Below are 72,089 nucleotides of genomic sequence, written 5' to 3'. Positions count from 1 at the left end.
TTAGCACACAGGAACAGATGGATCCCCAGGAGCCGAAGGCCAGCAGATGCTGGCATTTCCTGCATACTGCAGAGGCCTGCCACACCCCAGCACACAGCAGCTGTTTCCCACCAGGAAGCATGGTGACCAGAGGCTGTGTGTGCACACACATGTGTGAGTTCCTGCAAATGTGCTCATGTGTGCATGTGCATTTCTGGGAGCAGACTATGTGGTTTCCTGTGCATGCCCCAGAACTCACCCCAGCTCCCCCATCCCATCTGCTCAGTGGGAGGGACCTTGTGCCATTTTGGATGTATTATGTCCCCCAAAATGCCATGTTCTTTAATGCAATCTTGTGGGGGCAGAGGTATTAATGTTGATTCAGTTGCAATCTCTGGGTTCAGGGTTTCCATGGAGATGTGACCCAATCAGCTGTGGGTGAGAACTTTCATTGGATTATTTCCATGGAGGTCTTACCCCACCCATTCAGGGTGGGTCTAAATTGGATCACTGGAGTACTTTAAGAAGAGCCAAACAGGCCCAGATGCTTGCTGCAGCAGAGAGATATTTTGAAGATGGCCATTGAAAGCTCATGTTTTGAAATGCAACCTGGGAGCAAGCAGATGTTGGCTACATGCCTTCCCAGCTAACAGAAGTTTTCAGACACCATTGGCCATCTTTCAGCAAAGGTTCCCTACTGTTGATGCATTACCTTGGATACTTAATGGCCTTCAAACTGTAACTTTGTAACTAAATAAACCACCTTTAAAAAAGCCAATCCATTTCTGGTGTTTTGCAAATCATCAGTATTAGCAAACTGGGGTAGACAGGTGAGTACTGTGGCCCAGCTTTGAACCCATATACCTGTGGGTTAGACAGTTGGAAGCTGGGGCCTGGTTCAGAGCCCATATCCTTACAGTGTATAGAGGTGGAGATTGGACCCAGCTTGGAGCCCAAATAACTGTGGGTAGACAGGTAGAGACTGTGGTGTAGACATGAGGAGACTGAAGCCAGCTTGGAGCCCATGTAACCGTGGGGTACATAGCTAGAGGCTAGGGCCAATTCAGAGCCCATATTCCCACAGCACAGAAGCGTGCAGCTGGGTCCCGGCTTAAGCCCATATCCACAGTGTAGACTGGTGGAGGCTGGGGCCTGCTTGTACCCTGTATACCTATGTGGTAGACAGGTTGAGGCTAGGACCTGGCCTGAAGCCCATATCCACATATGGTAGATGGTTGGCGGCAGAGGCATGGCACAATCCCATATCCACATGGTATAGACAGGTGGAGGCTTGGGCCCACCTTCAGCCCTTGTAACCCTAGGGTAGATACGTAGATGCTGGGAACCAGCTCAGAGCCCATATCCCTACAAAGTAGCCTGGTGAAAGCCTGTGGCCTGAATCAGAAACCATATACCTGTTGTGTAGGAGCCCAAATTGTGGTGCAGACAGGTGGAGGCGTGGGCCCAGCTTCAACAAATAAACCTGTTGGGTAGGTGGGTGGAGGCTGGGGTCTGGCTCAAAGCCAGTATTCCCCAATGTATTCGGGGGTAGGTCGGGGCCCAGCTTGGAGCCCACATACCTGTGGTGTAGAGAGTTGGAGGCTGGGTCTCAGTAGAAGCCCATATCCCCACAGTGTAGATGGATATACGATGGGTCCTAGCTTGGATACATATACTTGTGGTGTAGACAGATTGGAGGCTGGGACCTGATTCAGAGCCCATATTCCTGCAATATAGATGGGTGGAGACTAGGGCCTGGCTCAGAACACTTATCCCCACAGGACAGATGGGTGGGGACTGGGGCCCAGCTTGGAGCCCATATATCTGTGTTGTAGACTGGGAGGCTGAGGTCCGGCACAGAGCCCATATTCTTGTAATTTAGATGGGTGGATGCTGGGGACCAATTCGGAACCCTACCTATGGGTACTTGAGTGGAGGTTGGTGCTCAGCTCAGAGCCCATATCTTCAGTGTAGACAGGCATAGGATTGGGTTGATTTGGGAGCCCATATACCTGTGGTGCAGACAGGTGGACATTTTGGCTCAGGTTTGAACCCATGTAACTGTGAGCTAGAGAGGTGGAGACTGGAGCCTAGCTCAGTGCCCAAATCCACCCAATGTAGATATGTGGAGTTGTGGGGCCGCACCACTGGGGTATAGACAGATGGAGGCTGGGGCCCGATATAGAGCCCAAATCCCCACAGCATAGACAGGTGGAATATGGGGTCCAACTTAGAACCCATATACATGTGGGGTACACAGTTGGAGGCTGCGGCCTAGATTGATGCCATAATCCCACAGTGTAGATGTGTGGAGGCTTGTTCTAGTTCAGAGCCCATATTCTTAAAATGTAGATGTTCAAAAACTAGGGCCCGGCTCAGAGCCCGTAGACCTGTGGTATAGACAGTTGGAGCCTGGGGCCCAGCTTGGAGCCCATATCCCCAGACTGTAGCTGGATGTAGGCTGGAGCCCAGATTGAAGCTTATATACCTGTGGTGTAGAGAGGTGGATGCTGGGACCCAGCTTTGAGCCCATCTAATTGTGGTGTAGACCAGTGGAGGCTAGAGCTCTTCTTGGATTCCATATGAACAGAGTGTAGATGGCTGGAGACTGGTGCCCAACATTGAGCCTATATCCCCACCATGCAGACAAGTGGTGGTGTGGCACCCATCTTGGAGCCCATATACCTGTGGTGTAAACTGGTGGAAATTGGTGCCCATCTTGGTGCCCATGTTCCCACAAAGTAGAAGCATGGAGTTTTGGCCTAGCTAGGAGCCCATAAACCTATAGTGAAGACAGGAGGAGACTGGAGCATGGCTTGAAGCCCAAATACCTGTGGTGTAGATGGGTTGATGCTGGGGTCCAGCATGGATCCCATATACCTGTGGGATAAATGTGTGGAGCCTGGCACCTGGCTCAGAGGCCACAAACCCAGTGTAGACAGGTAGATGCTGGAGTCTGGCTTGGAACCCATATCCCCACAGTGTAGATGAGTGAAGGTGTAGGACCCTGCTTGGAGCCCGGAAATGTGTGGTGTAGACAGGAGGAGTATGGAGCCAACTTAGGGCCCTTAAACCTGTGGGGTACACATGTGAAGGCTGGGGACTGACTTGGAGCCCATATTACTGTGATGTTGACAGGTGGTTGCTGGCCCAGCTCAGAGCCCTTATACTTGTTTTTTTTTTTTCTTTTCTTTTTTTAAATTCAATTTTATTGAGATATAGTCACATACCATACAATCATCCCAAGTATACAATCAGTTGTTCACAGTAACCTCATATTGTTGTGCATTCATCCCCACAATTTTTGAACATAAGAATAAAAATTAAAGTAAAAAAGAATACCCCAAACAGCCCATTCCCTCCAACCCCCCTGTTAATCATTTAATTTTTGTCCCCAATTTTCTACTCATCTGTCCATACACTGGATAAAGGGAGTGTGAGCCACAAGGTTTTCACAATCACACAGTCACACTGTATTAAGCTACATAGTTATACAATCATCTTCAAGAATCAAGGATACTGGGTTGCAGTTTGATAGTTTCAGGTATTTCCTTCTAGTATTCCAATCAACTAAAAAATAAGAAGGGATATCTATACTATGCATAAGAATAACCTCAAGAATGACCTCAACTCTATTTAAAATCTCTCAGCCACTGAAACTTTATTTTGTTTCATTTCTCTTCTCCCTTTTGGTCAGGAAGGCTTTCTCAATCCCATGATGATGGGTCCAGGCACATCCCTGGGAGTCATGTCCCATGTTGCCAGGGAGATTTACACTCCTGGGAGTCATATTCCATGTAGGGGGGAGGGCAGTGAGATCACCTGCTGAGTTGGCTTAGAGAGAGAGGCCACATCTGAGCAACAAAGAGATTCTCTAGGGGAGACTCTTAGGCATAATAGTAAGTAAGCTTAGCTTCTCCTTTGCAGTAACAAGATTCATAAGGGAAAGCCCCAGATCGAGGGCTCGGCTTTCTAAATTGGTAGTCTCCAATGCTTCTGAAAATATCAGTAATTCCCCAGGTAGGGAAGTTTAATATTTCCACATTTTTCACAGTCCCTCAAGGTGGGCTTCAGAAATACATTTTTATTCTCTGACCAGCTTCTTCTCAAAATACTTTCCTATTTTGCCTTCCACGAAACCACATTTGTTCAGTTTTCTTCTTACATTACCAGTGGCTCTTCTCACTCATTTGCAGGCTCCTTCTCTACCCCATCACTAGTCCAGTGTTGCTATGGGTTCAGACATGGGCCCTCTAGCTACAACAGAATTTACAAAATCATAATGCCACATAATGCCCTATCTTTTTTTTTTTCCCAGTTGGGTGCTTTTATTTTTTTATCTTCATTTTATTGATACATATTCACATACCATGCAGTCATACAAAACAAATCGTACAGTCGATTGTTCACAGTACCATTACATAGTTGTACATTCATCACCTAAATCAATCCCTGACACCTTCATTAGCACACACACAAAAATAACAAGAATAATAATTAAAGTAAAAAAGAGCAATTGAAGTAAAAAAGAACACTGGGTACCTTTGTCTGTTTGTTTGTTTGTTTCCTTCCCCTATTTTTCTACTCATCCATCCATAAACTAGACAAAGTGGAGTGTGGTCCTTATGACTTTCCCAATCCCATCGTCACCCCTCATAAGCTACATTTTTATACAATTGTCTTCGAGATTCATGGGTTCTGGGTTGTAGTTTGATAGTTTCAGGTATCCACCACCAACTACCCCAATTCTTTAGAATCTAAAAAGGGTTGTCTAAATTGTGCATAGGAGTGCCCACCAGAATGACCTCTCAGCAACTTTTGGAATCTGTCTGCCACTGAAGCTTATTTCATTTCCTTTCACATCCCCCTTTTGGTCAAGAACATGTTGTCCATCCCATGATGCCAGGTCTACATTCCTCCCCGGGAGTCATATTCCACGTTGCCAGGGAGATTCACTCCCCTGGGTGTCTGATCCCACGTAGGGAGGAGGGCAGTGATTTCACCTTTCAAGTTGGCTTAGCTAGAGAGAGAGGGCCACATCTGAGCAACAAAGAGGCATTCAGGAGGAGGCTCTTAGGCACAATTGTAGGAAGGCCTAGCCTCTCCTTTGCAGCAACCATCTTTCCAAGGGTAAAACCTATGGTAGAGAGAGCCCTTATACTTGTGCTGTAGACAGGTGAAGGCTGTGGCCAGGTTGGAGCCCATATACCCACAGTGTAGACAGGTGGATGCGTAGGACCAGCTACAGCCCAAATCCCCACAATGTAGATCAGGGTTGATGTGGGATCTGGCTTGGAGCCCATATGACTGTGGTATAGACAGGTGGAGCCTGAGGACCAGCTCGGAGCCCATAACACCACAGTGTCCACGCATGGATTCTGGGCCCAGCCAGGAGCTCATAAACGTATAGACAGATGAAGAATGGGGCCTGGCTTGGAGTTCATATACCTGTGGGACTGATGTGTGGAGGCTGGCACCTGGCTCAGAGGTGATGTACACACAGTGTAGACAGTTGGATGCTTGGATCTGGCTCAGAGTTCATATCACCACAGTGTAGTTGGTTGGAGGCATGGGGCCCACCTTAGAGCTCATATAAAAGTGGTGTAGACAAGTGGAGGCTGGGGTCTGACTCAGAGCCGGGCTCAGAGCCCGTATCCACACAATGTAGATGGTTGGAGACATGTAGACAGGTGGACATCGGGACCCAGGTTTGAGCCTATATACCTGTGGGTAGATGGGTGGAGGTTGGGGACCATCCTGGACCCATATCCCAACAGTGTAGACAGGTGTAGACTGGGGCCAAGCTTTAAGCCCATATAATTTTGGGTAGATTGTTGGTGGCTGGGGCCTGGCTTGGAGCCCATATCCCCACAGTATAGACGGTTGTAGTCTGTGTCTCTGTTTGGAACCCATATACCTGTCGTATAGACAAGTGGAGGCTGGGGCCCAGCTCAGAGCACATATCCTACAGAGATGTGTGGAAACGTGGTGCCCATGTTGGAGCCCATATACATGTGGTGTAGACAGGTGGAGACTAGCGCTGGGCTTGTGCCCATATACCCACAATGTAGAAGTGTGGAGGCCTGGGTCAGCCTCAGAGCCTATATAAGCACAGTATAAACAGGTGGATGCTGTGCTGTAGACAAGTGGATGCATGGGCCCAACATGGAGCCCATATACCTGTGTGGTAGACACAGTTGGATGGTGGTGTCCAGATCAGAACACATATCCCCACAGCGTAGATGATTGGAAGTATGGGACCTGGCTTGGGGGTCATATACCTGTGGTATAGACAGGTGGAGGCTGGGTCCTGGCTCTGAGCCTATATCCCCACAGTGTAGACTAGTGGAGATGTGAGGCAGAGCTTAGAGCCCATATACACCCAGTGTAGATGTTCAGGGACATGGGGCCCACCTTGGAACCCATATACATGTGGGGTAGATGGGTGGAGGCTGTGGCCCAGCTGGGAGCCCATATCCCACAGTGTAGACTGGTTGGGGCTTGGGGCCTGGTTTGGAGTCCATATAGCTGTGGTGTACACAGGAGAAGGCATGGGGCCCCAGCTTGGAGTACATATATTTGTGGGTTAGATGGAGGGAGACTGCAGCCTAGCTTGGAGCCCATATTCCTACAGTGAAGACAGGTGATCACTGGCACCTGGCTTGGAACCCATATTCCTGCAATGTAGACGGGTAGAGGCCTGCGGCCTACCTCGGAGCCCATATACTGTGGGGTAGGTGGTTGAAGGCTGGGGTCTTGCTCAGAGCCCATGTCTCCACTGTCTAGATGGGGGAGGCTGGGTTCAGCTTGGAACCCATATACCTGTGGTGTAGACAAGCAGAGGCTGGGGCCCTGCTCAGAGTGCATATCCCCATGATGTGGGTAGAGTAAAGCTTGGGCCTGGTCTGGGTATAAGATTAGAGAGCACATTTCTCCTGAAATCCCCTCTGCCCTTGAAACCCCTCCCCCAGCATCCTCAATCAGGGAGAGAAGCAGCTGAAGCTGCAAAGCCTTTTGTAGGAACCGGAGCTAATGAGATCAGGCTCCAGGTACCGGCTCCACCAGCTTCACCAGCTCTCTGTGCTCGGCTTTCACTACCAACCTGCCAGCATTGGCGTGGCTGGCGTGCACGGGGCACCGGGCCAACATTCGGCTACAAGCAGGGAGCACTGGCCGACCACAGGCAGCAGATGCCTCCTGTCTCACACTTCAGGCATAAGCCCTTCAGGTTAAGGAGTGGTGTGCTGGGGATGCCGAGAGGCAAGCCCAGGGCTGGGAAGTTTCCGAGTGCGCACTCGGGATGCATGTGGTCCCTGCAGCCCCTTACAAGAACGCCCTGTGCTCCCAGCACAGTGAGGGGGTCTCTAGTTCAAAGAGCCTCTCCAGCCGCAAGAGTGTCGCCAACACCCTACACGCCCATAGCCAAAGTCCTACGCAAGGGGAGCCGGGAGCCCCACACTTGAACGGCCCGGAGAAGGGAGGGGACCAACGTTGCGCGGGCCCAGCGGCCGAGCCCTGCTCCTGGGGAAGCGCGACTTGGGGCGCGGGTGCGGGCGGGCAGGTCTCGCCGCTGGCTCCCGCGAAGCCCCACCTGGCCGGCGTGGGACACTGGTGCAGGGCACCGGTTTGGGGATGGCGGCTTCAGCTTGGGCCAGGGCTCGCGGATCGACGCGGGACGGCCAGGGCCCCCACACCCGGACTCCGAACCGGCCGAGTCCCAGAAGGGCGCCGGGACCACAGGCTGGGGCTGGACAAGGTAAGCGGTCGCCCCCGCCACCACGGCGACTGGAAGCGCCACTCCGGGAGAAGATCGGTATCTTTCAGGGCATGGGGAGGGATGGTGGCAGCGCCGGAGAGATGTGGGCGTGGGGCCGAGATTTAAAAAGTATCTCGGGCGCGGTAGCCGCCGCTCTGCTCGCCCCGCCGCCATGGCAGGCTGCGGGGCGTGGGGGTTGGAGGAGACCGGGAGGCCCCATGAATCGACCCACCGCCCGTGGAACAGCACGCAGGCCGGCCCCGAAAGCCCCGGCCGGACTGCACAGCCGCTCGGCCGCGCGGGGTCCCAACGATCGCTCCGGCTCTGCCGCCGCCTCCCGCCCTCGCTCCAGCCGGAGAATCGGGGCTGTCGCCGCGCTGCCGCCTAGGACCAGGCTCCAGGCAATGTGGCACCGGCCGCCCGCGGGACCCGTAGCCCCGGCTTGGTAGACGCCCACGCGCTTGGGTGGCTCGGACCTCTCGGAAAGCGGCGGGCCAGGAGCGCGATGCAGTCGCGGCCACTCCGGGGTGCCAGGGCCGGCTGTGAAGGCTCCGATCTGGCCCCGGCCCCGACCCCGCGACGTCTGCACTTCGTCCGTTCCGCAGAGGGGACCCGGGGGGAACCCAGAGCCCTGCAGCGTCCCCGCCTGGTGCGCCAGTGGGTCCAGCTAAAGTATGCAGGTCGGGCTCCACCTAGTCCTGCGGGGGCTTTCCTGCAGAGCCTGCCCAGAGCTGGGCGCCTGTGCCTCGGGTCGTCTGCGTGGTCGGGGCGTCTCTTTCCCCTGACTTGCCCCAGGATTGGGAGAGAGGGAGGACCAGGGCCCAGGAGCTGGCTGCTGCGTGGAGGGCTCGGGGCCGGCGGCACTTGGAGGGAGAGCTCAGTGTTCTGAACAGGCACAGGGGCCTGGAAACACACTCAGGCAGGGACCCGCACACGCCCACCTAATGGCCCCAAAGTGCCACATCCCTCAGGCCAGCTGCCTGGCTCCCCAGCGTGTGGCTCCCTGGGCACATTCCCCCTCCATTCCCAAGTGCCACAAGTGGGCACCTTCCTGCAGCTGGCTCCCTCCTGCCACTGGGAAGGGCAGCTTTTTGTCTCTAATCCAGTTTCCTTCCAGGCCCCCCAAGTTCAGGGCAGGGGGCATTGGTGTGCCACTCAGAAGGTCACCCTAGATCCCAGCATAGAGACCCTGGTGGGAGCCTCAAAACATTTCTGCACTGGTTGAACTTCACATTCAAGTTCAAACGTGGCTCCCAAATGCCCAGTGAAGAGTTTGGAATGGGTGTCAGGAGGCAAGCCAGGGACTGCAGCTGTGTTCTCGGCTGGTTGGGGTGGGGTGGCTGAGAGGACGCTGGAGATGGCCTGGAGGGCAGCCCCTGTGATTTGCCCCAAGGTTGCTTTCTTCATCCACAGATGCTTCCTGAGCACCTACTGTGTGCCAGGAGGAGGAGGGAGCCAGAACCACAAGGGCTCTCTGGCTCAGTTCAATCAAGTACATTTGGGGAAATGGAGACTAGGAGAGCCAAGGTGATGGATATCAAGCCAGGTAGCCCCTCGAAAGTGAGCTCAGCTCAGGTCCCCTGTGTCTCTGCTGAGCCCTGCCACAGAGGGTGGCAGATCTGTGCCTGATGCTGCAGCCCATCACCCCAGAAGATGCCTTTGAGACAAGAATACTGGGCCAGGCACAGCACACCCTAAACAGAATTGATCCAAATAGACCTACTCCAAGATACTGAACAGATGTTCAAATGCTGAAGACAAAGAATTCTGAAAGCAGCAAGAGAAAAGCAATCCATCACATACAAGCAAAGCTCAATGTGACTAATTGCGGATCTCTCAGCAGAAAACGTAGGGGCAAGAAGGCAGTTGCATGACATATTTAAGATACTGAAAGACAAAAACTGCCAACCAAGAATCCTATATCCAGTAAAACTGTCCTTCAGAAATGAGGGTGAGTTTAAAATATTTGCAGATAAACAGAGTTTGTGAACAGGACCTCCTGTATAAGAAATACTAAAAGGAGTGCTACAGACATGGGAAGAGACAGGAGAGAAGAGTTTGGGGATGAGTGTAGAAATGAAGGTATCAGGAATTAGAAAGAGGGTAAAGATCAGACTTTTGATGTTGAAGGAGTATAGAATGTTCTAGAGGGTTATTGTGTAGATCTAGACATGGATAGCACAATACTGGGTGATAGCACAAAATTGTAAGTGCATTGAACAAACATGATTGTGAATATGGTTGAAAGAGGAAGGTTAGGGGTCTGTATGACATCACAAGGGAAGATAGAAGATAAGGACTTGTAATATATAACTTAGTGAACCCTAGAGTAGCCAATGAGTGTGATTAAGTGTACAAACATAAGAATGTTTTTGCATGAGGGAGGAGCAAGAAGGAATAAAATTATGAGGTATGCAACAAAGTAAATGGACCATGAAGATAGGTTGAGTGAAATAAACCAGAAATGAAAAGACAAACATAATGCCTCACTAAAATGGACTAATAACAATGTGTAAACTCTGAGAATTGAATCTAAGAGCATATAGGCTATAAAGGGAAGGCTTGTGTAAAGGTTCCTAGATTGTAAGCTCTTACAGGAGTCATGTTTATTCATGAGTTGTAAGATATTTCTAAATTTTGAGTTTCTGGCATGTTTGTGTGTGACATGGTCAGTCCCTGGAGCTTTGGGTGTGTGTGTGGCACCCGAAACTCAGAGCCAGAGTTCGGCAGCTGTGTTGGCATTGCCTCATGAATGAGCTGTTAAAGAGGCTGAAAAGGAGATCAGACCTCAATTGCAGATATAAATGAAATGGACTTGGTTGGGACTGGGGAAGATCAGGCTGAAGGGTAGAGAATGATATTAACGATATTTTAAAGCACTGACTTCTGTGTGGGACCAAAGGAAGAGATGGTTATACAGTGCAAATCTGTATTTTCTGCAGCACACTATATAATTTAACTTGCATGGTCATTTGACTCAAATGCCATAATTACATGGAACCTTGACTAGAGAGTGAGACCTTGTTTGTACAAGTTAGTGATAAGCCCCGATACAACCCAGAGTAATTTGGGCAGACAATAAAAAGTATTTGCAAAGCCCCCTTGAGGGCCTATGGAAAAATGTGGAAATATGAAACTTCCCCAGCTGGGGAATTCCTGATATTCTTACAAACATTGGGCACCACCAGTTTAATAGGCCAAACCCTCAATCTTAGGGTTTGCCCTTGTAAAGCTTGTTACTGTAGCAAAGGAGAGGCTAAACCTACTCATAATTGTGCCTAAGAGTCATGCCCAGAGGCCCTTTTTGTTGCTCGGATGTCGTCTGTCTCTAAGCCAACTCGGCAGGTAAACTCATTGCCCTCCCCACTATGTGGGTCATGATGCCCAGGGGTATAAATTTCCCTGGCAATGTGGAACATGACTCCCAGGGATGAGCCTCGACCCTGCATCATGTGATTGAGAAAGCCTTCTGGACCAAAATGGGGAAGAGAATTGAAGCAAAGTTTCAGTGGCTGAGAGATTTCAAATGGAGTCAAGAGGTCATTCTGGAGATAAATCTTATGTGTTATATAGATAACCTTTCTAGTTCTTAGTTTATTAGCCCATGTCCCAAAGAGCAGCCCTTGCCAGCCGTCCTTGCCCTGCCTCCAGCGGGATCTGCAGGGGCCAGAGAAGGACGAGGCCTGGGTCTGCCACCCGACCCATAAAGACATTGTTTTCAAATAACTGAATGTAGAACAATACATCACAAGTGATGTTTTTAAGGTTTCTAATTTGTACATGCTTATCATCCAAAAAAATTTTATTTTAAAAAAGTAGGAGGACTAAGTGTGAGCTCAGCAGCAGTGCTCTGTGGAGCAGCACAGAGTTCCCGGGTGTGTCCCTGCTGTGAGCTCAGCATTTCTCTGTTTATCTGTGATAACAGCCCCAGAGAATGAGGACCAAAAGGACACCAAGTGAATAAGGATGCTCACCTTTCCATAGATCCTCCCTGATGTAAAGCTCTAGGCAAAGCCCTCTCCAGCTCATAAACCTTCTATAGCTCACTAGTATCTGGTGGAGCTAGTACAAATGCTGCAGCCTGGCATGCACAGTTCTGGCAAGCTAGGAAAAATGGACATTTCCTGCCTCATCCTCTTCTCTCCACATACCTGACCCCAAGCTGTGTTCCCAGCGATTTGGCTAAAGGTCTCAGCTCCCTACCACTGCCCACTGCTAGCCAAGGTCACAAGCATGCCCCTCACATACTGTCAGAATAATGAGCCCTACCCACTTCCCTCCATATGTCTTCTCTGCTCCCTTCCTCTTGCATCAAGCATGGTCTTCCTTTCTCTCTGTGCCCCAGTCACTTACACAGTCCTCCAATTCCTCCAGTTGAGGGTGCTTCCCTCTAGCCACAAAGCCTTTGCATATGCAGTTCCCTCTGCCAGAAATGGTTTTCCCTCCCTTTCCACCACCCCACACTTATCTAAAAGGCCTAGTCATGCTTCAGAAATATTCTTAAACATCACTTCCCCAAGAAGCCTTCCATGGTGCTGAGAGCCTTCACTCAGCCCTCTCTGCAGTCTGTGATCACTTTTACTCCTCAGAACAGCTGTCAGGGTCTGTCTCCCCCCTCCACCAGAAGGAGGGCAGGAAGGGGCATGTCTTATTCACTGCTGTACCCACACAGTCCATCCCAGGGTCTGACCCCCAGATGGCCCTCAACAATTAAATGCATCAGGATTTGAACCCAGCTCTGTCTGAGCCCAAAGTCCATTCTCAACCCTCCCTCAATGGTGTTTGGACATACTCACTCCTCAAGTCAGCACTGGACATGGCCTCCAGCTCTAGAGCCAACACAGTCCCCATTGTGGCTGTGGTGACTTGGATTGAAGCTTGCCAAGCTGCTTGGCTAATCTAGAGATGCTGATTGCTGAGGATCCCCTTCCAGAAAGTAGGGAGGGAGGTGCCTCTCAACAAGGCAGAATGTAGCAGCTTCTTCCATGAACCCAGAGTTTCGAGAGGAGAATCTGTAGGTTCTTATGACAAGAGCTTACCCTTCAGAGGAGAAACTAAGATGGTGGCTAGGTGAGACAGGGCAAAAAAACACCTCCATGAGAAACACTAGATAAAAACCAGAAAGTGACCCAGAATAACGGTTACAGCGATGCACCAGCTGGATGAGGTCTCCTAGTTCCACAGGGGCCGTATACTTGGTGAAACCAGGAGTCTGCATTCTAAAATGAGTGAATAAGCTGGCTGGAAGACCCACAGCTGCGCAGCATTGTGGGGAAGACAGGGCTTGGCGTTTGGAGACCAACTGGCTCTTTTTTAAAAAACAAAAAAAGGGAAAAACCCAGGAGTGGCTACAGTTGCAGGAGTGGGAACCATGCAGTAAAACACAACAAGAGGAGGCTGGGCTGGCCTCTCGGGGTCTGACCTGGAGTATAGTCCGCTGCAGATACCCTCGGGGCCAGAGGAATGGAGGGGAGAGCCAGAAGCTGAAAGAAACCCCGTGGCTCACAGCTGGCTCCCTGGAGGGCTGGATAAACTCCTGCCCGGGGCCCTGCCCACAGCCCAGAGCCCTGCCAGTTGTCCTGGAGCTGGGAAGGAGGAACTGTGCAAGGAGGGAGGGGTTGAGATGCTCCATTTGGCCATCTTTGCATCAGGCTGAGAGTGCCGCTGCACGGCCCAGGGCTTCCCTTGAGGGACGGTGCGCACTTGTGATGTAGCATGGCATTCCCTCAGCAGAGCTCCTGGAGGATCATGGCTGGGAGGGGGGACCCACTCAGAGAACCCAGGGACACTATGCCAAGTCTGGTAGTTTGTGGGACAGTGGGAGAGAGGGTCTGGGGCTGAAATGAAATGAAGGCTTAGATTCTTGCGGAGGCCTTGAATCTCCGGGAACCTGGGGGATTCAAATATTAAAGCTGCCCTTCCTCCCTGGCCATCCGTACACATGCCGCACATTCAGGGTGGATGACTCCAGCAACATACCCAAACTGAGTTCTCCAACTGAACCCCACAAGAATCATTACCCCACATACCAAGGAAACAAGGTTGAGAACTGACTTGAGGAGTATAGGTGACTCACTGACGCCGTCTACTGGTTAGTTAAAGTGTACGTCACCTAACTGTGTTTCTGAAAAATTAGCTTGGTTTTTTTTTTTACAACTTGAAAGAACCCTATCAAGCAAAGCAAATGCCAAGAGGCGAAAAACAACAGAAAATCTTAAGGCATAGGATAAAACCAGATGATATGGAGAATCCAACTCCAAACACACCAATCAAGATATCAGAAGAGACTCAGTACTTGGCAGAATTAATCAAAGAACTACAACCGAGGAAAGAAAACGTGGCAAAGGATTTAAAGGACATCAGTAAGACCATGGCCCAGGATATAAGCAACATAAAGATGACCCTCAAAGAGCATAAAGAAAATATTGCAAGAGTAAATAATAAATAGAAGATCTTATGGAAATAAAACTGTTGGCCAAATTAAAAAGACTCTGGATATTCACAATACAAGATTAGAGGAAGTTGAACAATGACTCAGGGTCCGATAAGTCCAAAGAACAGAAAATGAAAGAACAAAAGAAAGAATGGAGAAAAAAATAAAAAATATCAAAATGGATCTCAGTGATACAATAGATAAAATAAAACGTCCAAACTTAAGACTCATTGGTGTCCCAGAAGGGGAAGAGAAGGATAAAGGTCTAGAAAGAGTATTCAAAGAAATTGTTGAGGAAAACTTCCCCAACCTTCTACACAATACACAAAGCATAAATTCCCAGCGAACTCAAAATAGAATAAATCCAAATAAACCCACTCGGAGACATATTCTGATCAGACTCTCAAATACTGAAGAGAAGGAGCAAGTTCTGAAAGCAGCAAAACAAAAGCAATTCACCACATACAAAGGAAACAACATAAGACTAAGTAGTGACTACTCAGCAGCCACCATGGAGGTAAGAAGGCAGTGGCATGACATTTAAAATTCTGAGAGAGAAAAATTTCCAGCCAAGAATACTTTATCCAGCAAAACTCTCCTTCAAATTTGAGGGAGAGCTTAAATTTTTCACAAATGCTGAGAGACTCTGCCAATAAAAGACCTGCCTTACTTCAGATTCTAAAACCCTACCAACAGAGAAACAAAGAAAGGAGAAAGAGATATAGAGAATTTTAACAGACATATTTAGTACCTTACATCCCAAATCACCAGGACACTCATTTTTCTCTAGTGATCGTGGATTTTTCTCCAGAAGGTACCATAAGCTGGGACATAAAAGAAGCCTCAAGAAATTAAAAAAAAAAAAATTGAATATACTCAAAGCACATCCTCCAACCACAACAGAATACAAATAGAAGTCAATTTTTGAACTGTAACTCCACTATTTACTTCCTACATGATACAAAATACACAAACTCTGATGACAAATCAGTAGTTTGCACTCAATGTAAAATACGTAACTTTAGACAACTATATGTGGTGGGGGAATGGAGAATAGGAACATAGTTTATGTGTCCTATTGAAGTGAAGGTGGTATCAAAGAAAAACAGGATTGTTACAGATTTAAGAGGTTAATTTTAATCCTCACAGTAAACACAAAGAAATCATCAGAAAATATAACCATAGAGATAAAAACTAGAGTATGGATTAAGAGAAAAGGGGGACGGGGCAATGGGGAGATAAGAAATGAGTGCAGGGTTGCTGTTTGAGGTGAAGGGAAATTTCTAGTAATGGATGGTGGGAAAGAGCATTACAACATTCTAAATGTGATTTATCCCACTAATGCAATGCTAGGGAGGGGGTGGAATGGGAAGATTTAGGCTGTATATGTGTTTCCACAATCAAAAACAGAAAAACAGTCTAAATAGATGACAATTGAATGCCAAGGATGATCCTGGATGGGATTGGAGGGTGGAGGACAGGAGGCTCAAAAAGACACAGTTGAGACATAAGGAAAAGGAAATATAGAATGTAAGCTTTGTATCATTGTTGAATCTCTTGTACTTCTTAGCTGTGCTTAATGGGATTGCATGAAAGAATGTTCTTATTCATGGGAAGTGTATATGTGAATTACAGTGTTATGCTCAAGGGTGTGTGCAGCTATCTCTCATATGTTCAGAAGACAGAGCAATAGATGATGGATGATAGGGAGGAAAAGAAATAGCGATGTGACAGCATGTTAAAGTTGGTGGATTGGGCTATCAGGGGAGGAGGTCAGGGTATGATGGAATTCTGTGTATGGGGTCAGTATTGTTTTTGCAACTGTTCCTATAACTTTGAATTTATTTCAAAATAAAAAAAAAAAAAGCTGACCCTTCAAAATGCCACTAGAAACCAGCTCTGATACCCAGCAAGATTCACCCCAAAAGAGGTGGGCAAAGGAAGGAAAGGAAGGGGAGGCCTGCTTCTGGGAGCAAGGACTTGTTGCCACACCCTTAGGGGCACAGTGCTGAGCAGGGGGGCCAGAGATCTGCTCATCTTTGCTGGCTTTAAACAACCCTTTCCTCTTTCTGGGCTGCAGTTTTCTCATCTGTACAATGGGAGTTATACCATGCACAGATCCAAGGTTCAGGCACTGCATAGACATGGATGCCCAACGGGCATTTTGTGGTGGGGTGGGGTGGTGTTTAAGATCTTGGCTCTGATGTCAGGTCGACCTGGAGTGGGAGGCAAGTCCCAGCCCTGCCCCTTAATGGTTGCATTCTGGGCAAGCTGCTTCCTCACAGTGTACTCATCTGTAACCCAACTTGTTTCATAACATTCTGTGTGTGCACAGAACATGGCACATAATGCATCTCAGGAAATGGAAGCTCTGTTTAAGTAAAATGATTTGCCCCCCAAAAATGCAGAATTTATTAACAGCCCCAGCTTACAACTCTATCCTGCTTCTGATTGTGGGCCCAGGGTTATACAGGGGGCTCAAAGCCCCTTGACCAACCTTGCAAGGTTCTGTCCCTGCCCTCTCAGACACCAAGCAGGAAGCCAACAGATCCCTCTAACCAGCAACTGGCCTTGGCCCTGAGCCAGGAGGAAACTCAGTCCACTCCCCAAGCCTGGCCACTCCCAGGAGAGGAGATGCAGACCCAGCCCCTGGCCATGGGGACGTGTCCCTCAGAGCCTGCTCAGAACTTTAACCAGACTAATTCAGATAAGACACTAAATAACATCTGAACCAATGTTTCTGTCTACAGAGGGGAAACCGAGTCCTAGAGAAGAGAAAGGACTTGCCCAAGGGAGCTGGAAGCAGAGCTGACTTGATCAGGTGCCTGGCTGACCCCTCCCTTCTCCTTGCAGGCCCCTCCCCATGCTTCAGCTTGAAGGTGCAAGACACTAGAGAGTAGACTGAACATATGAAGAAATAAAGTCTTCCAATAAAGGTAAAATACATAGATAAATATAAATGCTAGTACTGTTGTGGTTTTGGTTTGTAACTCCATTTCAACTTCTTACAGGATTTTAAATGTAAATGCATAAAGTAACAAATGTACTTTATGCACAGAATGCATAAAAATATTACCTGTGAGAAGAGGAGGGAGGGATTTAGGAACATAGATTGTGCATGTTATTTTAAATTGGTATCATTTCAAACTAGTTTTGTTATATCTTTAGCATATTAATTTTAAGCCCATGTAACCACAAAAAATAACCAATAAATACACACTGAAGGAAAGCAGAAAGTCTTAGAAGTCTTTCAGTAAATAGAAAACTAGCAGAATAGCAAAAATCCTACAATATTTCTTTAATTTTAAATGAATTAAATGATCTGGTCAAAAGGTCGAGTTTTGCAGAATGGATTTAGAAAGTATAAACTACATGCTATTTACACGAGATGGAAAACTATTCCACGCAAATAGTAACCAAAGGGAGCTAGGATGGCTCTACTAATACCTCACAAAACAGACTAAACATTTCAAGGGACAATGGACTATATATTGACAGAAAGATCAACTAAGGAAGAAGATATATAGGAAGTGTAAACATTTATGCACACCATACAGAAGTCATTTTTTTTAATTTATCAAAAAATGAAAAAAAAACCCACATTTCAACAAAACAAGGCAAAGGATTAAGAAAAACCTAAAATAACTACTTTGCTTCCAATATGCTCCTACCATACCCCAAGAAATTAACAAACCCTATCTAAAAAGGAATAAGAAAATACAAATAATCTATACTACATTGCTTCTAACATGTTCCTACCATATACCAAGAAACTTAACCCGTAATCAAAGAAATGCATAAAAAAACCAAATAACCTAAAATGACATTAAAGTTAATTGTTTAATCCAATAGTTTTACTTTATCAAAAAATGGAAGAGACAAATGAATAAGAAAAACCTAAAGTAACTTTTGCTTCTAACATGTCTCTACTATACACAAGAAAGTTTGCAAACCATAATCATTCCTGAGCATTCCCAAAACATTGAGATTACCCTCAAGAGCTTATCTGTACTTATTGTTCCCCCTTCACTGGTTGCTATCTCTATGTCCCCTACATTCTAGAATATAATACATTTATTTTACATTTTCCACAGAGTTCACATAAGTGTAACATACAATATTTCTTTTTGTGTCTGGGTTATTTCACTCAGCATTATGTCTTAAAGGCTGACCCATACAACACAGGTCTTAAATACATGAAGCAAAGATTTCCAGATAGGAACACTCTGGGCTTAAGGCCCACCCCTCCAAATGCCACGGTGGAAAGCCTGTGCCTTGCTATGGTTGGGGAACAAACTCCACCCAACCCCAAGTCTGGAGTGGAAAGCACTGTCTCTGGGCATGAGAAACTCTTTACTTCCAAGACATCTGTTTCCATGATTCTTCCCTTGGAGGTTTTTCCTTCATTTCACCCCATGTCTTTACTTTTCAGTCCAGTCTTGAAGTCCTTCTGCTTATAGAAGATTCTCAAAAACTTTGCAGACCTGCATGCAATTCAAGGGGGTCCAAGCCTTCAGACAAAAGGATATTCCATAGATCCCTTCCTGGATAATTATCTCCAATTAAAATTACCATCTGCAATGCCTGATTGGATCCCATGAATCATATGGTCAGCCACTCTCTAGCAAAAGGATGCGCACCTCTTCCCTTGTGTAGATCCTTATTCTATGGGTGCTCTGCTCCCAGGAGTTAAGGGAGGGTTCTCAAAATATATCATTTGGATAGGCAAAGAACTAAGTTTGGTCCTCAAATTATCTTTCCTCTCATATTTTACTATAAAAAAAATGAGAAAGCAGGCTTTGCCCTCCGCATTTTGCTTGGAAATCGTCTATGTTAAATATTTCAACTTCATTGCTTAGAAGTTCAAATTTCAATTGAATACTAACAGAAAATTCAGTCAAGTTCCTACTACTTTATAACTAGAGTTAGCTTTCCTTCAGTTTCCAATAACCCATTCATTTCATTCTAAGTCCTTCAATAGAATATACTGTAAGAAATTACTTCTACAGCTCTCTTCACATTTTTCTGAGCTCTAAGAAACACCTTTTATACCCATATCTCTATCAACAGTCTCTTCAACGTATTCTGCTTTTTCTTTCCAGTGCCTTAAAATTCCTCCAGTCTACGTATTTTGCAAATCCAAAGCCACTTCCTCATTTTTTGGGTATCTGTAATAGCAACATCCCAATTCCCAGTACCACAGTTTGCTACAGCTGCTACAACAAATACCACACACTGCTTAGCTTAAAAAATGGGAATTAAGTGTCTCACAGTTTTTGAGCCCACAAAAGTTCAACACCAAGGTATGAGTAGGCTATCCTTTCTCCGAAGTCTGTAGCATTCTCATGGTGGCTTGCTAATGTTTTGTGTTCCACAGCTTATATCTCTGCTCTGTCACATGGCAATCTACCTCTTAGTTCTTATCTAGATTATTCACCAGCCATATGGACTAAGACACACCTGATTTAATGCAGCCTCACCTAATTGGATCCTTGTAGGTAGGAACTCTTCAAAAATGCATCCACCTCCACAGGACTGGGTGTTATGACTTGATTATTTTTCTTTGTGAGGGACATATTTCAATACACCACAGTTCATGAAACAAGCCTAAATAAACTTTGAAATGTTGAAATCATACAAAGTATCTTCTTCAACCACAACGGACCAAAGCTATAAATAACATATGGAAGACTGGAAAATAAATGAAGTACCTAGAAATAACTCAGTACACAAACAATGGTAAAAAAAAATCACAAAGGAAATTAGGAGATATCTTGGGATGAATGAAAACATAAGTACATTACCAAAACTTATGGGTTGCAGGAAAGACTTTGCTAGGAAGGATAGGTTGTGAATGATCACATTGAAAGACAAGAAAAAGCTCAAATCAATAATGCAATCTCACACCTACAGGAATTAGAAAAATAAAAACTAAACCTGAAGTGAGCAGGAAAAATGAAATACAAATTCTACACAAAAATGAAATGGGATGAAAAACAATAGTGTATCAATGAAACCAAAGTAGAGTCCTTGAAAAGACTGGTAAAATTCATAAAATGTTAGCGAGACTGACCAAAAAAGTGCACAAATTACTAAAATCACAAATAAAAAGGAAGACATTGAAGGATCATAAGAGGATACCATGAATAGTTACACAGAAATCCTCAACAAACTTTTAAATTAGAAATAAGGCCAATACTTCTCAAACTACCAAAAATTTGAGGTGGGTCAAGCATTTCTCAATTGAGACTAGCAACACCATAATACCAAAGCCAGATAATGATATAAAGGCAAAAAAATTTTAGAAGGTAATATCCCTTATGAAAATAGATGCAAAAATCATACTAGCCAACTGAATCTAGCAGTGCATGAAAAGCATTATACACCACGACAAAGTGGGATTTATCGAAAAAATGCAAGAAAATCAACGTGATATACCACATTGATGGTAACTAATACATTCATATCTCACATGTATCATTTGACAAATCTGGCATCCTTTCTTGACAAAAACTCAGAACTAGAAATAGAAAGTAACTTCCTCAACATGATAAAGAGCATATATGAAAAACCCACAACTACCATATCAATTGTGGAAAAGCTTTACACTTTAGAACTAGAAACACAATAACACTGACTATCCATCCATACTGCTATTTAACATTCTGCTGGAAGTTATAGCCAGAGCAATTAGGTATGAAAGTGAAATTAAAACCATTTGAGTTATCTAAGTGCAGGAGGAAGAAGTAAAACTTGCTCCATTTTCAGATGACATATTCCTACAAACAAAATCCCCAACAACCTACAGAAAGTCTATGAAAAATGAATTCAGAATACACTGGCATGAGTAGAAGATCAACACCCCAAACTCAGTTGTGATTCTGTACACTAGCACTGAACAATCCAACAATTCCATTGAAAATTCATCCGAAAACTAAACACCTAGAAATAAATTTAACCAAGTATGTCTGAGACTTAGATACAGTAAACTGCAAAATATTGCTAAAAGATACTGAAGAACACCTTAATAAATGAAGACATACTAGGTCCATGAATTGCAAGACAAACATCATGAAGATGCTAATACTACCCAAAGTGATTAACAGATTCAATGCAATCCCAGTGAAATTCCAGCAGCCTTCTTCACAGAAATGGAAAAACCAGTCAGTTTAACGTAGCAAGGGGCCATGAATAGACACAACCATCTTAAGAAAGCAGCACAAGGTTGGAAGACTCACATTCCACGACTCCATGGTTTCAAAGTCATTATTACAAAGCTACAGTGATCTTAAAACTTTGGAACTAGTGTAAGAACAGACATACTGAGCAAGAAAATAGGATTAAAAATTCAGGAAAAACCCACACATTTAAACCAAATGGATTTTTGATTAGGATATCAAGCACAGTCAATTGACTGGTGCTAGGAAAACTGGATATTGATGTGCAAAAAATAAATAAATAAAATAAAATCTCACCCTAATTTTGTATATAAAATTATCTCAAAACAAATTAATAACCTAAATATATGAGCTAATAGTATGAAACTCTTAGAAGGAAAGTATCTTTAAGACCTTATATTAAGCTGTGAATTCTTAAATTTTACATCAAAAGTGCAAGAAACAGAACAATTGATAAACTGGACTTCAATTAACTTTGCAACATTAAATGACATTTTCAAGAAAGTGAAGACACACAGAGTGAGGAAAATATTTGCAAACCTTGTATCTGATAAGGTCTTATTTTTCAGTTTACATAAAGAACGCTTAAAAATCAGCAGCAAAAAATTCCAGTTAGAAATGGGAAAGCACTGGAAAACACATTTCTTCAAAGATTCACAAATAACCAGTAAGCATATCAACATCATTAGTAATCAGGAAAATGGAAATCAAAACCACGATCAGGACTTCACACCAAGTAGGATGACTATTAAAATTGGAAAATAACAGGTGTTGGCAAGGATGTGGAAATAACCCTTGTACATTGCTGATGGGGATGGAAAATAGTGCAATTGCTACGGAAAGATGCTTAGTGTTTCCTCAGAACTTTGATGGAGAATTAATATATGACTCAGAATTTCCACTTCTAGGTATATGTCCAAAACATTTGAAATCAGGGACTAAAATACAAAACTGTACAATATCCTCAGCTGCATTATTCACAACTGCCAAAAGCAGGCGGAAACTGAAGTATCCATCAACAAAGGAATAGAAAAAATATTGCACATGCACAGATTATAAAACCTTAAGAATGAAGCTCTAATTCATATTATACAACATGGATGAACCTGAAATATATCCTGTTGCTTGCAATAAAGCAAACACAAAAGGAAGATTATTTTCACTTACATATTCAAATTCATAGAATCAAAAAGTAGATTACACATTACAAGGGGCAGAGGTCAGCAGAATGGGGGTTAATTCCTAATGAGTACAGATTTTCTGTTTGAAGTAAAATAACCTTGATAATGGTTAGTAGTGATGTTTAACCACAACACTGTGAATTTAATTTGTACCAAGGAATTTTTATTTCAAGTTGTTAAATGGGAAATTTTTAAGTTCTATATACACCAAAAAAAAAAAAAATACTCAAAATGAAATCAAGTGCATGGCTGCAATACTCTAAACAAGCTAAACATGAAAACTGACTTTAAAAATATAGAAACAAACTGGCTGCTTCTGGAAAGCCAAGCTCAAGGGATGGGCCTGGTCCGCGGAAGCCCAAAGGGAACAGGTGGTCGCCAGCCGCCCCGCCGCCCTCACCCCAGCCCCGCAGCTCCCCCCCCAGGGCCTGGGTCTGCAGGGGGAGGGTCCCGAAGGGGCGGGGCCACCGGAGCAGATGGGGGGCAGGGGAGGGGCCCAGCCTGGCTCAGGACCAGCCGGTGTCACGACCCCACCCGGGCCCTTGAGGGTCGCGCCAGATCCCGAGCCCTCTCGGCCTCCCCGTAGCCCCGGCCTCCCCGCCCCCAGTCGCCAGGGTACCGCCGGCTGCCCGCTGTTACCCGGTCCCCAGGCCGCCCGTCGCCCCGGTCCCCCTGGTTCCCCGGCCTGCCGCCCCAGCACCCTACACCCCGCGGCCGCCCCCAGGTGCCCGGTACCCAGGCCCGGCCGCTCCGGCACCAGTGACCGCCCCGTCGCCCTGAGCGCCCTCCCCGGGGTCCGCCCGCCCCCGCCCAGCAGGGCCCGGGAGGGAGGCGGCGCCAGCCGAGGACCCGGGACCCGCGGTACCTGGCGGGGGCTCCCCTGCCACCTGCCCTCGGCGGCCCGAACTCCCCGCCGACCCCAGAGGCGCCACATCCCTGAAGCTCTCACAGGAAGGAGGCGGCAGCTCTTAACTCGACCAACAACTGGACACGGTAACCTGGCCAAGCTGACACATGGAACAAACATGATAGTCCAATTGCTGATAAATGATGAAAAAAAATTGAAAAAACAAAGACAAAACACACATTCGTTACAGGGGAACAGTGACAAATCAGAGGAGCATGTCTTTCAAAACACTGAGTCTTTGACAATGGAAAGACCTTTTGAGTGCAGAAAGACCACCACCACAAAACACAATTCAAATCAAACCACAATGGAACAAAAAATAAATGAGAATACCGGGACACCTATATTGTATATTAACTGAAACCTCAATTCACAAACGCAGGTGAAGTACAGATTTTCATATATACAAAAGCTGACAGATCTTTAAAGTAATTCATGTAAAGTTCCAATTTAGATAGAATGATCCTAGATGGAAATATTATCCTAAAGAAATGCAGAGCTTGACTAATATTTACTTGTTTTCCTCACTGATTATTTGGCTGATTACAGCAAATATTACTGAGTGCATAACAAATGTAGAGATAATATGTATGTCAACACAATAGACTGGAAATAGGAAAAAAAGCATATTCAATTTTTTTTTGCAACAAAACGAAAGAATATTAATTCAAGGTTCTACTCAGCAGAGTAAAAATGAAAACAAAATACAAGGCAAAGGTACTAAAAATTATAAATATACCTCCAACAGAGAAGTTAAAATGGAGTACTAAAACACTAAGTTCCTGTAAAAGAATAAAACAGGAAAAATAAAGTTGGGACAAACAAAAAATGTTAGATGGTAGATTTATAAGGCAGGTAAGCAAACTGAAGTTTTGTACTTAGAAGCAGAAATTTTCAGATTGGATTAAAAAAGCATTGGGTAAAAAAGCAAGACCAAACTAGATGATAATTATCAGATGCACGTTAAATATGAAGGTACAGAGCAAAAGTAAAAGGCTGGGCAAGATACTTTCTAAAAGGAGCAAACATGAAAACCGGCGCATCTATGTTAATAACAGACCAAGCAGACGTCACAAACAGGAGTGTGACTAGAAAGAACGTGTGACACTTCGTAACTAAGACAGTTCATTGGGCAGCTACTGTGATTTGAAACATACAGCTTCAAAATATAGAAAGGAAAAGACAGCAAACTAAAGGGAAAAATAGACAAATGTGTGCCACCAACAACTAACAGACAAATAGACAAAAATAAAATCAGGAAACGTAAGGAAAAGTTTCAACAAGCTTGTCAACTAGTTAACTATCCTAGTTGATATTTATAGAACACTGAATAGCTGCTAAATACATTCCTTAGAAGCATGTACAGGAAATTTCCTAAAGTAGATAATATACTAGGTCATTAAATTATATACTAGGCCATACGTTTAATTTTCAAAGGATTGTAATCACACAGTATACATTTTCTGAGCATGACACCATTTAATCTGTAATCAATGGTTGCAAAACACAGAACATACTTTTTTAGGAATAGAAGTACCCACTAGCATTACCAACTCACTGGAAAAAAACAAAGCTCCTACCTGAGCGGATTATCGAATTTCTGGAACCACCAAGAAAGAATTCTCAGATGGAAAAAACGCCGCTCCACCAGGCGCCGCCGCGCAAAGAACTTCACACAAAAGACTCCAAACGCAGAACTAAAAATAGGTACGTAGAGCTAGGCCTTTTATTGGCTAGAGGGGGGCGGGCTTAGACAATTGGTGTTTTAGGATTGGCTGAATTTTATGCAAATAAGGCGCTGCGCTGTGGTCCAATGGGGGACCAGCTAAGAGTGACTTGTGATTGGTTCAGAGGAAGACCATTTTGATTGGTGCATAGCTATGTAAATTAGGGCTTACATTCTGGGATATCTTGATTGGTCCATCAAGAGTGGTTCAGGATTGGCTGATTTGCAACGCTAGTCCTCTGCCTTCTTTTCTGCCAACCCAAGGTTCGCTAGTCTAGGCTTCCACACTAGGGAAATGATTGAAAATAAAAACCAACATATCAAAATCTGTGGGGTGTACTTAGAGCTTTGTTTAGAAGAAAATTTATGGCTTTTAGTGTTTATTAGAGGAAAGAATAAAGTTGATATCAGGGTATAATCTCAACCCTGAGAAACTAGAAAAAGCAGAGCAATTTAAACCCAAACCAATAAAACAGAAATAGTAAATATGAATGGAAATCAATGAAATAGAAAAGAGACAAAGAAATTGTCAAAACAAATGTTGGTTCTTTGAAAATATCAATAAAATTGATAAATCACTAGCTAAACTGATTAGGAAAAAGAGAAAGAAAACACAACAATTATCATGAATAAAAGAAGGGAACATCATCAGAGACTATGGGCATTAAAAGAAAATGAAAGGAATATTATGAGCAAATGTATATCAATAAATGGAACTACTTGGACAAAATGAGAACATTCCTTGAAAGACAGAAATTTTAAAAAACTGACATAAAAAGCAACCAGATAATCTAAATTGCCGTGAAGGAAATGAAATTTGTAATAAATAATCTTCTCATTACTAAATTCAAGAGCCAAATGATTTCTCTGGCTAAATCTGTGAAATCTTTTATTAAGAAATGATACTAATATTATACAAACATTTTCAGAAAATATAGAAGGAGGGAATATTCCCATCTCATTTTGTGAAACAGCATAACTCTGATACCAAGTCCAGGCAAGGACATTAAGAAAGAAGGGAAATTTTGGAGTTGATGAAACTTTGTATATTTCAATTGTAGGGGTGGTTTCATGACTGAATGCATTTTTCAAAACTCATAATATACACTAAGAAGGGTGATTTTAGTGATTTTGTATGCAAATTAAACCTCAACTTAAAAGAATAACTTTATGTTCAGTGAAATTAGCCAAAAACAAAAGGACAAATACTGTATGCTTTCCCTAATATGAACTAACATTAATGAGCAAATTTGACAGTTAATGAGCAAATTTGACTGTAGCTGATGACATAGGGTACAGGAGATAGAAAGAAGGTAGAAATTGGGCATTTGATGCTGAATGAGTATATAATGTTCAACAGGATTGAGTGTATAGATCCAGAAATGGATAGCACAAAACTGAGTGATGGTGTCACAATATTATAAGTACAATGAACAAAGATGACTGTGAATCAGGTTGAAAGAGGAAGGCTAGGGTGTGGATGACACCAGAAGAAAAGATAGACGATAAAGACTAGGACTGAATAACTTAGTGAAATCTCAAGTTATTCAGGAATATTATGAACAAATGTATATCATTAAATGGAATTTATGGTGGCAGTAATCAATGATAGTGGTTAAATGTACAAATATAAAAAATGTTTTTATATGTGGGAGAACAAATGACTGTAAAGTTTGCAAGTTGTTAAGAATGCGATGGTGTTGGGGAAAAATACAATCAAGGAAAAGTAGAGTCTACAGTTAACAGTAATATCATAATGTGCTTCCATGAATTGTAACAAAGGCAATATACTAAAGCTATATGTCTATCAGAAGGGGATATAAGAGAGAGGTATGGAATTCTTGGTGGTGGTGGTGTCTGACATTTTAATTGTAGTTTATTATATTTTTAGTTTTTCTTTTATCCTTTTTATTATTCTTATTTTAACTTTTTTTGAGTAATGAAAGTGTTCTAGTGCTGATTGTGGTAATGAATATACAACTATACAATGATACTGTGAACAATTGATTGTACATGGATGACTGTATGGTATGTGAATGTATCTATAAAATTGCAGGGGGAAAATAAACAGAGGGATACAAATGCTGGAGAAAACATGGAGAGAAGGATCTACCTATTCACTTTTGGTGGGGAAGTAGTATAGTACAGCCTATCTGGAGGGCAGTGTGGGGTTCCAAAAGAAGCTAAGTATGGGACTGCCATAAGATCCTGCAACCTCATTATTGGTTATATATTGAAAGAACTGAGAGCATGGATATGAACGGACATTTGCATACTGGTATTTATGGTGGTAGTATTCACAATTTGCAATGAGTGGAGGTGGCCTGGGGATACATCAACTGATGAACAGAATGGTGAGTTGTGATGTTTGCATACCATAGAATATTGAGCAACCACAAGAAGGAATGAAGTTGTGAGGCATGCAACTACATGAATGGATTGTGAAGACAACATTTTGAGTGAAATAAGCCAGAAATGAAAAGACAAAATTGGCCACACATGGGCCTTGAAGTCCTGGATCTGGCTTATAGGAAGACTTTAGGGTAACCCACAGATTATTAGGTTCTTTTATGTTATTTGGAAAGTGATCAAGATTTACAGATAAATCTGGTGGTGTTGGATAATCTGAGTGACATTTATTCAGTGTTTCCATGGAAATATTTGTACAGATGGAACAAGACTCCAACATTCAGGCCTGTGTGGTCCTGCAGCCTTTAAATGTGCACTTATAAAAACCAAGAGCAGTTCCTTGGAGTGCATGAAACTTGGTTCCTGGTTCCTGGGGACAATTGCTAATCACCAATAAATATCTCTTGGAAGAATAGTGTTTATGATCCTTTCTTGTAACTTCTCACCATCTTTTATGGTCTGTCCACTAGCCTCATCTGGAATAACATGTACTTTTTCTCATGGAGTCTGAGCATTCTACAGGCAAATTACTTACACTTGGCATATTAGAATACCAGCAAATTTAGAAGCTTTGATAATGCAGCAGTGAAAGAAAATGGTTTAGCTATTATAGAAGCATATTTAAAGCTAAGGAAACATTACAAAGATATGCAGAAGTTGTAAGATATTTTGTTGTATGTTGAGCATCAGGAAAATCTTATGGAATTTGTGTCTTTTGACACTTCTTATCTGATTCCTATCTGCCCAGACTTCACTGGGGATTAGGTGGAGGGCAGAAATCCTTCACCATAAAAGGAGGATGTTTCTCTCCTATGGATTCATCCTGGTGTTTTGCATGACTGGCAGTGACCAGGAAGTCTTTCCACCCATCCAAGACCACTTCCTCTTCAGTTGTTATCCACCCATAGGGAAATTAATCAATGTACCCTGGACAAGAAATTGCAGTAAAACAAGTCCATCTGCTTGTCACAGAATCATAGAGTAGAAGAGGAAACTTTCAATCATAGGAACCCTGTACTTTTTTATCCCAGTGGAAATCCTAGAACATAGGAGGTCCTCAATCAATGTTGCATTGAATTAATTACTGAACCCAGTTCCCTTATTTTGCATATGAGAAAACTGAGGTCTGGTGGCATTTCCAGACAAATTTGGGATCATGGTGACAAAGCTGACACGTCAACCCAGAATATTTGATTCAGCCTTGCACGGTTATTTGGGAGCAGTGCCTATCTCAGGAAAGGACAGTCCTTACTGGAAATACAATGATGATAATATTTGTATTCAATAATTGCCAGTTGAGGGACTCTTCCATTATCAATGTTCACCTGCTCTCAAAATGCTGCTGCAGTTTTTACTCCCATTTCCTCTTCATCCAATATATCTGTTCTGGGCCCATGATGACTTGGTTATCAGGGAGACAACTAGGAATAAGGTTAAAGCAACCAGGGAGCATTATGTGATCTTGACTCTCATTTCCCATTGAAGGAAGCAGGGCAGAATCTATTATTTATCCTCTACTCACCAAAATTTATGACATGTTTTGGGACACTGACATGGGTAAATAGTAATGAGTTTTCCTTTGGAACTTAGTACGCTAGGAAGAAAATACTTGTGCAATAAAACCAAAGAAATCAAACTTAAAAGTTGCAATTTTGTACTGGGGTTGATCCTTTTATGCAGGGAATATTTTCTGAGGTTTAATTTCTGAAAAGTTTTAGACAAACCTCTCTCTGGCTTTCATCCTACTTCTTTTTGTTCTACTTTTGAGGATCTGAACATTTTCCACTAGGATGGATTTTTCTGACACCATGCCTGGAAGTGTTTTCAAATTTCCATTTGGATCAGAGTTTTCACTTCTCCATATTCTCCCTTTAACCTCTCCTTTTACCCAAAGCATCTTTTCTAACATTTTCCAATTTCTGCTGGTTTACAGTACTAGATTTAAAATATGCCTTCTACTCTGTAACTATGAGCCCAGATTCTCAAGAACCATTTGCTTTCAAATGGAAAAACCTCAAAATGTGTCTAAAATATCAGTATTGTTGGACTGTTCTTCCCCAGGGATTTAAAAATGCCCCCACTATATTTGTAGAAGTACTAGCTAAAGATTTGAGAGAACTCTACCTTCAGGAGGGAATCCTACTACATAGATGAATGATATCCTGATTGCCAGTAACACCAAGGAAGTTTCAGTTCAAAATATTATCTTACCCTGAACTTCCTGGCAGATTGAAGCTATAAAGCTTCCAAGAAAAAGGCCCAAATTTCATGACCACCATGAAAAACTTAGGATTTGAACTTTCAAAGGGTCAAAGAAATTTACTGCCAAAGAGAAGAGAAGCAATAGCCATAGTGGCAGAACCAATCACTAAGAGGCAACTCTGAGGATTTCTAGGAATGGCTGGATTGTGCTGAATCTGGATTCCAAATTTTGGACTTATAGCCAGATATCTTATGATGCCATTAAATAAAGAACATTGAGCCACTAGACTGGACTGCTAAAGGTCAAATGGTGTTCCATGATATTAAAGAGGCTCTCTTAACAGCCCCAGTCCTTGGCCTCCAAGATCTCAGGAAACCTTTCAATTTGTTTGTACATGACAGAGAAGGCATGGGCCTTGGGGTACTAATGCAAAACTTGGGCAGCACTTGAAGCCCTTTTGCCTACTTTTCCAAATGATTGGATATAGTTTCCCAGGTTTGGCCAGTATTCTCCATGTCGTGGTGACCACCAGTGGCCTCTAGAGGAAGCTGAAACATTTACTCTGGGACAACCTACAATGGTGAATATTCCCCACTGTGTGACATGCCATCTTGAACAAAAAGGGGGGTGTTGGCTTCCCTGTAATTGGCAATCATCCTCTGGTTCTGTACCCGTCTTTTGAGTTCCTTTAATGGGCATGGGATGTCACATCTTTGGATTATTTTTAGCACAAAACAAGCAATTCTTAACCACATTTTGAATTATTCTGTGCATTTTTGTCCAACTACGAATATTCATAGCCATTGATACATGGCATCTCAACCATATTGACTTTCTTGGTGTTTGTGGGTAATGATTTCTTTTTTAAAATATTCAGGTATTAAAATAATCCCTTGTTCATTATAAATCCATCCATCCTTCACAGCTTTGTAGAGTTCTTCTTCTGGGTCTCTGGGGTCAACATTGAAACCCCATTCATTAGCTCTCTTTAGATCTATTGCTGAATATTGGGGCATAATGAATCCAGATCTATGTTAGGTATTAGGACAGCTAAGTTGTTATTGTTTGGCTCTTGTGTCTTTGCCACCTGTTTAGCAATTTGACCAGGGAAGTTATCTCCTTTTGCTGCTAATGTATAAATATTTGATACCCAAGACAATGGAAAATAGCTATTTCCAATGGAAACATAATGACCTCTAGCACTGTTAGTATAACTCCTGGGTGTTTAATTTCTTTTTTTGTAACTGATGTTTATAGTCCCATAACTTTCCAGATGACTCAATGTGCATGGATTATGCAAAAAAGCATACTTAGAATCAGTGTAGATGATACCCCTGTTTCCATCTCCTAGATATAAGGCTCTAGTAAAGGCTATGCTTTCTGCTCTTGGGTGGACATAACTGGAGGAAGTGTGCTTGCCTCTAGAGCTTCATGGAGGATTACCATAGCATTCCTGATGCTTCAGAATCCCTGTTCCATGAAGCTACTTCTCTCTGTGCACATCTTGAGACTGACTTCTTTAGGGGTTGGACTTTGAAGTCTGGTCAGCTGGAATAGATTTCCTCAGTTATCTATGTACATTGTAATTATGAATGGGTTTCTCCTGTGTATTGAAGCATAGGGCAGCAGGATTCAAGCTAGAGATTGCTATTTTAATGCAATTTTATTGAGATAAACTCACACACCATATAATCCATTGAAAGTATACAGTCAGTGGCATACAGTATCATCATACAGTTGTGCATTAACCACCACAATCTAATTTTGAGCATTATCATTACTCCAAAATAAAGAAAAAATATAAAAAAGAAAAAAAAGACAAAGAACACCCAAGCCACTCATACCTCTTATACCACTTTTATTTATATATTTTTGTCATTATTTTATTGCTCATCTGCCCACAAACTGGTAAAGATAGTGTCAGTCACCAGGTTTCCACTATCACATGGTCACACAGTAAAAGCCATACAGTTATACAATTATCAAGAATCAAATCTACTAAATTACTATTCAAAGGATTCAGCCATTTCTTTCTAGATATTCTAATACACTAGAAACTAAAATATAATATATATAAAATTCATAGGAATAACCTCCAGATTGACCTCTCAACTCTATTTGTGATTGGCTTCCTCTAGGGGTTGGTCTGTGAGGCTCAGTTGGCTGGAATAGATTTCTTCAATCATCTGTATACAGTCACGAATGGGTTCCTCCTGCAAATTGGGTTATAGGATGGCAGAGTTCAAGGAAGAGACTACTCTTAATTTTACATTTGGATTATCTAATAATATAGCTTGATAGTTGCCCAAAGTCCAGGGAAATTATAAACACCTGTTAGTGTTTGTGGACACCGTCTCAGAATGCGAAGAAGCCTTTCCAAGCAGGACCAAGAAAGCCTCCAAAGTAACAAAAGCTTTACAGAGAGAAATTTTTCCCCAGTTTGGACTGCTTTGTTCTATGCAGAGTGATAATGTGGGTGCTTTTGTAGCTAAAGTAACCAAAGAAGTTACTGGAGCCCTAGGATTACTTTGGTAGTTCCATGCCTCCTGGAGACAACAATCTACTGGAAAGATAGAAAAGATGAACCACACCTCAGAGAGGACCTTGGCAAAGATTTGCCAAGAAACTAGCCAATTGCACTGCTAATGGTAAGAGTGGTTCCCAGAAGCAGGCTCCAAATGAGCTCATATGAAATGTTACATGGGGCACCTTTTCTTACGACTAAAATTTACTGTGATTTAGCAAATAGTCATTGCAATAGATACTATAAAATGTGTGTAATCCTTAGGTGCTAATTTATCTGCTATTAATCAATATGCTTGGAGCCACCTTATTTTTCCCACAGATGTACTTCTTCACTGCATAAATCCAGAAGACTGGGTACCTCTTAAAACTTGAATAAAATTGCACAAGGAAAAAAAAAAATGAAAAACAAAAAAAAAATGTCCAAAGAAACATATGTCCAAAAGACCAGCAATGTCAGCAGTGAAATGGGCCTTGTGGTGTTGTACTAATCACCCATTCTTCTGGTGAGCTGCAGGGAATAAAGACATGGCTCCTTCACTCTTGAGTTTAATAAATTTCCCAGGATCAAGATCTCCCTAGGCCCATCCACTGGGACCAAATGGGTAATAGACTTCACAGACAGCAGATCACCTGTCTTCAGCAACAGCCTCACAGTGGATGGACAAACTCCACAAGTAATGATTTTCTACCCTACAATATTCCTGCAAACACATGTCCAATCTTAAACTGCTTTTTAAGAGGAACAGTGGCCTAAAAGCTAAGTTGTAAAGTACTGTCACCATGTTCCCTCTCCTTTGGCTCTTCCTGGTCCTCATATATACTAATATTGGCCTTATCTTAATCAATGGGCCCCTGATGGCAATGTTTTCCTTCAGTGGGCACACTCCTATACCATCTTTATGAATCAATCTAATTGCAGAATATGTGGCCAGCTCCCACTTTTCATTTCTTCTGCCCTACCCTGGTGCATCTCAGCCCTCCAGGGAAAAGACTGGATAGCACTGAGGTACTTAAACAGGAACAAAAACAGTCAATGACCATTAACTCTATGGACATAACTAATGCTGACCCAAATGATTAGTCTACTGATATCAATGCATCTGGGTATATGGTCAGTTTCTCCTATAACATAACTGTCCACATGGCCACACAATGAGCAAAACAACCACCCAGGGATAAAAACTTAACTATTAGGGAAAAAGAAGGACACATACAAGTCTGGGATGGCTAAATATGATTGATGCCTGGGTATGGCCACCTGGATCAAAACCCCTTTGTTGGGATCAATGAAAACATGCCAAGCAGCAGGTTCCTTATATTACCAGAAAAATGGTCTGGCTGATCCCTGAACAATGTCACCAAACTATTATATCACAAGAAAGTGACTGTTTTGGGACTGATTTGTCAAGACACCCTGGCATTTATTGGAAAGCTCCAAACAGAACCCAGTGGACATGGAGCACCAGTGTATGGCTTTGGTTGCCCCATGCTGGCTAGGATGATGTACATTAGGCCCATCGTGGACCCAAAGGACTATTCATAGCATTCTGCCTGCTTCTGCTAATTTACTCTTATTAAAAGCTAGATGGGCACCATCAGTGTTCCACTCACATGATCATCTTACATCCATATTTGTTCCATCAATAGACTTTGAAGGTGTCCTCATTCACATTGAGACCCATAATAGATTTACTCAATGAGCCTGTGCCGGTTTGAATGTATTGTGTCCCCCAAATGCCATTATCTTTGATGTAATCTTGTGTGGGCAGATGTTATCAGTTTTGATTAGATTTCTTTGAGTGTTTCTTTGGAGATGCGCCTCACCCAACTGTAGGTGATAACTCTTATGAGATAATTTCCTTGGAGGTGTGGCCCCACCAATTTAGGGTGGGCCTTGATCGATGGAACCATATAAATGAGCTGATGAGCAGAGGCAACTCAGTGAAGCTGTGAGTGATGTTTTGAAGAGGAGCTACAGCCAAGAGGGACACTCTGAAGAAAGCACAGGAGCTGCAGATAAGAGATATTTTGAAGATGGCCGTTGAAAGCAGACTCTTGCTCCAGAGAAGGTAAGAGAGGACAAATACCCCAAGTGTAACTAAGAGTGACATTTTTGAGGAACTGCAGCCTAGAGAGGAACGTCATGGGAGAAAGCCATTTTGAAACCAGAATTTTGGAGCAGATGCCAGCCATGTGCCTTCCCAGCTAACAGAGGTTTCCTGGACACCATCGGCCATCCACCAGTGAAGGTACCCAATTGCTGATGTGTTACCTTGGACACTTTATGGCCTTAAGACTGTAACTGTGTAACCAAATAAACCCCCTTTTATAAAAGCCAATCCATCTCTGGTGTTTTGCATTCTGGCAGCATTAGCAAACCAGAACAGAGCCCCAAACAATTGTCTCTATAGTGTTTCCCTGCTGTATACAGAAGTCACCCTCGTGCGTAAAGTTGTCCTCCAAAACCAGATTGCCCTAGACCTCATATCTGCCTCCCAGAGTGGCACATGTGCTATAATCAAAACTGAATGCTGCACTTTTATGCCTGATGAATCTGCTAATGTTATGAAAACATTATTTCACATGAGAAATCAGATTAAGGCCATGGAAGCAAGTTTTCCCTCCTTTGATTTGTTTAGTTGACTCCCCTCAGGAATCTGGTCTTCATTCAGAAACATATTACAGACTTTACTGTTCATCCTACTATAATTATTACTGGTGTTCTCCTATTTAGGCTATGCTTTAATGACTTCTCCCAACTCTGACAGAACAAATGACCAATGATATATGATGATGACTCAACCAATTAGTGGGAGCATTGAATACCTTCATCTGCAAGCAAAACCCATACCAATTGCTGTAAATGGACACTTCTGTGACCCTCTGGGTTCCCTGTAACCTGAGCCTCTTATGGTCAGTCTACCACAGCCCCAACTAGCTCTAGTAGTTTCTTGGGGATTCCCTGAGACCACACTTGCACACTCCCTACTAACTGTAACTGAAAGTAACATAATAACATCTGTCCTGTTAAATTTTCACCCACTCACCACACTAAAGATATCATTTTTTGGTATGTGATGTGTGGCTTTGTATGTAGAGTTTCTGTTCATGCCCCATAGGCTTAGGCTTAGCACTTGCACTTTTTTATTTATTCATTTATAAGTCTTTATTAGGTAACTCCAGAAACATCTATAGGTTATACATAACACTATTAAATGTCTTGAAAAATGAGTATAGCCATATTAGTTCCAATAATGAAAATCACATCCAAACAAAATACTATACAAAATAAATAAGCCCAAAGAACATTATAAAAATGAATTCAGCATTATGAAACTTGTATCTACAAAACACTTTTTAATAAAGTAAATCAAATCAAAATCAAATGAATTGATGGATTTTCTGTTTCCCTGTCATACTACTTATGTTTAGCTCTGAAATAATTTTACTTTGAGTAGCTATATAAGAGAACATGGATCTTAGTAGAAGAAAGGACTCATTTGACTCATTGACTTTACAGACTCTATTCTTAAGACAAGGAATTGTGCTCAAACATTCACTTAAAAATTTTTCTTCTATCTTTCCTAACCTAACAAATAAAAAATGAACTGTTTAAAAAAAAATTGACTGTGTATTTGAAATGTTTTTGAATGGATAATAAAGCACTTGCACTTTTAAACTCCCTAACTCCTCCTGGCATATATCTACCAACAGCCAATCAGAATATGCCATCACTATACCCATTTCCCTTTGCTTCCAATCTATAAATCTCCCTTAGTTCTTAGATCAAGAAGACAGATTTGAGCTTTGTGCCTGTCTCCTTGCTTGTTAAACTCACAATAAAAGACTTTTCTTTCCACAAAATCCCAATATCATAGTATTGGCTTCTGTGCACACCAGGCATGAGCCCTTGCTTGGTAACACTGTCTGCCAGTGCATTCCCACCCTGGGGCAGCCCAGGAGAGCCACTGGTTTCCTTCAACACTGTCCTTCCACTCCTCACCTGGAGATAAGCTTGGGCTGTCATGTACTGGCTTTTAAGAGCTGGTTACTAAATGTTCAGATTTGTGAGGCAGTTGTTAAACATTTGGTAACTTGAAATTGGTCATGGGATAGGTCCATGCACTATGGAAATCAGCAAATTCTTTAAATGCTTGTTGTCCAAGGAAGTCCTTGATCTCACTGAGCCTCCTCTCCAGAAAGATCACAAAATGGGTTTTCTTGCCAATTATTCAAGTTATCATGAGATGACACTGATCCCTGCACCCATTCATGTAATAATAATAAGTTGATGAAAAATCATAAATATGTTACCAAACCAGACCTCAAAATACAGTTATGAGAATAGAAATAAGAGATTTTTATGGTAAGAGAAGAGAAAATTGGCAGGGCTCTAAAGCAATTAAAAATAACAGAAGAGAGCCATTTCAGATAAGGAACACACTGGATATAAAAGAAAAGTAAAACAGGCATTTGTAAAAAATCACACATAATCCTACAGGACATGATTGAAAAGGAGCAAAAGGAAAAAGAAATAAGTAAAACCTTAAAGAAATGTGTAGAGAGTAACTGAAAGCTATGGAAGACAGACCCAAAAATGAAAAAAATCAATATTACTAGTAAAGATACAAAGTGAATGAAATGACAATTTTATGATTTAGTTCAATAAAATTTAAAATAAATGTAATTTTAGAGTTTTGGAATGCTTACTTTGTGTGTGGACAGAGAAACATGAAACAGTAAAAAATAAACAAATTTCCCTCACACTATGTATAATTCAGTGATAAACATTTAACATCAGAATACAAAAAAAAGAATCAGAAGCCAGATATGGGGGTCAAGTTTATTCAAGTGATGAGATGCAGGAGAATGACTACAGAACCTTTGGGGATGAAAGTCATATATTAACCATGGAAAGGAAACTGCAGCGCGCCGGCGTATGTAACATCTGTCTCTTCTGTTCTGTCCAAGCCCAGAGTTTACTCCGAGTCGCTGCTATCCAAACTGCATCCACTGGAACTGCTGCTTCCAGACTGGGAGGCGCTGCTGCTGCCGAGCCGGGAAGGCCCTCCCGAGGGCGTGGAGCCGGATTTCTCTTTCTTGGTTTGTCGTTGATCAGCCGTCCATTGGCATCCTGCAGCCGCTTCTCTCTTTCTTTTTTCCCGAGCTAGCTCCTCTTTTGACTTGGCTGCCTGCTTTCTCCCTTTTGTGGAGAATGGTTTCCTTTGTTTTTTCTGTAAACAAGACTTGACATATCTCTCCAGTTCTCCTAATCTGGTGGGTTTCAGGGTCTCAAAGTCAATCTCGATGTCCTCGGGGATGGAGCGCCTGAGCGAGCGCTCCTGAGACTGGGTGATGTGCACCACCCGGCCTGGTTCTCCCAGGCAGCCAGTGCATGTCCAGGCTAAGCTGGCGCTCCTCATTGTAGCTAACGGCAGCCCCCCTTCTCCTCCTCCCCCTCCCCTCCTCCCCCTCCCCCTCTCAGCAGGAGGCCGATGCCTGCTTGCCGCCCTTCCTCCGCTGCCTGCTGGCCCTGGTCCCCCCAGTTGGCCTTCTTGGCAGGAAACTTCTGCTGGGTCTGCTTGGCTGGCGGGTCCACCGCAGCCTTCATCTCTTCCTCGGCCTTCGCTTTGTGCTTCTTCTTCTTGTCTTTCTTCTTTTTCTCCTTCTCTTTCTTCTCCTTTGGTTTGTCTGCAGCCTCCTGGGGAGGGACGTGCTGCCCACGGCCAGCTGCAGTCTCCAGGCGGCCAGCAGAGGCCGGTTTGCAGGGGTCTGATGGGGCCTCCCCCGGCCTCTCTCCACTCTTCAGGTGTCGGGGCTCCCTGCTCAAGCATTTTTTCACAAGTAGCACAGAAATGACTGAAACAACCCAACTCCCAGACTTCTGTGGGAGGAAATAAATGAAATGGAGATATGGGCCCGTCTGCCCCCTCTCTGGTGGCGACTTGTTTCTGCCAGCGATTCTGGAGGGGTTTATACGGGGGTAGCCATCAGTATCCTAATAAAAATCACAAAACCGATTCAGATTCCGCCACCAACCCTTGGCAACCTGAGGACTCTGGTGAAGGCATGGGTGACAGATGACCATTTTTCTAACTGTTGGTCATCCTGACACTCTGTGTGTTTTGAGGCAGTTTGTCCAACTTTTAATTAAGTTTTGTTCATAATAAAAATCTAACTGGAAAAAAAAACCTTCAGGAAAATCAACCATACTTCTTATAATATTATAAACATATAAATTCTTTCTCAAATATCACCAGAGATGGATTCAGAGAATTCTTATAGGTTAGTAAATGCTACCCATAGATGAACTAAAAATAATTTATAGGATTAAATACAGACTTTGGCAAGGACATTCATTATTTAGTGCAGGAAGTCAACGAAAACTGATTTTATAAGGGAGTTCACAGAAATTTTGTTATGAAATGGAGATTACATGTATTGCAAGGAACATAATTACAGTCACCTTAAGGAGATGTAACAAATTTTTTTTTAAAAATTTTGTCTTTATTAGACAACTTGTGAGATTACAAAACAATCATCCAAGAAAATACAAAATTCCTGTATACCACCCCAACACCAACACCTTGCTTTGTTGTGGAATATTTGGTACAACTGATGATAGCACACTTTTGTAATTATACTAGCAACTAAAGTCCATGGAATAACTTGGGGTTCACTGTGTGTGTAGTGTAGTTCCATGAATTTTTAAAATTTATTCTTTTTCCATATATGTGATCTAGCATTTCCTCTTTTACTCATAGTCAGATATATGATTATTTCAGTGCTGTTAATTAATTGCATTCACAGTGTTCTATGCCATCTATGTCATCCACTAACAAAAAATTTCCATCATTCCAAATAGGAACCCTATACATTTTAAGCCTTAACTTCCCATTCTGTATCACAACCCTCTACCTTGGTAACCTGTATTCTAAATTCTGACTCTATGAGTTTGCTTATTCTCTTTGTTTCAAATCAGTGAGATCATACAATATTCCTCCTCTTGATTATGGCTTACTTCACACAACATGATGTCTTCCAGAGTCAACCATGTTGTCACAGATATCGGAACTTATTAATTTTTAGAGAGGAATAAAATTCCATTGTAGGTATATATCACATTTTATTTATCCATGCATCAGTTGATGCACACTTGGGTTGCTTCCACCTTTTAGCAGTTGTAAATAATGCTGCTATGAACATTGGTGTGAAAATATGTGTTCAAGTCCCTGTTTTCCATTCTTTTCAGCGTATATGTAGTACTGGGATTGCCAGGTCAAATGGCAGTTCTATACTTAGCTTTCTGAGGAACTGTCAATCTGTCTTCCACAGTGGCTACACCATTTCATGTTGCCATCAGCAGTGAATGAGTGTTCCTATTTCTCTGCATCCTCTCCAACACTTGCTATTTTCTCTTTTAAAAAAATAGCAGCCATTCTAATGGGTGTGAAATGGTATCTCATTGTGATTTTGATTTTCATTTCCCTGATGGCTAATGATGTTGAGGATCTGTTCCTGTGCTTTCTGTCTGCTTTGCGGAGATGTCTGTTGAAATATTTTGCCCATTTCTAAATGGAACCAACCTTGCATAACAGGGATAAATCCTACTTGATCATGGTGAATAATTCTTTTAATATGCTATTGTTTCTGGTTTGCTAGTATTTTTGTTGAGGATTTTTGCATCTATATTCATAAACATTGGTTTGAAGTTTTTTCTTGTGGTGTCTTTAAAAGGCTTTGGTATCAGGGTGATCTTGGCCTTAGAGAATGAGTTAGGGAGTGTTCCCTCCTCTTCAATTTTTGGAACAGTTTGCACAGAATTGGAGTTAGTTCTTCTTGGAATGTTTGATAGAATTCTGTGAAGCCATCTGGTGCAGGGCTTTTCTTTTTTGGGAGGATTTGATGACTGATTCAATGTCTTTACTAGTCACTGGTTTGTTGAGAAGCTTTTATTCTTCTAGTGTCAACACAGGCATTTTGTGTTTCTAGGAAGTTGTCCATTTCCTCTAGTTTCCTCTACTTTACCCAATTTCTTGGCATACGGTTATCTTATAGTCCTTTTTATTTCTGTGATAGGAGTCAGTATTAATGCCCTCCTTTGCATTTCTGATTTTTCTTATTTGGATCCTCTCTATTTTATTCTTTTTCAGTCTAGCTAAAAGTTTATTTTACTAATCATTTCAAAGAACTAATTTTTGTGTTTGTTGATGCCTCTATTGTATTTTTATTCTCTATCTCATGTAATTCCAATATAATATTTGTTTTTACCTTTCTTCTGCTCACTGTGGGTTTCATTTGTCTTTTTCTTGTACTCTAATTTTGAGTACTAGAAAAGGACAAACTAAAACATCAGATTTGAAATATTTCTTCTTTTTTAATGTAAACCTTTAGGGCTATAAATTTCCCTCATAACTTGTCCTTGGATGCATCACATTAATTTTAGTATGTTGTGCTTACATTTTCATTTGCCTGAAGACAAGAAATAATTTCCCTTGTGATTTCTTCTTGGATTCATACATTGTTTAAGAGTAAAATTAATTTTCTGGAGATTCCTACTTTGACATCTTCCCACATTGCCTCTAAGGTTGGGCTTTGATATGTGATACAATCTAAGAGGATAGTCTTGCAATTTATAATATTAATTGCAAATATATTTGATTGCATTTAATACTTTCTCCATATTGAAGCCATTTTGTTTTATACCATGGTTGGTCTTTGCTTTTCTGTCTGTGTATTGCCAGTACAAAAGAGAAAAAAGCAAGAACTTTACTTTTTGGATAACTGTCCGTTTGTGTCATTAGCACCAGGACTTCTGCACAGCCCATTATTGCTGAGGGACTGAAGAGGAATCACTCAATATCTCTATAAATCATCACATTATTCACATAAATGAAAGACAAATGACAGGTGAATGGAATCAGATATCAGATTTTTATTGACAAAGTTGTTGAATGACAGGAATTTGGTGTGTGAAAAATAGAGGTGTCTAACAATGAACCACAGCACCAAGCAGATCTGTCCACACAGACCAGGAAGGGTTAGGGAAGGACATGCCTGCTTTTCCATAACATAGAAGAGTGTAGAAATGAAGAATATCAGTAAGGATCACTAAAATGGTAAAAAAGAGACAAGATATGACAAATAAAAGCCAAAGGATACAAAAATAAGAATAAAAGTAAAAGTATAAAAGAACACCAAAAATATCCCATACCCCCATCCCCTCCTATTATTCATTTACTTTTTGTCCCCATTTTTCTACTCATATGTCCATACACTGGATAAAGGGAGTATGTGCCACAATTTTTTCCCAATCCCATGGTCGGTCACACCTTATAAACTACACAGTTATACAGTTGTCTTCAGGAATCAAGGCTACTGGATTCCAGTTCAACAGTTTCAGGTATTTCCTTCTAGCTCTTCCAATACACTAAAAATTAAAAAGGGATGTCTCTCTAATGCATGAAAATAGCATTCAAAATGACCTTTGGATCCATTTGAAATTTCTCAGCCACTGAAACTTTATTTTGTTTAATTTCTCTTCCTCCCTTTGGTCAAGAAAACTTTCTCAATCACATAATGCTGGTCCAGGCTCAACCCTGGTAGACATGTCCCATGTATGGGGGAGGGCAGTGAGTTTACCGGCTGAGTGGGCTTAGGGAGAGAGGTCACATCTGAGCAACAAAAGACATTCTCTTTGGTGACTCTTTGGCAAAATTCAAGGGTCAAAAAAGCCATCTGTGATGTGAAGATTAGTTGATGAAAGAAATCCAAAGTGATTTACCATCCGGGCAGAGTTTTTCTAATATAAATACTACAAACACACTAAATTTTACTTCTCATTGAAATATACATGCAAAAGTACACATTTATGTGTAGTTGATTTTTAACAAATGAAAAATCATTGAACCACCCCCATTTAATCCTATTTTACCAACACCCAGATAAAGAAGGAAAATATTACCAGAATATCTCCTGCCCCTTCCAGTCTTCATTCCTCCCAAAAGTAATCACTGTCCTGATTTCTCACATTGTAAATTAGTTATGCTGGTACTTGTGATTTATTTAAATAGAAGTGTAAAATATAACATTCTTTGTAACAGGCTTTTTTAACTAAACCTTATATTTTGAAATTTATCAATAATATTGCAGTTGGTTGTTCCTTTTTCTGGATAGTATTCTTCTGCATGCATATATCATTATTTATTCATTCTACTGTTGACAGAGCCTGTATTTTGCTATTACAAATAGGAAGCAGACATACAGAAAATTAAAACTTAACATCAGAGACTAATTAAACCTAAGTTCCACCAAAAACAAAAGGATTTGTGTTTAGAAGTAGGCATTGGATTCATAGACACCCACAAAGATTGAGTTGAAAAGTGAGGATGAAAATAGAATGTCTGAAAAATTTCCCAGAGGAGGAGTTAGACATAAGGTTCTGCACAGGTAGGTATCTTTCCCCTTCTCCACCCCAGCTTTGCATGAGACAAGGAAAGACAAGAAACAGGCTATGTCTTTGTTGCTCACATGTGGCCCTCTCTCCCTAGCTAAGCCAACATGGCAGATGAAATCACTGCCCTCCCCTCTATGTGGGATCTGACACTGAGGGGAGTAAATCTCCCTGGCAACATGGAATATGACTCCTGGGCAGGAATGTAGACCTGGCATTGTGGGATGGAGAACAGCTTCTTGACCAAAAGGGGGATGTGAAAGGAAATGAAATAAGCTTCAGTGGCAGAGAGACTCCAAAATGAGCTGAGAGGTCACTCTGGTGGGCACTCTTACACACAATATAGACAACCCTTTTTAGGTTCTAATGAATTGGAATAGCTAGCAGTAAAAACCTGAAACTATCAAACTACGACCCAGAACCCATGAAGATTGAAGACAATTGTATAAAATGTAGCTTATGAGGGGTGACAATGTGATTGGGAAAGCCATGTGGACCACACTCCCCTTTGTCCAGTTTATGGATGGATGAGTAGAAAAATGGGGGAGGAGACACCCAGTGTTCTTTTTTACTTTAATTGTTCTTTTTCACTTTAATTTTTATTCTTATTATTTTTGTGTCTGTGGTAATGAAAATGTCAAAAATTAATTTTAGTGATGAATGTACAACTACATAATGGCACTGTAAACAATTGAATGTACACTTTGTTTTGTATGACTGCATGGTATGTGACTATATCTCTATAAAAATGAATTAAAAAAGAAAAAGAAAGAGGCTATGAACTTGTAGATGTGGGAATAGGTGAGGTGGAGGTGAGAACCCCATTGAAAGAAGCAGGAGCCCCAGTGAAAGCCTGTAGACTGATCCCCCTCACTCTGCCCCTCCTCGGCTCCCAGAATTCTGGTGGCCAGGCTCACCACACCCAGCTAGGAGGCTGGAGGAGGCTTTCTTGGAGATCTGAAGCCACCCAAGGCAAAGGCTTCAGATCCATGTGCATCCTCACCCAGTGAACCCCCAGAGGAGCACTGAGAAGCACAGGCCCCCCCAGGCACACAGAGCCCCACTCAGCTGCTTCCCCCCATGCATGGGGATGTGAAAGTGTGGCCAGGACCCCAGTTACTTGAGGACAGAAAGGTGGTGAACAAAACTCTCACTAAAGAGATGGAAGGAAGGAAACTGATAGCATCAGGAGTCTCTCAATTTCTGCAGAACAGGACCTGGAGCTGATCCTTGTCTCCACTGCTCCCCCCAGTGCAGCAATCAACATCCTCATCTTAAAGAGTCCCTGTTCCTCCTGCTAGTCCCTTTTCCCCACATCACTGCCACTGTCTTCCTAAATTACAATTAAACTCTTTACCCTGGTGATGGCATTTAACCCCACCCTTCCAGCCACCATTCACTCACTGCATATTGGCTTCCCTGGCCTCTGGGTGATCCCCAAACACAACACTCTCACACCCACTGTATCACCCTCACCTGTTGTTTCCCTTCATCCTGCAGTGCTTGTCGCCAGGTTGCTTCACTGCTCAGATGTCCTCTCTTCAGAGGGGATTCCTGATGTCTCCTCAGAGCCCCCATTTCCCACACCCATCACTCCTGCCCTTCCCTGGACAGTCTTCTCTGTTATGTTACCATTGCATGACATCCTCTGTGCACTGTTCAATCTCTCTGTTCAGTATCTCCCTGTTTTGGTTTGCCTATAGCTGCCAGAATATAATATACTAGAAACGGTTTTCCTTTTATGATGTGAATTTATTTGGTTGTAAATTTACTGTTATAAGGCCATGAAAATGTCCAAATTAAGGCCTCAGGAGGTAGATACCTTCTCTGAGGAAAGGCTGATGGCATCCAGGGATCCTCTGTCAAATGGGAAGGCACATGGCTGGCTCTGCTGATCCTTCTCTCCTGGGCTTAGATTCTGGTTTCAGTGGATTTCTCAAAATGTCTCTGAGCTTCTGTCTCAGCTTCCCTGTGGGTACTTTTGTTTCTCCTGGGTGTTTTCTTTTTAAGCATTTCTGAGTTGTCTTCAAAATGTCTGCCTTTTATCCTCTCAGAGAGGTTCCAGCAAGGGGGTTAAGACCCAACTTGAATGGGCAGGGTCCTGTCTCCATGGAAACAACAAAATCAAGAGGTCCCACCCACAATATGTCTCCCCCACAAGATTCAACTAAAAGAACATAGGCTTTTCTGGGGTACATAATAGATTCAAACCAGCAGACTACCCCCACCACTTAAATATCTGCTCCATAAGGACAGGGACATTCTTTCTCACCTTCACTGTTCTATGATCTGACCCAAGCTCTATTTTGAGAAGTCATCCTTTACCTTCTTATAACAATTTTTCTGTCCTTTAATTTATCCCCTAACACACCTGCTAGAAGTGTCACTACCTGCTTCCTTCCACCATCACTAATACTCCCCAGTTAGTGCTCACTGCCTATATAGGGAGGGTCATTTGTGACTAGAACTACTAATTCTGGGGACACCAGATATTTCTGTGGGGGAGAAACCCAGGCTGCTCCTTCAGCTTTCCTGTGAGTTGTGTCAGATGGTGAGGGAGAGGCACAAAGGGTGGGATGTGGGGCTTCCCCAAATTGTCCCAGGGTATTTCTTCATGGTCAGAAAACTCTCAGTCCAGCATATGGCAGAGAAAGAAAATCATCTACAGCTGAACTTGCCAATTTTATTTTTTAATCTTTCTTATTTTAGAATATAATATTAAAGTATATTAATTTATCTCTAAGAATACAGTTAACTACACCCCAAAGTATATATTCATTTTTCAATGGTTTAACTAATACATACTCCATTTAAAAAAATGTTGCCTTTACTGAGGATTTGTGACCAACAGGAATTCAACCCTTTCCCCAAAAATACTCTTTCTGATGTATAAATGTCTCTGATCAGTATCTATATTTTAAAACTACAATATTTGTAATATACAGATATAATAACAAAATATAAATAGTTAACTTAGATTCATATATAAACAATAATCAGAAAATATTGTCTTGGGAAATGTAGTTTGATCTAGTTTCAATTTGAGCAAATGCTTAAGTAGTTGCAGTTTCTTCAACTACTGGAAGAAAGTTTAATTTTTTTGAAAAGAAAGTCCCACATTTCCTGGTGTTTTTCTGGAAGTTGATAGTCTTTCACTCTAAAAGGAGGAATTGGCCATGGAAGAGCTCACTTCTGAGACCAGGAAGAGGAGGTGGAGGATCTGCAGCCAGTGGAGGGGTCCTGCTGGATCCAGGGCCACCGTGACCTTCAGAGGGAGGCCGGCTGGGTGATGCAGCCTGGAGGCTCTGGGGGCCTGAGCAGAGGGGAGGGGGCAGAGCTGCTTTGATTCCCACACCCAGTACCCTGGTATGGTTCTCATGAGCCCTTTCAAAGACTTCAGTGTATTTAGCATCTCTATTGTCAAATCTAGTTTTGAGGATTTGGATCCTTTCTTTCTCTAGTTTTAGGGCCAATAAAGTTAATTTGATTAGCATCACTTTTATACTCTGCCTTTCTGTAGGTATCTATAAGATTGAGTATTTGTAAGGTTTCCTTCTCTAACTTAGCATCTACAAATGGGACAGTCTCTGCAAAACCCTATGAGCAAACTTATTTTGTTGACTGATTTTTCTTTGATCTGTGCAGCCAGTGTGTTGGCAACTTGCTCTTCCCATCTTACTTAAATCTGTCTTCTAGCAAACTGGACAAAATCTGAAAAGCAATAAGGGTCCCACCTGTAAGCTGATGACAGGTAGAGGCAGTGGAATGTGAGGTCTGGGATCATGTCATATGGCAGCAGCTCCATCACCACCTCCTGCAGCTCCCCAAAGATCAGCCCAAAGTCAGGCTCCAGGGAGGTTTGCAGCCCTTCTGTAACACTGTAGTGACCCTCAGGGCTCTGCCCAGTAACCATGAATTCATCAGCCACTAAAAGGATTCCATGTGGAACACTACGTGGAAGCTTGGATAGGTCATAAGTGAGAGGGTCTGGAGATGAGGGGAGACCTGGAAAATAAAATGTCCTTGTGTCAATTACATTCTAATGATCATACTTATTTCTTTCTAATTATTTTTCTTAAAGTGATGTAAAATTGAAAAACTGTGAATTGTGCCCATCTTAACTGAATGTCAAATTTGTAAAACTTTCACTATTTTGTACCCCCAGTATCCAACAACCTATCAAGATATGAATCATTCATTTCCAAGAGAGCCACTGAAGCCAGAAGCTGAAAATCACAGAACCCTGAGAGAAGGACCAGCAGACACCAGCTATGTGCCTTCCCATGTGACAGAGGTGTCCAAATGTCAGCAGCCTTTCTTCAGAGAAGGTATCCTCAGAATTGATGTCTTAATTTGGACATTTTCATGGCCTTAGAACTGTAAATTTGCAAACTAATAAGTCCACATTGTAAAAGCCAACCCATTTTTGGTATACTGCATTCTGGTAGCTTTAGCAAACCAAAACAGATCCCGTTCAGCAGTATCATGAGCTGCACTTAATTGTCATTCTCTATTTGCTCCTTTTTTTAATTGTGGGAACATATTATATTTATACAATATAAATGCTCCTGTCTCAACCACCCCTAACCATACCATTCAATGTTCTTCATCACATTCACAATGTTGTGGTGCCCTCATCACCTTCCACTACTGATACTTTTCCATCTCCCCAAACAGAGCCCCTATCCCAATTATGCATTAATTCCCCTTTCACCCTGCCCCCACTGTGGTAATCTGTACTGTAAATTCTGCCTTGTGATCCTCATAATCTCTGATATTATTTTGTAGTTACCATAAGGCTTAAATTTAATATCATAGATCTATTACAATCTCATTTGAAACTATGTTCCTCTCCCCCTACATGCCCCCACCTTTATGTAGTTCTTATTAACAGATTATAAAGTTAATACATTAGGAAGAAAAATCAGTTTTATCATAATATTTTATGCATTTGTCTTTTGGATCCTGCAGGAAGTAAAAAGTGGGGTTACAAACCAAAAACAAAATAGTACTGGCATTTATATTTACCCATGTCATTGTCCTCTCTGGAGATCTTTATTTCTCATGTGGCTCAATCTATTGTCTATTGTCCTTTCCTTTCAGTCTGAAAAACTCTCTTTAGCATCTCTTGTAGGACAGGTATAGTGGAGATGAAGTCCCTCTGCCTTTGTTTCTCTGCCTTAATCACATCCTCATTATTGAAAGAGTTTTGCTTCATATAGAATTTTTGGTTGGCAATTTTTTGCTATCAGCACTTTATCTGTGTCATTCCACTGCCTTTCTGCTTCCATGGTTTCCAGCGAGAAATCAGGACAATTTTATTGAGGCTGTCCTCTAGGTGACATATCCCTTCTCTATTGGGGTTTTCAGAATTCTCTCTATCTTTGTCATTCAACAGTCTGATTATAATATTCCCATACGTGTGTATATTTGGGTTTATCCTGTTTGGACTTCATTGAGTGTCTTAGATGTGTATATTCATGCCTTTCATTAAATTTGGGAAGTTTTCAGCCATTAATTCTTTGAATATTAACTCTACCCCTTCCTTTCTCCCCCCACCCCTCTCTCCTTCCCTTCCTACCTTCCAGTCTTTATTTTTTCTTCCTTTCTCCTTCCTGGTCTTCCTCAATGCATATATTGGTACAGATGATGGTGCCCCACATGCTTGTTACATCCCATTCACATTTCTTCATTCATCCTTCTTTTTGCTCCTCACACTCTTTGATTTCAAATGTCTTATCTTCAAGTTCACTGATTCTTTCTTCTTAAGAAACTGCTCTAATCTGCTGTTGAAGCCCTTGATAGAACTATTTTCTGTTTCAGTGATCTTCATCTCTTTGTTTCCTTTTTATAATGCCCATCTCTCTGTTCATATTCTCTTTGTGTCCATCTACCATTTTCCTTATTTCCTTCATTTCTTTGTCCAGGTTGTCCTTTAACTCTTTGAACATATTTAGGACCATTTAAAAAATCTTTGCCTGGTATATCCCAGGTCTGGTCTGCCTTGTTGATGGTTTCTAATGAGTTAATCATCTGTTTTGCCCAGGCCATCACTAAGTTTGTCTTTGTAGGTTTGGTAATCTTTGGTTGAAACCTGGACATTTTGATATTTTAATATCTTATGGCTGAAATTTAGATGTGTTTTCTGCTCCTTAAGCTTGTATGCAGCTTGTGTTATGACCATATTTTCCTTGAACACCAGGAGCTGGATTTCATCCTTGCTAGTCTCTACTCCAAGGCACAGGGGCTACAGGTGCTGCTGGATGTAGGTGACCTCTGGACTGTTACCAAAGCCATCTGGACACTGCTGGGCTATTCCAGACAGGTCATTGTTATCCTGAGTTGGGGGAGCAGAGTGTGAAGGATCCAGGGTGGGGAGGGGAAGTGGGATGGGGGTGAGGAAAAGGGTGAGGAGGAGGAGGCTGCAGGGATGGCTGCATGCTCCACACCCACCACTGAACTCTTGCAGACTATGCACCAAGCTGGTGTCAGGTGGGTGGTAGGTAGGCTGGTGAACAGAATGGCCACAGGTCCTTTTTATAAACACTTGTTTTCATTTCCCAGAGTGAATACATGGTAGTAGAAAAGCTTGATCACATGGCAGGTGTATGTAACATTCTTCTATTTTTTTAAACAACTGAGGATGTTTACATGACATAAAATTTGTAAAATTAAATATACATTTTTTGTAAATGTACAGTTATGCAACCCTCACCACAACCCAATTTTACCTTTCCATTCCCTCCAAATTTTCCTTTAATATACTCCATTAGCTGCATTTGACACAGTCTCATGTCCCAGAAATCTGTTAGTGTCTGGTTCACTACAGCCTCCTCTTTGTTTGTTATTTAACTGACTTCACTGCCCTTTCCCCTCTCCCTCTTTGCTGGGTTCTCTTTTCCTCCAAAGCCTCTCAGCATAAGTGTGTCCTCAGGGCTCTGTCCTCAGAGTACTTTCCTTCTTCAGCACCATGTTCCCTCACTGAACATCTCGTCTTTGAACACCATCTATACCGGCATGGCTTCTCCCTTCATTCATCCATCTCAATCCTTTCCATGCAGTCCTGATAAACACACAGCTGCTTCATGACACCTCCATGTGGATGGCTAACATGACAATATGGGGACTCTCAGCATCTCCCTGGAACCTGCTCCTCCTCTGGCTCCCACTTTCCATGTACAGGGACTCCACTTGACAGGGGTTCTGGTGACCCCTTTGCTACCTTTCTTGACTTCTCACTTTCCCCCCACCCCCCATCCATCCCATCTCCATGTCCTGTGCTTCTTCATCAGAACAAGACCACAACTGTCCCTTCTCTTTGCCTCCAACTTTCTTCCCTGGTCAGCACAGCCAATGACAGGATGACTGTGGTTTCCTCCTTCTTCTCCCTCTTCTCCCTCTTGCCCCTACGTTTGCTTAAGTTCATGGAAAAGGGTGTATTTTGACATTGTTTGTATTCTCTGTATTTTATGCATTAAGTAAAATTTATCGCTCATGGTGATCAAATATTCAATATCTTCCCTTATTCTCTGCTTATTCTATCAATTGCTGAGAGAATTGTAAAAAAAAAAAAAAATGTCCAACTCTTTGACATATTGCAGTTTCATCACTTTTCAAAAGCCATGCTTTTCCTAATTTTTTAATCTTTTATTTGATATTGAGAAAGTTAAATAAGTTTTATTACTTTAAAAGCATTTACATGGTATATTGTTTTCCTCCTTTTACTGTCAAGTTTGCTGGATGTCAGGTGATTTTCTTAGATCTATATATATGTATAGATATATTTCTTTCTGAATCCACTTGACAATTTTGATCATTTAAGAAGAATATTTATATTCAATATAATTACTGTTAAATATAACCAAAATTCATGTTTAATATAAAGATTGTTAAATATAGTTAAATTACAATTCTTATAATTCATCCAATTACTGTATTTAAATAGGCCTCCTTTTCATGTGCCATTTGTGCTCTCTGTTATATGTTCTTTTTTTCTTCTAACGCCTTCTTTTAGACTTAATTATATTTGTTCAATTTTTCTCTCCTATATATTTGGATAAGATGCATTATTTTAACACATTTTTAGAGTTTACCTGAGAAATTACAACATTTTCACTTCCCTTATCAAATCTGAAATTAATTATTCTTTATTGACTTCACAAATAATGTATTTTAAAACACCTTAGATCCATTTACCCATCTTATGATATACATTATTTTATTGTGTATTTAACAATTTATTGATGTTCCAGCACACAGATATCCTTTCTATTATTTCTATTCTATTATTATGCATTCAGTATTCATTTAGATATACAAGTTTAACAATTTTGTTCTTTAATCAATCCTGAATCTTGAACCTTCCGTATGGGATTATTTTCTTCCTACCTGAAGAATATCTTTTCACATTTCTTTTAAACTTAGCTGCTACCAGCAAACTTTCTCAGTTTTTACTTGCCCAGAAAAGTGTTTATTTCACCTCTTCTTAAAGGACTTCTTTTTCATTACAGAAATCTACTTTGGCAGTTACTTGTTAATAGTAATGTAAAGACCTCATGCCACTGGTTTCTGTCTTCCATTGCTGGGGTTGTCATCAGCTCTTCATTAATTACCTCTATTGGTGAGATCCTTATTTTCTATCTGATTTTAAGATTTTTTTTCAAATTGTGCAATTATATGCCTAAATGTGTATTTATTTTGATTTATCCTTCTGGCTTTTGTGGGGCTTCTTGAGTTTATGAATCAATGTCTCATCAACACTGAGCAATTGTTAGATATCATCTCATCCAATGTTGCTCCTGCCCATTCTCTCTGTAGTCTCCTGCTGGCTCTCCCATCCAAATATATGTTGTAACTCCTCACTTTATCCTCTCTCATCCTTATACTTCCTTTTCCACAATTTTCCATTATTTTTGTTTGTTTTTATATTTTTCAGGCTTAATATCCCAGTTCATAATTCTCTCTTTGATATATTTAATCTATTCTTCCTATTCATTGAGTTCTTCATTTTTCAATTATATTTTTGGGTTTTAGCAAATATCAATCATCCATGTCACTTTTTAATCTTTCCAGTTCACTGTTAACATTTTTAAGTTATCTTTTTTGTCTCTGAAGATAATAAGTATAGTTTCTTTACATTCCCCATCTAGTATGCAAATATATGGACTTCCCAAGGTGTGGGATTCAGTGCTTCTCACTCATGTTACCTTGTTTCCTTTTTCACCTTGTCATTTCTTATTAGTTTTTCAATAGAATATTTCTAAATTGTAGAAATAATGTGAGACCTAGAGTGGTACTAATATCCTTCAAAGAGGACTTTAGTTTGCTTCTTCCAGGCTCTGTGGACTTCAGCAATGAAGGGAAAAGTTAATCAAATTATAAGACTAGCTTTTAAGGATTATTTTAACTTTTGTTTATTCATTTACTCAGAGAACAGTCTATCATGGTTCCAACAAAACCCAGTGGATCAATTACCAAAATTTTGCATTTGTTGACCATGAAATTTGGCAATTGTGTCACTATGACCTTTATGTTTTCAAATGTAATGCTCAGCCTTCTGCTTCCTTTTTGACTAGACAAACACAGGGCAAAAGCAACCTTGAATACTGTTTACCATTCTGGATTTCTCTCTTTTTCTAGGGTTGGCCCAGTAATTCTTCACATTATTAAATACTTTGTTAATATGTAGATAGGTATATAGGTATAGGGATATATATACCTAGATATATGGATATAGATAATAGACAGTAGATACAGATATAAAGAGAGATAGAGATAGAGATGGAGATGGAGATGAAGATGGAGATGGAGATATAGATAGATAGAATGATAGATATAGATGTAGATTTATATTTACCCAGTCCACCATTAATGAAATGGTGCTTCTTCTCTGGTTTGTGTGGTTTTCATTGTAGTACAGAGTAACAGGAGAATGCATTCCAGAATAAAACCTGAAATAAACAGCTCTTAGAAACACTCCAAACACCATTTCTGTGCTCACTTTCCCAGTTCTACAAACTATTCCCCCTGTTTTCACTAGGAATTGAAAAGTGATTTACATCACCTCAACCATAAAATACCTCTCATACAAATGCTGAACATATTAGGCTAGTCCTCAGATGGTGGGTGCTTTTTGGATTTTTAATACTGATATAGCTTTTACTCTCTTTTTCCTAGGCATAGTGTCATTCATGCACAGAGGAAACTAGTTCACTACTGAACAGTTAGAAGACATACATTTGTAGCTTCCTGTCTGTTCTGGTTTGCTAAAGCTTATAGAATGCAAAATACCTGAAATGCATTGGCCTTCATAAAGGGCATTTATTAGTTCACAAATTTACAGTTCTAAGGCCATAAAAGTGTCCAAAATAAGGCATTAACAAGAGGATACCCTTCACTGAAGAAAGGACAATGACATCCAGAACACATCTGTCAGCTGGGAAGGCATGTAGCTGGCAACTGCTGCTCCTTTGCTCCAGGATTGTGTTGCTCTCAGCCTCTGATTCCAGTGGATTTCTCTTTAAGAATCTGTGGGCTCACACTTACCTTCTCTGAGGCAAACTCCAGGCTTCACCTCTTAGCTTAACATCTCCAAACATCTTTCTGTCTGCGTCTCCAAGCATCTGGTTCTGAGTCAGCTCCGGTTTCACTGGCTGTCTCCAAAATTTCTCTGGGTGTTTTCTCTCTAAGTATCTCTGAGTGCTCTTCAAAATACCTCTGCCTTTTATCCTCTCATAGAAGACGCAAGTAAACCAAGACCCACCTTGAATGGGTGGGGTTACATCTCCATGGAAATAATCTAATCAGAATGTCTCACCCATAGTTGTGTGGGTCACATCTCCATGGCAACAACTAATCAAAAGATCCCACCCACAATAAGTCTGGACCCACAAGAGTGGATTAGAAGATATAGTCTTTCCTTGGGTACATAATATTTTCAAACTGGCACACTGCTTGTCTTTTTCATAGGTCTAATGATATATTACTTGTGTTGTCTATGTTATTATCTATTATCATTAGATGTCTAAAACTGGATTCTTTCCATGAAGTCTAACCCCCTTCCCACAGTAGTGAGGATGGTGCTCCTCAGGGAGGCATAGCATTGGACAGTCCCATAGTCACCAGGGGATGATATTGGTCTCTGCTGGTCTCATAATTCACTCTCCAGACCACACCCAGAAATTAAAATCCACTTTTTCCAGGCCAAGTGCTCTAATATTTTCAATAATTCCCTCATGCATAATTCCTTTGCATATTTATCCAATCAAAATCAACTCCCTTGAAAGAAGAGTTCCTGATATCAGTCCTGATATGTGGTCTGAACCCAGGAGGGCTCCTCCCAGCCATCTCCTTCAGTGGTTCTCTCTTGGAATCTAGCCAGCCAACAATCTGTCTTGTGTCTTCACTGAATCTACAAGTCTCTTTCAAATGGTCCCCTATCACCACAACCTCCACTGTTTTTGAGCGCACCCTTAGGGTTGAATTTCTCCACAATATTGCAAATGCAAACATTTCCTTGGGGGAAAAATTAGGGCTTTCTGTTTTACAGCCTACTTCCCCCCACTCCCACTCCAGGCAAAGTCCCTGAGCCAGGGCTGGAGATGGGGACAATGGCATAGTTTACTGAGTGGCACTCCTGCTTATGGAGCTAAGAGTCAGTGGGGAGAGGGCAGGACATTGAAGTCTTCTTGACTTGTTTTTGCACCACCATCTTAGGCTCTGCAAGAATCCGATTATACCCAATGGAGACCACACCCAGAGTACAGCCTCTGTCCCATGAGCTGGTACTGAGTAGAAGAAGGGAGTCCTGGTTTCTCCCCTGCACACTCCCTGAACATTAGCCTCTGCAACAGATACCTGAGGGAAGGGTGAGAAATGCTGATCACCTGCTCCTCCAGGGAAGAAATCTTGCTGACTTGGGTATTGGTCGAGTTGGAGCTCTGCTTCCCTGGCTTCATCAGTCTGGTTGGAATTTCTGCCTTGCTGACCTGGAAGTGGGAAAAGGAGTGGTTTTATCTCAAATATTACACTTTTCTTATTAAATTTTCATAGATGTTTTTAACATTGTATTTTATATTATGTAGGAAGCTTCTGAGCTCAGATAGAAGGTTTCAAAGACAATTTAGAGTTGGTTTCCAGCGTAGGTCCTAACTCTGTTACCTTAGTAATCTGTGGATGAGGTCCTGTGGACTAGTAGTGTTGTTCTCCACAGGATGGGGAACCTCTTGTCTTTGTTCCCAAAACCATTGTTGTGGGAAAGGACCTCTAGAAAGGAATCTGAGAATGAAAATGCTATTCTTTCCCACTCAGTATGAGGAAACTTGCCCTCATATACCACCAGATATTTTTGATTCAGATAGCAATGGACTGGTCATAGCCTCTGATATTGAGGCATATTTATCTGAACATTTACCTAAGGATAACAAAGCAATATTTCCTAAATATGAGAAAGGGAAAGGCCTCACTATAATGACTGAAGCAAATTACTCTTACCCCATGAGTCCTATATCACAGACTATCCTAATTATAACTGAGAGCGAAGGGAAATTAGCCCAAAAAGAAAGGGAGAAAAGAAGTAATGATGTAGAGCCTGAAAAAGGGTGGGAAACTGTATAAATAATAACTTCCCCAATGTTGTCAACCACAGAAAACAAAAGACCATGGTATGAGTCACAGTTAGTTACAAGATTATGAATTCATCATTAACCAATTACATGCTTGCTAAAATGATGTGATGTTTTTTATTTAAGACTAATGATTAATCCAGAAATATATATGTGATGGTTTGGATTTATTATATCCCTTACAAAAGTCAGGTTCTTTAATGCAATCTTGTGGAGGCAGACTTGTTAGTCTTATGATTAGAGTGCTACCATTTGATTAGATTGTTTCCATGGAGATGTGACCCACCCAACAGTTGGATGAGACTTTTGATTAGATCATTTCTATGGGGGTGTGATCCACCCATTCTGGACAGATCTTAATTAGACCACTGGAGTTGTTTAAGAGAGCTCAAGGAGAGAAGGAACTTAGAGAAGCTGAGAGAGACTATGTAGACTAAGATACATAATCCAAAGTTTGCTCCTGGGAGACGCTAAGAGCCCACACAAACCCAGATGCTTGGAAATGCAGACAGAAAATGTTTGGGGATGCCAGGCTAAAGATGAAGCCCATAGTTTGCTCTGGAAAAGCTAAGAGAGGACTCCCAGATACTTAGAGAGAAATGCTCCAGGAGAAGCAAGCAGAGAGCTGAAAGAAGTTAAGAGAGACAGAAACACAGAGACACTTTCAAAAAAGCCATTTTGAAATGCAATCTGGGAGCTTAAGACACACTCCAGACACACAGATGAGGAACAGAGATAGGTGGGACCAGCACACACCAGGTGCCTTCCCAGCCAACAGAGGTGTTCTGGATGCCATCATCCTTTCTTCTGAGAAGGTATCCTCTTTTTCATACCTTAGTTGGGACAATTTTATGGACTTAGAACTGCAAATTGGTAACCTAATAAATCACCTTTATAGAAGCCAATCCATTTCTGGTATTTGCATAATGGCAGCTGTAGCAAACTGGAACAACATATGTCGCATCTTAGTTCATTTAAGTTTTAGTATGAACCACAGGACACTTGCTGTTTTGCTTAAGGTTGGACTAAGACTTTATTGTTTGCTAAACATAAAAAAAACTGTGACTCATATGGTTAAGACTGAAGTTTTATATAAGAACTCCCTGTACCTGTGCCAGAAAATTTCATGTGATTGAAGATGCAAACTTTATCATTTACAATATAAACACCCTGTGCTAAGAATATATAGGAACTCTCTTATATTCAGCTGTAACTGGAAAGACAGAGTTCCCAGGCTTAGTAATGTACTAATTTACATTTGCTTTGTAAACCTGTTCCTTCTACCTTAAGTGCTCCTTTAGTAAATATATATTGAATTTGAATTATTGTCTTGAGTGCTCTTTAAAATTATCCACCCCACCACTAGGCTAGAAGTTTAAAACAGAAATTTTTAAAAATTTTCCTAATACAGGAAACTGCTAAACCATTTGAGAACAGCTGACATTAGAGACACACTTTGTTTTATGTATTCCTTGGGGGGAGCAATGTCAAAGGAATGCTAAGCAGATTATCTTGTCTTAAAGTTAAAATTTAAAAGGCAAGATGCAAAATGAGACGAAATAGTTTCAGTGGCTGACAGATTCCAAATGGAGTCGAGAGGTCACTCTGGTGGACATTCTTATGCACTGTATAGATAACACCTCTTAGGCTTTGGTGTATTGGAATGGCTAGAGGTAGATACCTGAAACTACCGAACTCCAACCCAGCAGTCTGGACTCCTGAAGACAATTATATAATAATGTAGATTACAAGGGGTGACAGTGTGATTGTGAAGACCTTGTGGATCACACCCCCTTTATCTAGTGTATCGATGAGTGGAGGAATGGGGATAAAAACTGAAGGACAAATGGGGTGGGATGGGGGGATGATTTGGGTGTTTTTTTTTCACTTTTATTTTTTATTCTTGTTCTGGTTCTTTCTGATGCGAGGAAAATGTTCAGAGATGGATTGTGGTGATGGACACGTAACTATGTTGTCATACTGTGGACAGTGGATTGTATATCATGGATGATTGTATGGTGTGTGAATGTATTTCAATAAAACCGAATTTAATAAAAAAAAAATTTAAAAGGCAAGAATGAAGAAATATGGACCTAGCCTGAGCAGAATATGTCTTTGATTCATCAACTCTGGATTATGGGCATATACTTAACACATTGTCGGCAATTAAGATTCAAGGTAAAAGATTCATTCTCATTCTTCCAGATGCTTCCACTGGGAATTTCACATTCCTACAATGGGCAATTGATTTCATTTTTCTTATCACTATTTTAAAGAGACAGATGGAAAACCATGAATAAACCCAACAAATGGCATCTCTGAAGAACTGTGGAAAAAGGGAGGAGCTCTCATATGACAAATTGTGGCTCTAAGACCTGACCCCAGGATTGTATTAAAATTTGGAATAGAAGTGCTAACATGAAGCACAGGTATTATTCTGAGAGCTTTACTTGGTTCCTGCACTAACCTCACAGTAATCCTCTGAGTCAGGTTCTGTTTTCCTTTTATCTTCACATCTTGATGTCAAGACAGAGGCAGAGGGAGCTTAACACCCACTCCAAACCCACAGATGAGGGACAGTGACAGGTGGGGCCAAAACCCACACAGTCCTGCTCCGAAGCAATTTGATTACGCATTATACGGTGTGGGCATTATGAACCCCAGCTCATTTTATTCCTGGTCACTTTAGGTCATGAGGGGGAAGAAGTTGTGACTTCAACTGGAAATGGCACTTCCACAAAGGAAAATATAAAGGCATCTGTTTCCCCTTTTCAATAGATTCTTCATCTTGCCTACTATGCTCATATCTCCTGATGGAAAGCTCTTTGGGTAAATAGACAGGAGGTTCATTCTCTCTGAGAAATAAATATGGTTTCAAAAGCCCATAAATGTGTTCAGGTTTCATTCCCAGGGGACTATGGTCACTTATCAGAGTGAGAGATTATCGGAGTAATTTACAAGAATGAAACACACAAGGTCACATAGAGTTCAGGAAATTAGAGGCAACCCTTGAGTTACAGTGCCTCAGGTCCTGCATTCTTAGATTTCTTTCTCAGCTATTGGCCTAAGTGACTCATCTTGAACATGATAGCCAACAGGTAATACAAGGCATTACTGAAGGATGTATTATCCTGGTGAAAATTCTGTGGGAAATCAAGATCTCTGTGATTGGTTTCTGTTAATAAACATCACTCTTAATGGGACTAAATAAAAATAATTAAATATCTATTGCCAATAATGGTCAAAAAGAAAAAACAGAGAAATGAAAAACAAAACAAAACAACAACAACAAAAAAAAAAAAAACAGAGAAAAACACTGCATTTAAGCCAATAAAGGACAAACTGGAAAAAGTGTTTGTCATGCTTATAGGGAAAAAAATGTGTTGTGGCGGTTTCTTTACTGTCACCATGAAAACCACAGCCTGCATACATGGGGCAGGGCTTTAGACGGGTGGCAGGTGGTAGAGGAGGCAAAGCGCTATAACCACCCAGCTTAAGAAGCCCCCCTCATGGACTTATGTGAGCCACCCTGATCCATGTGCCCTGGGCTAGGAACTCTAGGCTGAGGATCTGCCTTGTGTCCAAATAGCACTGTGATGACACCTTTCCTGATGCCTAATAAACTCACATATAGACTGAATATCTCCTGACTAGAGAAGGGATGAGTGTCACTGAGATGGAGGCAGAGTGCTCTTGGCAAGCAAACCCCACCCACCCACCCCAGGCAGGGAGGCAGGGGAGTCACATGGCTTGGAGACTAACATGAAGTCACAGATGTTCTATTGTGATGTACTCAGAACCTCAGGCAGAGATTGGCCAGGCTGGGCAGTACAGAAATAAAAGCCTAGGAACAGGGCCTGACGTGGACAGAGGAGTCTCAGCACAGAGAGGAGACTCCCCCACTCCTGCTCTTTCTGCTGGTCTCTACCTTTAGCCTTCAGCATTGACCATGCTGAGGAGGCCACTCTTACTGTGCCTCTCCTGGGTTTCAGGCACAGACCCATGTCTCCTGCTTCTAATCCACAACCACCTCCTCTACTCTTGAGGAAGATATAGAGAAATGCCAAGATGAACCCTATGGGCATCAGGAAGGAAGTGGCCAAATTCACATGCTCACAGAAGTGACAACAGTGAGAACATCATCAGAATAAAAATCACCAGGAGCTCAGTGACCCTAACAAGCAGTAAGGGCATGCCAGAGAGTTCCAGGACCTCAAGATGAGCAGAATAGAATTGAGGTTGTGAGAGAGTGCACTGTGCAGAGTATTCTGTATGCAGAATATGAGAGTAGAAAGAGGAAACCTCAAGAGGTGCAGATATTAAAAATGATGCCGACATCTTGAATCCCCAGAGAGAATGGAAGCGTCACATGGGAAGAAGCTGGTGAACACTCGAGGAAGCTGAGATGTGAAACATGTTCACTGCAGTTGGCACAAGCCAGAGAAGAAGTGTGCTTTGTTTTGAAATAAAACTCACAGTCCTAAGAAAAGCCATCATCATAGTTTCTGGATCTGCAAAGGAGGACAGGGAGAAAGGCATTAATTATTGCATTTTCTTCTCAACCAAAGAAGTCAAAGGAACAGGTGAGTCCACACTGACGGTTTCCTCATAGGGAAGTGACTGCTTCTCTTCACGGGAAAGCCTGTCCTCTCTTTCCTTCCTTCACAGTCTGTAACTGTGATGCTAACAATTAGCCTAACCAGGTGCCCTCAGAGGGTGTTCTTCCCAAGGTCATCCCCGTGCTCCCTGTGCTCTGTGGCCCCCTCTGCTCTGTCAGGAAGGCCTCCACCTGTCCTGGCAGCTGGGGAAGGGACAGGGAGTGAACATTGTGAGCAGAGGGTTTCCTTTCAGTCCCTAAAGGGACCTGGAATAATGGGGAATGTTCCAAAATTATATTGGTCAGGCTTTTAACAAGATTCTCTCCCCATTTGCCTTGTGATACCAACAGATTCATTTCCATGAAAATTTATATCTATTTGCTTAGGGACTTCCACAAATTATGAATGTAGGAAGGGACTCAAATGTTTTGTTTTCTAATGTGTAATCATGAAAAACTTCAAAAAATAAAAGAAATTTGAAAAAAAAATTTACAGTTAACACCTTTGGCCCACAACAGGGATTCTACCATTAACATTTGAATGTACTTGCTTTATCTCATACCCCGTTAGTTGATCGAATCAACTCATTTTTTTACCCATTTCAAGGATAGTTGGAGATATCTGTAAACTTTTCCCTAAATAATTCAGCATGAATATCTTTGAGTTTCAATATTTTTAGTTTATTAATTTTTACTTAATATTTAACTACAATTAAATACACAAATCTTCAGTGATGAGTTTTAACAAACTTTTACATATACACATTGTAATGAAACACTACCAACTTACAGACCAGTAATTTTCACCCCATAAATTACCCTCATGTAAATTCCCACCTAGTCAACCTGACCTCTATTTCTACAAAGAAAACCAGTGTTGTGACCTTTGGATCATGGATAAAGTTTCCCACTCTAGGAGCTTATATTCATGAAAACATACTGTTTGAACTGTGTTGTGTAAGGCTTCTTTCACACAGTATAAGAATGTTGTATATATCAGTAGTTAGTTCTGTTTAATACTTAATAATTTTCCATTGTATGAATTATCAAAGATTGCTTATATTTTCTCCTATTGATGGAAACCAGGGAGAATTTCCAGTTTGGGGCTCTTATGAATAAATATGCTATGAACATATTTGTAGATAACATTTTATAAGGATTCTTACAGCATTTGGAGATAAATACCATGATTTATTGGGAGTCTAAGGACCAGAGGAGGAACCTTGCCCATGGTCACATAACAAGTCCCAGCAGACTCAGGATGTATCTGACATCAGGGATTTGTGCTCTGCTGTGGTCTACTCCTGGCCAGAGCCTCAAGAGAGACAGGATTTTTAGACTTTATTACCCTTTATACATTGGTTACCCATATTCCTTATATAATGTAAAGATTAGAGCTCTAACTGCTGTGGGATGGAGAAGGTGGACTAGATTTCATATTTCAATTTTAGCCTGAGCTAATATCTCAACAGGCTTGAGAAAAGAACCATGTACAATTCGACTCACTTTGTGAACATTGATACATCCCTTCTCTGAGCCTCAGTTTCCCCGTGTGCAAATAAAGGGATTAACTCCATTGTCTGGGGCTCATATGGGCCTGATATTCTGGGCAGGAACTGCATGAGAGAACCAGGGTTGTGATGTTAAGTGATGCAGAATGTCCTCTCTTCCCTCTGCTCCCTCCAGTTGCCAGTGTACACTGCTGAAGCTGCAGGGTTACCCCTCCTTGCAAACTCAGACTAGATCCTTCACACTCCTTCTCAGCAGTGCCAGCTCCAAAGATCCCATGATGGCCAGGGAGGAGCCAGGTGCCTGGGCAGGGAGCTCACACACACTTTGACTCCTGGAGATTCTTCCCTGAAGTCCTGCCCCAGCTCACCAGGTTTTATGACAGAAATGGCTCCTGGAATACATACAGGGCTGGGTTCCTACCCCAGGGCTCTTGGGATTCAGGGAGATTAAGCAGGTGTGTGCGTGTGTGTGTGTGTGTGTGTGTGTGTGTGTGTGTGTGTGTGTGGCAGGAGGTGAGTCACTGCAGCCTGGGGCAGAGGATGCCTTCCACACCTGTGAGAGGGGAGGTTGAAGAGAAGTGTTTTCAGTTCTGGGATGGGCTCATCTTACCCCTGCCTTGTGAAAAGCTTTGCCTACCTCTTTCCCTAACATCAAGAATCAGTGGCAAAGTCTAGATCTTTAATGTGGTAAAGTCAGAGCTGCAGAAAATCCCAGCTGGGTGAGGACCTGGGACAACAGTTGGGGAGTTTGATACATCACATCCACCCTCCCTTCTCCAAGCCCACAGGATGAATGGATTCCACTCTAGTTCCAATGCTAAATTTAAAGTAGATTTGGAAATCAGGGCAATTCTAGAAAAGTAGGAGAGGAGGGTGGAGAAAGTTTTTATAAACACTGTCATTTCCATGAACTCAACTTCCTTGATGAGAACATGACCTTTAAGGTGACCATCAAATAAAGATGGAAAGATGGAGTAGGGAAGAGGCACAAAGAGAAGCTTACAGATAAGAAACAGAGACAGAAAAGAGACAGAACAAGGAAATAAATTACATGGAAATTGTTGTCCTCTCTATCAGAATCCTCTGAATCAGCCTCTGAATGGATGAGGGCAGTGACCCTGATGGGGTGCATGTGCAAAAGAAAAGAGTTGAGTTAGCATTGAGGTGAGAACTTGAGGGCCTTTTTGTTGGTGTCAGGGTGTGATCTGATCTCAGGACTCAATTCTGTCTTCATCACCATGTTCCTCTCCCTGGGCTTCTAATAGCTTCACCTGTTCCATGAGGGAGTGGGTGGGTCTGTAATCTCCAAGGTACTTTTCTGGCCCTCAAGTACCATAACTATAGCCAGTGAGAAATTCCCATGTCCTCCCTTTACTCTAAGGTGGAAACACTGTCTCCATATCTTCCTGTGCATGACAGAGCCTCTCTTCCTTCTTTCCCTCCATCAATACCACCTTCCTTCTTCTTTCCCTCTTAAGTACTTCCCATTTCCTTTCTCATTTTCCTCTTCCACTTATCACATTGTTCTCCAACATGAGATCATTAGAAGAACAATCAAGAGTGTACTGGCACCCTCTCCAATTAATCAATGATCAATTATCAAATCCATCCTTACAGAGGCCTGGGGTTGAATCAGTTCCTGTGGAAGGGAGTGACCTCCAACCCCACAAATAAATGATAGTCTTGTGCCTGGTATGACCTTAGGTTTGTGGGAGACAATTCATCCTCACAACATTCCTGTAAGTTTCCTACCCATTAGAAAGGATGAACAAGAGATTACAGATAAGTAACTTGCCCAGATTCCCTTTGTCTGCAAGTCAGACAAGAATTGTACAGGAGGTGTGACCAAAATTCTGGTTTTATTCCTGATAACAGGATTTATATTTTGGTGGAAAGTGGAGAATAGAAGTTTGTTTCAAGTATGTGCTTCCCAGCACACCTCTTGAGGATATGGAACACATGCAGTCAGCCTAGAAAACCAAAGGCTTTGATCTTTGGTGGTGGTCAAGGCATGAAAAGAACAGAGCTTGTGGAAAAGAGTATCTTAAATAACAAATCAAGAAAAAATGATGGCAAACACTAAACACTTAAAGCCTATTGTTCTAATACCTCAATTATGTACTAAAAATATGAAAAGAACAAAGCAGACCTCCATATGCATTTCCTTTACTTTCAAGTTTCTCACCCCTTTGCTCAGTCTACAAAGTAGCAGGTGCAATATAACTGTTCCTGGAAACTCTTTCCCATTGGATTCTTCCTTGAGTATTGTTACCTATGTGGATTGTTGTCTTCCTCACAGCTGCAGTCATGTTGCCAATCTGGAAGCCAATCTACAGGAATGCAAAGATTCACAGCAAAATTATTAGACAGAGTGGCACACACATCCCTCCCTTCACTGGTTGAGGCCTTGCTGGGCAGCCAAGACAACCACGCTTTCCCCCTTTATCTCAGACCTTCCCAGGGCACTGTGGAGTCAGATGCCTTCAATAAGACATTGCAAGCAGTTTGCAAATGAGAGGAGGTGGAGGAATCCCCTCTCAACTTCTCACTTCCCCATTTACTGGACCATCACAAAACTTGCCTCAATTCTTAGTCTGAAATTCTGACTGTTGTAGACATGCTTTCTGTTAGGTGAGGTCATCGAACAGAACCAGTGCCAGACTCTAGGAGACTGCTCATGAGAGCATTTTATGAGGATGAAAATGTTCTCTATACATTGTCCATACCACAGCTAACCAGTAGAAAAGCCTACTGTGCTTTTGAAAGGTTGCTACAGTTAAAATGTGCTTCAGATTCCCTTGCTGTGTGGTACTCAGCAAAAAAGAATGTAAATCACAATTTTTCCAAACATTTAAACACATGCACATTGAGACTCTCATCATGTACAATCACATATGGATACATATCTCTCACATGTACACAAACCCATGCAACCTAAACAGAACACAAATACTCAAGAAATAAGACCCTAGTGCTTCCGTGGCATATTGATTTCCTTCACCACATCCCAATTCTTACCTCAACCTGACAGGTGTGATTTTGGTTGGGGGTTGGAAAGAGCCTCTCTAGACTAAAGCCAGCAAGGGAGACCAACCTTTTTTATAATTTAGATTTTCTTTTCTCAGCAAGTTGTGACCTTGAATACCTACCATTGTTCTTTATTCTTGGGGCCACCAGTAGTTACAGAAAACACTCTGAGGACCAGAACTTGATGTGTGGCACTTGCAAAGGCTTTTGTCCTCTCATTGATTTTTGGAAACCATTTGAGAATGAGTGGTCAAGTCTAGGAAACCCAAAAGTAAGTGAGGTGACATCTGTGGAAAAGACGTGAGCTTTTCATGGATGATGTATCTCTCAAGTCAAGGAGAAAAGATTGATGCTAAGCAAAATACCCCCTACCATAAAATATGTGATGCTGCCATTTTAAATGTCCCTCTTGAATCAAAGATCAGTTAGTAATACACTCCCATTGAACATGGTAACTGCCAAGGAAATTATATATATGTTATAATGTACGTAGTCAGATTTCTATAAATTGGATTAAAAAAAGGAAATCAAGAAAGCAACAGGTCTATCTCAAAGAAAGACAACATTACCTTAGAATTATATGGAGCCTTCTCTGCCGTGGCCTGCAGAAGTCCTTGAGCAGGTCCTTGGGGGGAGCTAGGAGGACCCAGATTCACAGTACTTTGGGGGTGTTGCTCCTGGATAACTCAGGGTGATTTGCTTGATTTGGACAAGGTCAGAGCAATATGGAGGTGAGTAGTAAAGAAGCATAGAATGATCTTCTGTGAGATGGAAGGAGGATGGCAAAGTGGAAGAGCAGGAGAAAATGGAGGTACTCCTTGGCCTTTGTACCTGAAGACATTCCAAAGCAATGGGAAATAGTCAATGTACAAATGCTATGAAAATATGTGCCATTTTTCAATGTTGGATACTCATCACTCCTCCTGCCTATTTTTAAGCCCAACTAAAATGCCATTACCTCCTTGACATGTTCTAAGCCCACCTCAGCCTCCATATCCCCACATATGCTGACACTGCATTTATGATGTTGTTTAGGATTTTGAATTTGCTTGTACCTAGCATTTTATTTTCTTTCCAAAGTTTAATAATAGAGTAATTGTTTAAAAGATATTTTTATGTATAATCTTTTATTGTGGGACTGGATAAAATTGCAGGGCAAACATTCTAGTGTATTAATTCACTACTGCTTTTTCATGAATTAATCAATTACACAATATTTGAAGTTACTGAAATTCTAGCATTTAAATATAAACCATTATAAATCATGTAATATTTTCCCTTCCAATCTTCCTTTCCTATACCTTGTGTGTGCATTCATTGATTGGGTTGGCTGCCCATGTTTGTACTCTCCAGTCACCAAGGGGGAGCTCATTACTGAGGGGAGGCATGAGAAAAACTTGAACCAGGGGTGAGGTGCACCAGGCCAATAACCATCTGGTAACTTGAGTTCTTATGGTCCCTGTGCCCTGGCTGTGGTGCTAATAGAATTTGAATTCTTCTAGGGCTCATGGAGATGTTATCAAATACACTAGAATAACTCCTGGATGCTTATCTACCTGGGGTCAGGTGTGGAGGACTTACATATGTTAACCTCGTTGTGCTAGGTGGTAGCAAACATATCTCAGAATCTGTGAGTTGATCACAAGAATGTGAGTTTCTCTGTGCATTTCATACTATGGCAAGGCCACTGTCTGTGGTAAAAGAAACCTGTAATGTCCTTGCATCATCAGACCACTGAGGTCACTTATAATGAAGAGCAGAGGTTGGAGTCCATGTAGTCTGGATACTGGAATACAAATGGATGGTCAGTCTCCCTTGTACAGTGTACAATGATCCCATGGCTGAGTGATGGGTGTAGATAGTGGCTCTGGGCATCAGCCATGGTCACATGCCTGGTTTCCCATATAGGCTCCTACACTTAGTAATTTGAGATGTTAGGCTAACCATCTCTGCACCTCAGTTTCTCCATTGGAGGTGTGGAAATCGTAAATACAGCTGTAGGTATGGTAGTATTATGAGGTGAATGAGGAAATATATGTAAAGTATGCAATGGTGATAGAATACATTTGCAAATTTGACACTGGCTATTGTGTTATGAAGGTGGGAAGTAACTTCTGGGGAAACACACACACTCACCCCCCATCTCCAACTTCACAATCATACAACATAGACTCACATACAGACACTTCCCAACTCCTGTACACACCAACACTCACCACCTAAAGAAAAACAGCTGCTAACATGGTCTGTAGAACATGACAATTTTTCTTTATCTACAACATAATCACATCCCCATCCTCATTTCCACTTGGAAGCTGGAATCTGGGTGCCTCTCCAGCTGAAGACAAGCACAAAAGCCCTGGATCTTTGATCATGTAGTTTTTTTCTCAACAATTGATTCCAAAATACATATCACTTTTGCTCATCTGTGAGTCCATATGCAATTAGAGAAAAGAAAACACTCTGAGGATCAGATCATACTGTGTCATGTTTCCACAAGTCTTTTGCTCTCTCTGTGCCTTTAGAAAAGCAGATGGGAAATAAAGGTTGAGTCAAACACCCCATAAGCAATTTTAGCAGACACATGTGGAAAGGCACAAGCTTTGCCTGAATAATGTTTAATTTGGTAATTAAAAAGTTCTTAACCCTAGGAGAAAAACCTGCTGCTGAGGAAAAGGCCCCATGTCATACAGTTGACTCCCTGCTGCTGCCTTCTTGAATCAGGGAACTGTGATTAATAGGCTCCCAATAAACATATCTCTGTCCTCGGGAATCATATATATTTCTGTAATTACATAGTCAGACTTTTGTATCTAAACCCATTTGGAAAAAAATAAAAACAGATGTTATCTCATAGAAAGGCAAACTTACCTTGGAATTAGATGGAACCTCCTCATCTGCCCTATCACTAGTAGTCTCATCTAACAGGCCCTCAGGGGTTTCTAGAAGGACACAGATTAAGATTCAGTACATCAAGGTGTAGCGCATGGGATATTTGGGGAGCTGCACATATCTTAGGAAGGGACAAGAGAGTAATGAGGTAAGTAGATAATAACCCTACTTTTAACAGGGTGGGTTTTATGGTATGCATATTATATATCAATAATAAAAGATTAACATTTTTATAGTTATTCCCTAAATCATTACTCTTGAATCAACTGCATGATTAAATTTCCACAGTGCCCTGCATGTGGCAGGTTGCAGGTTGTGACATTTGATGGTCTATCCTTGGATTTGGGCAGATGCCCATTTTCATGCTGTTGAACCACCACTGGTGATGAGCCATCCATTTTCCAGATGGTTAATCAATCCTTATGTGTGTCCTATGTTTGAATACATTAATGTCTGTTTCTTTTTTTCTTGTATCCTTGAGGCAAGGTCCTGGAAACTGCATTCACAATATGGAGAACTATTGACATCTTGCTAGGAGAAGACCATAGGGAAAATATTAATAATATATGTGAATGTCAAAATCTTGAACTCAGAAACTTCCAGAATCAAAATTTGGATTAAGAAGGTGGATCTTGTACTTTAGTTTACATTTAAAATACTGAACAGTCTAATTGCATGGGCAATAGATGAAATAGATGAGACAATACACGAAGGCTGCACACCGCAGTGACTGAGAGCATCCCACTTAGAAACCACATGTACCTGGGAAGGTAGCTTAGCCCCTCTGGGCCTCAGTTTCCTGTTCTGTGGTGTGGAAATGTTAACAGAGCCTACTTACTAGTATTATGTCAAGGCTAAAATGAGTAAATCCAGGTAAACCTTTAAGAAAACTGGCACTTCATAAAGCTCTGCAAGTTCAATTATTAAATGCCTGGAAGAAAAAGCAGAAAACATGGCAATGGTTGCCGGCAGAGAGGGTACTTGGGTAGCTTCAGGAGAGGAGAGCATGGAAACTGACTTTCAGCTTTTCCATGGGAGTTATGCTTTACAGCTCATTGAGAATAAGTGCTATCAAAATAGTTAAGGACACTCACGTTTTGAGAAGTTAGGTGACTTCCCAAAATCAGAATGTTGATGTGTTGGATCTGGGGCAGAAATGTGGCTGGTTCCCTGGGAACAGAGGTCCTCAAAAACAACAACTATGGCCCTGGACCCCTGGAGCAAGACCTCCCCTCAATCCTACTGAGGATTGAATCTCATCCTCCCACACAAGTTATTTCCATATCATAATTTCCTGTTCCCTGGGTGTAAATCCACTTGGAAATAGGACCTTTGCAGATGCTATTATTAGTAAAAGTGTGGCCCAACTGAATGAGGTGGGCCTTAATCCAATGTCTGAAGTCCCTATAAGCAAAGGACGTTGGATGTGGAAGTAGAAGAGAGAAGTTAAAGACACAGAGAGAGAGAGCGAGTGAGATTGTCACATTATGGAGGATTTCTAAAGTCTTTGGAGAAAGCATGGCTCTGCTGACACCTTGATTTTGGACTACTAGTTACCAATTCATTAAAAAATAAATTACTATGGTTAAGTCAGCCAGTATGTGGGATTTATCAAAGCAGCCCTGGCAAAATCCCTTTCCTGGCCTGAACCAAGTGAAGGACCCCAATCCTGACCCAACCTCATGCCTCTACATTTCAATCCCTGACCTGAAATACAAAGCAATTTCCCCCAATCAAAGCACCTGTAAAGGATGAGGGGACATCCCAAACTTGTGGCCATCCTTCTCAAGCATCTTCACACTTTCAATTGCCTCATGTGAGCCTTCCTGGGAGATCAGGAGACACACAAAGTGACCAGGGGTCTGCTTGGCTCCCATGGTGGCTCAGAACCCAGAACATTCCAGACCAACTGCCATGTAACAGCTCCACAAAGAATTAGCTTCACCTTCAACTGACCAACCCTGGATGAGCAGTTGATGCTCATTATGTGGCAAAGTCACCTGCTGGGCTGGGGCTTGCTAGTTTAATCACTAAGGCCCATAGCCCCCAGTTGTCTCCCTAAGGTCTGCACACCTGTCTGAGCAGCCTGGACTGAGAGAGAGCAATGGCTGAAAGAGTACTGGTTGTGTGCCTTCCCTCCTGAAGGTCTTCCTTAACCAAACTGTGTCCATTCTGTTAGATATGGGAATGAGAACTTCCAGTTTAAACATGCATTTCTCTGATTACTGATGACATTGAGCAATTTTCATACCCTTGCTTCTGCTGAACTCACTGTAGATCTCTGATGTGTGGCTTTCACAAGAGTGGACACAGTAGATTATTTTTCTCTTTCAGAGAGCTCCACATCCTATGAGAACCCCAGCCTGCTCTCAGAGTGATCCCAAATCCCCCAAGGAAGACATCCAATCCTGTTCTCAGAGATATTCCACAGCCCTGCTTCCCAGTCCCCATGTGACGTACCAGACTTGCAGCCCTCCATTAAGAATTATATCCCTATGGTAAAAAAAATATCCCTTAGATAAGCCCACAAATTCTTACATAACTAGGTCAGCCAGAACTCAACCAAAATGCTGTTATATAAATTAATCATTCACAACATCACAAGAGTGAAAAGTTTCACTATCATGAGTTTTCACAAGGTGTTCTAACTTTTAGCAGAGATGGCAGCAGTAGGGACAACATAGTCAAGGAGTGCAATGTTAAATAGAAGGGAACACAAAAAGACACACTATGTGAAATGTGACAAAAAGACTAATTCCATCCACTAATACCACAGCATTTGTGATGCAATTTTCCCATCCACTTCCTGTGTATTCAGAAAATAAAGTTAAAAGTATGTGCAGGCAGGAATTACAATGAACTCTGTTGAAATGGGCTGGATTTTTTTGAATTGGTATGAAGTCAGGTGTTTAATGAATCGATAGATATAGGACTAAATGTAAGGAGGGTGAAAGAGTGGAAGACTGTCTGACACTGGAGTGAGATGGTCTCGATCTTCTTCACTCCCCAGTGCATTGTTGATGCTCAAAAGCACTGCTTCATTTTCTAGTCTATATCCTGAGCAGGGATCCCCCCCCACTCTGTGTATATGCCTGATAACAGGAAGTCTCCAGTGGAGGTACATTAGCTCCTGATAGCATTTTTTGCTGCATGGGCTCATGGGAGAGGACTACGGGTTCTGGATGGATCTGCTTTCTGGGCTCTGGGAATGGAGGTTTCTCTGGAGAGGCTCAGACCTGGGAAGGAAGGAGGAGAGGCCTCCAGTGATCTCAGGGGCCTAAATGCAGAGTGAACACTACCAGGTCTGGGTGCATTCTGTGATCATTCGGACAGGTCCTAGGGAGCTGGGCATGTCAAAGGCATGAAGGGGTCTTGTATGATGTAACTCTTGTATTTTGTAAAGAGAGATGCCAAAGGAAGTTGCTATCCATGCAATTGTGAACAGGCTACACTGACTTCCATAAAGGACCATCCACTCAGTGAGCAGAAGGTCCCCAGGGTAGAGGAAGCCTGCAGTGCATTTCTGAATCCCAGAATTTAGCCCAATGTAGGAGTGCAACTTTTTAATGGTTTCAATCCACAGAATTCTTACTAATATACTTGTTTTCAAGATGCTTAGTACTAGAATCATGGTATAATAAAGCTGGGAGGATTTTATGTGTACATAAATATTTTAAAATCAGTAAACAGAATTCAATCTGTTCATTCTTTCTAGACGTTATTTCTAAAATCATTTTTTGAAATGCAGTATGGACAAAAGTTAATTATGATCTTTTGGACCATGTGATATACACAAGTTACTTTGGGGGATCCTGGTGTATATGCCCAATAACAGGAAAACCATTTGATGGTAAAATTGTAGGTCCAGTTCTAATTATTCTGAACCTATGTGATTAGCAATAGAAATAAATTTTAGAAAACAATTAAAAATAAATTGGCATCACTAAAACCAAATCCCTAAAACCTAAATAAACAGAAAATTAATAAATCTGAAATCAAACTCCTCAAATATGAATGATGAAAATCAATGAAAATGCTTCACAAAAATATAATTAGGAACAAAATTTAATAATTTAAAAATAAAACAATCATAATTCAGAAACCATATGCATTTTAGTACATATAATTGAAAATATACTTAATGGCAAACTGATTCTGAATATACATGTACATTTAAAGGTAATGACCAGATTTCAACAAGATGGTGTTAGTTGTTTCCTTCCAAGATAAGATTCTAAATAAGGGGCAGTAATCAGTGATCAGATGGAGAAACAAAATAGAGGACAGGTGCAGCAGAGATAGTGAGAGTGCAGACCCAAATATAAGAGAGGATGAAATATAGAAGCAAGAAATACCAAGAAGCAAGCTGCCAAAAAGTTTAGAGTTGCCCAGAAATAACAGGAGAGACAGACAGCTTGGGAGGTTGGGAAAGCTACCCTAAATCATACTAATGTGTATGATATTGAGAAAAAAATCAATATAAAATGATCAAAAAGAAGAATATTCATGCCAACTCCAATGCAAAATATTGAGGAAAAAGGATTAAGTGCAGTGTAACACCAGTATAAATAAATGAAACGCCTTTATCTTGCTATATTTTATATACTGTAATGAAACCAGATATGAAAGTCTTTCATAAACCCAATAGGAAAACCTTCAAAAATGAGGGTCTTATCTCAGGATATGAG

General features: G+C 41.6%; 1 pseudogene; it reads right to left on the bottom strand.

Annotated features, from left to right (window-relative positions):
- Positions 1-37,277: 37,277 nt before the first annotated feature.
- LOC119524948 lies at positions 37,278-46,664 on the bottom strand (annotated as a pseudogene).
- Positions 46,665-72,089: the final 25,425 nt, after the last annotated feature.

Source organism: Choloepus didactylus, assembly GCF_015220235.1.
Source record: "Choloepus didactylus isolate mChoDid1 chromosome 23 unlocalized genomic scaffold, mChoDid1.pri SUPER_23_unloc10, whole genome shotgun sequence".
In the NCBI taxonomy this organism is placed as follows: Eukaryota; Metazoa; Chordata; class Mammalia; order Pilosa; family Megalonychidae; genus Choloepus; species Choloepus didactylus.
Note: the sequence above shows the minus strand (reverse complement) of the source record. Positions and strands in the feature narration are given on the sequence as shown.